Source organism: Pinus tabuliformis, chromosome 3_2 (genome assembly GCF_031772625.1).
Source record: "Pinus tabuliformis cultivar Carrire ecotype Pingquan chromosome 3_2, CPIR1, whole genome shotgun sequence".
Taxonomy (NCBI): domain Eukaryota; kingdom Viridiplantae; phylum Streptophyta; class Pinopsida; order Pinales; family Pinaceae; genus Pinus; species Pinus tabuliformis.
The window spans coordinates 567,209,887-567,281,975 of NC_142302.1; positions in this window are offsets into that span (position 1 = coordinate 567,209,887).

Below are 72,089 nucleotides of genomic sequence, written 5' to 3' on the forward strand. Positions count from 1 at the left end.
GGGAGACATAACCTCGATAATGGCTTCGTCAGAAGGGAATGTTTCTTTTAAAGGGTTTGAAGAAGTCTCATCTCCAAGCCATGAGGATCGAGCGAACGAGTCGGGAACCCTGCTCGAAGGAGCAGGTTCAGGAGAGAGAGCCGATGCAGCACTGATTTCGACGTAGTTGAGCTCGGCCGGACTCAACGACATCTCATCGCCCTAAGATTCTACTTGATCAGGGGGAGGGAGGATCCACAGATCAGAACGAGTAGTAATCATATTAACGGAAGCGACATTAGGAGGTGGGAGCGGAAAAACACCGATGAGGGCGGGATCTTTAAAAAGCCCGGCTCCCAGACTCTCATATGATTTGGAGGTATGCTCCATAAAAGGGATGTTTCCTTCAGAAGAGGAAGTGAAGAATGTGTTATGAAACCAGCTCACAAAAAGATAGAAAAGAGAGATCCACGCCTTAGAATTCAACCTCTTCGAGGGGGCAACCTCCTTTACATTACATAAATGGACAATTCTTTGATGATACAAATGACAAAACCTCCTTTCTATATATAGGAGTCTAAGGAGTCACAATATAATCCAGCCGACCTAACAATAATAATATAAAGCCACAAAAATAACAATAGAGGGATTCTATGGGGCACATAAATAACAATATGGGGGTAATAGGGGCACAACAATATAAATAGGGGGTATAACTACAATAGTAATGGGGTAATCACTAGTATTATAGGGACCCAACATGCCCCTCTCCTTCAAAAAAGTGTTGTCCTCAACGCTTGAGCAGTTCTGGATACTTCTGCATAAAATTCTCATCCTCCCATGTGGAATCTTCAGCGGATAAGTTCTTCCACTTGATAAGATACTCTGAAATTGATCGATTTCGTAGCTGTCGAGTTCTTGTTTCTGTGATTGCTTCCGGTTCCAATATAATTTTTCCTTCCTCGTCAAGTTCTGGCAATATTGTTTGAATTGGGAGCTTGTCACCTATAACCTTCTTTAAACATGAAACATGGAAAACTGGGTGCAATCGAGAAGCTGCAGGAAGCTCCAATTTGTATGCCATAGTACCAATCTTTTCCAACACCTTGTACGGACCATAATACTTTGGTGATAATTTATTATCCTTCTTAGCTTGCTTTAGGGACATTTGCTTATATGGTTGTAGCCGTAGGAATACCCAATCACCTACATCAAAACTTCTTTCACTGCGATGTTGATCTGCCTGTTGTTTCATTCTATTTTGTGCCAACACGAGGTTATCCTTTAAGAGTTGGAGGACTTGTTGTTGATGTTCGATGTGATGTTCCACTGCCTGAACCTTAGAATTTTCTCTTAAATATGATGTGATGGATGGTGGTTGATACCCATAAAGTGCCATAAATGGGGTCATTTTTGTTGCTGTATGGAAGGAAGTGTTATACCACCATTCAGCCAGAGGCAACCATTTGACCCATTGTGTCTGTTTATCAGATACAAAGCAACGAAGATATCCTTCCAAACATTTGTTTACTATCTCAGTTTTCCCATCAGATTGAGGATGATAAGATGAGCTATGAGCTAACTGAGTACCAAGACAAGAAAATAATTCTGTCCAAAAATTTCCAGTGAAAATGGGATCTCTGTCACTTACAATAATCTTTGGGTTTCCATGTAGCTTTTGAATTGTTTCCATAAATGCAGTAGAAACTGTACTGGCTTTAAATGGATGTGATAATGCACAAAAGTGTGCATACTTGGTAAGTCTGTCAACTACCACCATGATGACACTCTTTCCCTCAGACTTGGGTAAACCTGTGATAAAATCCATTGAAACCTCCTCCCAACGTTGGCTTGGAATGGATAAAGGTTGTAATAGACCTGGTGTCTTAATTGTTTCAACTTTATTTTGCTGGCAAACCAAACATTCCGCCACAAACTTTTGAATATCTGATTTAAGGCCATCCCAAAAAAATTCCTTCTTAACCCTGTGGTAAGTTTTTAAAAATCCTGAGTGCCCTCCTAAGGGAGAAGTGTGCAATTCCATAAGAATCTTTTGTTTTAGCTGGGAATTCTTACAGAGGTATAAGCGATCTTTGTACCATAACGAATCATTTTGCCAGCTAAATGTATCAGAAGTACTGGAATCTTGTTGTAGCTTTTGAATAAGTGCCCACACTTCTTCGTCATTCTTCCATTCCTCCCTTGCTTCGTTTATCCAATCTGGTTGGATAATAGAAATGGCACACAACAATGCTTCCACATCCTCATCCTTTCTTGAGAGTGCATCTGCCACCACATTTTGCTTCCCTTTTTTGTAGATGATTTCAAAGTCATAACCCAACATCTTTGTGACCCACTTTTGTTGCTCTTCAGAGGATAATCTTTGTTCTAAAAAGTATTTAAGGCTATCATGATCCGTTTTTACCTTGAAGTGTCTTCCCATTAGGTAGGGTCGCCATTTCTTAAGTGCATGGAGTATTGCCAACATTTCCTTCTCATAAATAGCTTTGCTTAAAAACTTTCCCTTGATTGGACGACTTTCAAAAGCAATGGGTCTTTCATCTTGCATTAGAACAGCACCAATTCCATTTCCTGAAGCATCACATTCCACAATAAAGGTTTTTGTGAAGTCCGGTGTAGCTAAGACCGGTGCTTGGCACATTGCCTCTTTAAGATGTTCAAAGGCCTTTGTTGCTTCCGAAGTCCATGAAAATGAATCTTTCTTCAATAATGTTGTTAGAGGTGCTGCTATTCTCCCATAATTCTTAACAAACTTGCGATAATACCCTGTCAACCCAAGAAATCCTCGCAGATGCTTTATGGATGTGGGGATTTTCCATTCCTTAATGGCTTTAATTTTGCTAGGGTCTACCTTAACTCCTTCATGAGATACAATATGACCCAAATATTCCACCTCCTGGACTCCAAAGAAACATTTGGATCTTTTTGCATATAATTGTTTCTCCTCCAATAGTTGTAGCACCCTGTCAACATGTTCAACATGATCCTTCCAAGACTTGTTGTAGATTAGTATATCATCAAAAAATACTAACACAAATTTTCTAAGGAATGGTTTGAAAATTGAATTCATCAAACCTTGAAATGTTGAAGGTGCATTGGTAAGGCCAAAAGGCATGACCAAAAATTCATAATGACCCTCATGAGTTCTAAATGCCGTTTTCGGAATGTCTTCAATCTTCATTCTGATTTGATGATATCCCGAACGAAGATCCAACTTGGTGAAGTAAATTGATCCATGCAATTCATCCAGTAATTCATCAATAACAGGAATGGGGAACTTATCTTTAATAGTGAGCTTGTTGAGCTCCCTATAATCTGGACACATGCGCCATGATCCATCCTTCTTGTGCACCAATACTACTGGAGCTGAGAAAGAACTTTGACTCGGTTGAATTATACCAGCCTCTAGCATTTCTGCAACCATACGTTCAATTTCACTTTTTTGGACATATGGATATCTGTACGGCCTGATGTTTGGAGGAACACTTCCTGGAATCAGATGAATAGCATGATCATGATCACGCATAGGTGGGAGACCTTTGGGAGTCTCAAATACCTTGGAATGATTGTCCAGGACTTTTTGGAGATCTGGAGAAATAGATGATTCCAATGTGGAAACATCTAGCGAACATAATTGTGCAATTACACCTCTTTGCTCCTTTTTTAGAAGCTTTGTCATGCCATTAGAGCTGATTATCTTTCCTGGTTTCCCTGCAATACCCCTTAATTCAACTTCCTTTCCTTCCACAGAAAATTTCATGAAAAGTTCTTGAAAATTAAAAGCTATTGTACCCAAGGATTGTAGCCATTGGACTCCTAGTACAACATCAACACCTCCCATTGGAATGGAAAGCATTGGGCTAGTCAATACATATTCTCCCATGGATAGCTTGATATTATGGCACTTTCCAGAACAATTTATTGTTCCTCCATTTGCAATCATCACTTGACACTCTGGTGCTGGATATAGGAAGCAATTCAATTCTTTTGCTACCCTACAATGAATAAAATTGTGGGTGCTTCCTGAATCAATCAACACTATTACCTTTTTCTTCTTGATTTGTCCTTCTATCTTGATGGTTTGAGGAGTGGTAATTCCCGCCAATGCATTACAAGATATGGTCGGATTTATTTGTTCTTCATCTAGGCTTTGTTCCTGGAATATATCCTCTTCTTTTGACCTTTCTTGCTCCTTTTCTTCTTCCTCTTCACAATCTATGTAGAATAATTTCTTCTCAGCACACTTATGACCTTTTGTGTATTTGCTATCACAATTGTAACAAAGCCCTTTTGCTCTTTTTTCTTCCAATTGTTGTGGTGTCAACCTTGTAGGTTGTGGAAGACTATGGGCAACAACACTTCCGTCTTTATAGTTGTGAATGGTATGCTTCCTAGTTGCCATAATTTTGCTTTCCATTTTTCTTGCTAACCTGAATGCCTTCTCTAATGAATCAGGTTCCCAAAGGCGCACATCATGTTGGATATTATCCTTTAAAGACCCTATGAACACATCAATCCTATGCTCCTCTGGAATATCTTTTACCCTTATGTTCAATTTTTGGAACTCCTCAATGTGCTCCATTATTGAACCCTTTTGTTTGAGACTTATCAATTGGCTAAAAAAAGTGTTGCTTTTTGTATCCTCATAATGTGCTATCAATTCTTCCGTAAAAATTGCCCAAGTGATAAATTTTTTACGAGAACAAAGCCATTGATACCATACAAACTGATTTGGTTCCAAATATAAAGTTGCCATACGTACCTTTTGTGTGTTTTGCACATTATTGAGATCGAAGAATTGCTCCATCTGTAATATCCATGTGGCGGGATCCTTGCCATCAAACTTCCTCATATCGATTTTTGGAACATGGTGAGTCTTTGATCCAACATTAGAGTCTATGGAATCATGATTAACATTTCTTTTGTTCTCATCATGAGTTTCCTTTACTACCTTTTCACCCTTAGTGACCCTTTCTTGTAGCAACTTCTTCAATTCTTCCATGTCGGTCTTCAAATCTATCTTCAAATTTGCCATCGAATCCTCCATCTTAGCTTCCATGCCCTTTATCCTAGATTCCACGCCATTTACCTTAGCTTCTGTTAGCTTTTGTGGTGTGACATTTGTTGCACTTGTTCTTGTAATTTTGATATATCATGTAGCATTTCTTCCTCTTCTTCATGAGTCATGCTAGAGCTTTCAGGTTCCTTACTAGGTGTTTGCATTTTCTTTCCTCGGGGCATCAGTTACTGATAATAATGCTTTACTATGCCCTTTGAATTCCGTTAAACCAAGCTTACACAAAAATTAAAAAAAAACTACACACCTTTTTTCACTTTATAGAAGCCTGATATTGAATCTGATGTATCTCTGTAATTTCAGATCATCCAATTCTGAAATTGCTACCTGTAGTAGCCTTCTGCGTCCTCTTCCAATGCCACAAGTCTGAGCCAAATTGGATTCTCCAAGAAAGAGTTATGTGAAATCTCCCACAGTGACTTGCTTTTAGACTGGTTCAGTAGAGCAAACTTGTACGACGTGCCACGAGTCCCTGTTTAAACCTTTGAATCAAAAACACACATACAAGAAACTACAGTCCGTCCTCTTTCTGTACCTTCTTACGAAATTTTAATCTGATCCCCAGAGAGAAAGTTATGTCGATTTTCCGTGGGTCACCTGTTTTGAATGTAATTCAGGAGTCTGCAAAAAGACCAAATTCCTCAGATCATATCTCCGCAAATATCATGCGACACGCTCTGAAATTTGGACCCAAGGTTCAGCGCGATTTCTTCTCAAATGGGTTTTTTTTGTGACTTCTGAAACGTCACAAAACAAACGTTATAGTGAAAATTCCACGATGACCTGTTTGGAGCAGCGAAACCCTAGAATCCAAAGCTCTGATACCAAATGTTATGAAACCAGCTCACAAAAAGATAGAAAAGAGAGATCCATGCCTTAGAATTCAACCTCTTCGAGGGGGAAACCTCATTTACATTACATAAATGAACAATTCTTTGATGATACAAATGACAAAACCTCCTTTCTATATATAGGAGTCTAAGGAGTCACAATATAATCCAACCGACCTAACAATAATAATATAAAGCCACAAAAATAACAATAGAGGGATTCTATGGGGCACAGAAATAACAATATGGGGGTAATAGGGGCACAACAATATAAATAGGGGGTATAAATACAATAGTAATGGGGTAATCACTAGTATTATAGGGACCCAACAGAATGAGAGCTAGTCTACGGTAAAAATCTTCCCTTGATGAGGGAAACAGATGATACGAAACAAAGATGAAGCTACAGCTTGCATTGCGTATGTCCAACTATGTCCGAGAAGGAGGTTGTAGGTAAGATTATCATCAACAACTTCAACTTCCATCTCGACCATCTTCCCTTCCAAAAAGATGGGCAAGCGTTGGAGTATAACATAGGGATGGGATGCTCTTCCATCAAAAGCTTCCAAGGTTGTGGGAGACTCGCTCAGCGTTGGAGAACCAATAGCTTTCCAACAGGCAATAGACATGATGCAAGTTGAAGCACCTTCATCAATGACTGTACGATGAATCATTTTTGAATTAATAATAACCTGTATGAGGAATGTGATTTGGTGAGGTAGTCTCGACGTATGGCTTTCCAAGTCAAAAGTAATTAGATCTGAGTCGACCGGGTCTATGCCACCAATAGCCGATAGCAAGGACTTCCTTTGAGAAGGGAAGCTCTGGAGAACTTCTAAAGAGGACATAGCCGACAAAGTCTGAGCTGAGTCCTCAACAATATTGTAGTGCTGTGCAGCACGAGCATTTGGGTTGTAAGAATATTTTTGGAGTACTCCTTTTGGAGGGGTTCGAATAGGCATCTCAGTGCTAGGTCTCTCGATGTGGAGTGGGCCTGAACTGAATGGAGGAGCACTAGAGGGGACCTCAGGCTCTTCCCTGCCGATGACAGATATTCTTTTTTCCGAGTACTGATGTGGACAGGTATTGTTCCAGCCATAAATACTTGAGAACCGAAGGAAGATGGAGGTTGAGAGGGGTCAGCCACCATTTGAGTTTGTTGCAAGGGAAAGGGTTCTTGAGCACCACAGGAGTCCCAAGGGAAAATTCAACAAACGACTAACTTCAGACCATCTAGGGCAGTCTTTGGTATAGTGATCGTCATCACAGATAAGACAAGGATGCTTGGGTTTGCGCTTGGCACCTTCCTCAGGCAGAGGTTTAGGGGAGTCCTGTTTAGGTTGATCTGGCTTATTCTTTCCTTTTCCTTTCTTCTTTCCTTTTGGGGCTTTGTCTACCGTGGTGGACTGGATGGTATTGAACTCAGAAGTAATATTCGAATTGGGTGTAGCCTGAGAAGTGTGTTCATTCGAAGCATTTGATTTTTGCTTCCCAGGGTTTGCGGAATTTTTCTTGGAGGATGAGTTAACTGAACCAACAATACCGTCAATAGTTGGTGTTGGCGGCGCTTTGGATGTTCCTGGTCTCGGGGCATCAGGCAAATAATCATACAATGTACCAGATTAGGAATAAACCAAGTCAAGTTACTGAGCGCGCATGATAGCTTGCTCTTCAGTGACGCATGCCCCCATGGAAATGTCCCGTGCTATTAGAGGAACAAACAAAGTCATAAACCAGTCGGTAAGAAGTTGGTTGGGAATCCAAAACTTGATCATACGTCGACGCCGTCTCCATTCATGGATATGATCAAAGATATGCGTAGCCATTTTCTGTCTTAAGGATGTCAGGAGGTGTGTACCCGTTTCATATCGAATGGGCAACTGAAAATGAGTAAGAAAAGCCATAACCAACAAGTTAAAATCCTGAAAGGATCCACGAGTGAGCTCAATATACCACTTAGCTGCAGAGCCAGTGAGAGTCCTTTGAAAAAGGCGAAGCCGAATCGAATCATCAAGCCACGAATTAGATGAACACCACAAGTGATAAGTCATGACGTGAGCTTGAGGATATTCATTAGCTTTACCGTCAAATTTGGGACAATCACCGGTAATTTTCGTCAAAACCTGAGGCCAATATGGATTATGGAGAATGGGATCATTGGTTAGTTTGGGCACATCTGATAATTCTAAGGTTGTTAAGAATGGTAACTGAGGATTGAAGGACATCTGGGGCTACGGGTAGGATGGAGCTCCAGGGTTCCAACCAACTGGAGCTGCCCCCATGGGCTTTGTCCGGACGGATTTGGCCCCATAGGGTTTTTTCCGTAGGGAATTTGGTTCTACCCCCAGTGTTCCATGGATTACCCAACTATCCTGCAGGAGCACCATACGGTTGTGGATAATTCTGATAAGGATTTGCCTGCAGTTGTTGATAATTTTGATATGGGGCAAACAAAGGTTGCCCTTGGGGTTGCTGGTAACCATAAGGTGGCTGGACTCCAAACTGAGTTTGAGAAACATGCTGAGTTTGATAAACTGGTTGGGATTGAATTCCAACTTGAATTTGAAGACCGGATGGGGCCTGGGGTCCAGCTTGGGGCAAAAAACTGAGTTGATCAGCTCCAAAAGGATGTCCTGTAGGTTGGGCTATCTAGCTGGAAGGATGACCTAGTTGATATTGAGGTTGGCCCACCTGCCCAGAATGTTGTATTTGCTGGGGGTGGAGGTGTTGTTGCACAACTGAAGGTTGTCCTGACGGACCAGATGGCCGAGTGGGCTGGGCAGTTGGTTGGCCTAATTGAATTTGAGGCTGGCCGAATTGCCCAGGTGTTTGACTATACTGGATGGTAGGTTGACCAGCTTGTCCAAATGATGGACCATACTCGACATTAGGTTGGTTTGGGTGAACATAAGATTGACCAATTTGTCGAGTAGGATAACCTTGCTGGATACCAGGTTGGCCTTGTTGAACAGAAGATTGACCTGAGTTACCAGAAGGTTGAGCATAAGAGGTGAAAGATGGACCACTAGAGGCCAAAGGTTATCCATGGAAGGGTTGTCCTTGTTGGCTCCCAGGTTGCCTTGTGTGAGACTGTTGGTCTTGATTAGGCGGTCCTTGAGATTGCGCATACGATACTTGGCCACCATGATAATAGGTGGGGCCCCAATCAATTGAAAACAAGACTGAAATCTCAACAGTCGGTTGAGATGAAAAAGGCCTACTAAGATGTGGTAAATACTGGTCGTATGGCCCCTCTGTTGGGACGTTCGACGTAGGATCAAAGACTCCTAATATAGAGGCCGAAGGACGACTGAAAACGGGAGTCGAAGAAGCTACACATACCGTTGGAATGGTTGGGATTGAGGTAATAGACGTACTGCCACTTTGTGGAGTAAAAGGCTCCGTGGTGGGAATGGCGAGTTGTGACCAAATAGAACTCGTGGAGGGAGTTCCAGAAGACATAACATCTTTTAATGCTTTATAGCCTGGAGGTAGTCTCCCAGTAGTAGGGGTGATACTAACAAGTATAGGTTCTGTTGCGGTGGGAATTTCACCGCTCGTCACAACGGATTCTTCAGTCAAGGTAGGGGATACTTCATCCATATCAGAAGAAAATAGTGGGGACAAAACATGAGGGGAAGTGTATTCCCAAAAAGGGACACTGTCCTCAGAAGGTTCCCAAACGGGGTTCCAATCAAACTCATAAGTCTCATCGCCTGGAGCACGAGAATTAAGCGATTGTATACTTGGAATAATAGGAAGAGTATCACTCACAACCGGTATCTCGGCAAAGGATGAAGACGAAATTGGTAATTCCGCCAGGATGAAAACTTCACAAAATCCTAGGGAAGCTAACGAGAAAGGACCCTACTCAAACTAACGCAAACAAGATCTAACCGGGTAAATGTGAATTGCGGCCGAATAAATTTTAAGGCAAAGGAACTGAACTTGACCTTTTCATGTTTAAGAATCGAGAAAAGGACAAAAAGATGACTCTAGTCTCCTTCGAATGTTTAGTGAGCCGGAAGTGACAAATGCTCAGGTGAACCTTTTCTTTTAGGGAGTCCGAAAAAGATCAAAAGTGACTACTGTGGAGAACTAGGCAAAAGGTTTACCAAACAATCCGTAAAACTGCATATACACCTTGGCAATCATATGAAAACCAAGGACTTCCCGTACAACAGTCAATCTTCCCGAATGTTGTGTTCAGTGCATTACAGCTTGTAAGGCAGCAGACACGGCTTCCTGTGGATAAAGGATGATAACCTAGTGGGGTCTCCACATATACTCGACGGTACGTGGGAGCACAAATCCGTGCTAGACCACTATCGAGTCACAAAAGGACGAATCACCCAACCATAATGTAAAACAATAGTGACTAGGTTTAACGACGCCGGAACACGTCTCTAGCCTAGACCTCTAGATGTATGCATTAAGTTCCAATGCGTTTTTAGATTCATTCAGTTCATTTTATAGTTGATCTTTGATTAGGTTTCAGTTTCCAGGTCTTACCGTATGTAATCTCTCACAATTTCCTAAATGTAAGCTATATGCCAAAATATATCATTCCATTCAATGAATGCTAACTACAGAAGAGTTGAGATCTTCCAATCAAACAAAATGATCATCAAACAATCAACAATGACTCTAATGCAACTAATGGCAATAAACAAAACTTTTTATTTCTCTCTTTTTTTTTTTAAGTGACTAATCGCTAATAACAATGAAGAACTCTAATTTCCATTAACCAATGCAATGCAAAAGAGATTGTTTTTTTTCTTTTCGATGGCAAAATGCACTTAAACAAATTTTGAGAGATAATAACAAAGAGTAAAAAGACAAATTTCACTCGATGAAAATAGAATCAAGTCTGAAACACCAAGACAATCTTTCAAACCAAGAAAAATCACAAAAACCTCAATGAGCTATGTGTTCTAAAGCCCAAATGAAGCCAAGCAAAATCTAAATGAAAAAGAGGTAGATTGCTCGAAGAACACAATAAAAAGTTTTGACAACCACTAGACAAGTGCAAAAAGTAGCCAAGAAGTTGACTGGACAATCAAAGAACCAAAAACTCCCATGGAAGGCTCAATGTACAAAGCCACTAGATGCTCTAGGGCTGGAATATGAAATCAATGGAAAGAGGCAAACACCCGAAGGATGAAGGTCAAAAACCAGTCAAACAAAGCTCTGACACACTCCAGTAGTTGAGAAAGATGTGAAAAGATAGAAATCCAAGCTCAGAAGGCTTCCAAACAAGCAAACTCGAAAAGTTCACAGGTCTGGCGCGACTGTCAGGCTGTAACTCGTGCTATTAAGGGATTAGCGGGAGTTGCTTTTGTGCAACATGTGCCCACTGGGGCGACTGTCAGGGAAAAAATCGTGCTAATAAAGTTTGCTAGCTTAAAAATAAAAACAAGTAGTCTAGGGCTTGATCAACAGTATCTAGACAGACCAGGCAGTAAGAAACAACTTAAAAATTCAACCCACAAAGCTTATCTAAGCAAGCAGATAAGAGAAAACCAAAGTGCAAGACAAGCTCCAAGCTGTTCGGTTCGTAAACCAAACTGGAGATTGACTGAAGTGGTGTTGATCTACTTCGCTAATGCAGAGCAATAGCGTTTCGAAGGCTACCTGGTCGTACTTTAGGCTCTGTCCAAAGTTTACGAATCAAACAAAAAATAGCTTGCCTAGCGGAGTCGCCAAATTGTTGGAGAGGTAAATCCCCTCCGCAGACAGAGGCAATCCCACTAGCCCAAAATGGGTCTAGCAACAATCAAACAATGCTATCACGCAAGTTTCTAATTGCAAACTAAAGGTGGATTATGAGAACCTACTTGGATTCCAACGCTAGTGTTGTAGAAGAGTTGACACTCCCGTTCCTTTGCTCCTGCCGGTCACGATCCTCACGATCTTCATGAATGGACACCTGCACATGCAAAGAACGACACGAATACAAGCATAAAATCCAATAGATGCAATTATATATCAGTCAGAAAAGATATAATTCAAGCATCATCACAATGAACAACAAGAATGGAACCATAATGATAGTCATATATTATTGATAATCAACAAAGGAGTATACAACTATAGTTCTGACATCAAATCTTCCTTTGGTTGGGTGATCAGCTACATATGTCTTGCAAAGCTTGTTGAGATCGGGATTAAGCCTCTCTCTCTTGGAATATGAATGCAAAGAAGACTCTTACAGCAATCTCTCAGACTTCTGACAGTATCATTCTCCCTATGCTCAAAACTAGTTTTGTCAAATGCACCAGAACAAGATTTTATAGATGGAGGAGGAGGAAGAGATACAATGAATCCATACATCCATGGTATAAGCATTATCCTTGAAAAGCTATTATGGATAGAGATACGATGAATCTCAACATCCATGAGATTGGCATTATCCTTGAAAAGCCTCTTGAGTCGAAAGGAAAAAACTTTCAGGCATGCGTTTGTTAAAATTTTTCCAAACTTGGTTGGTGCGGGTAAGACTCTGAGAAATAGCACCAATGAGCGCGCCCTCTTTGGAGAATTTCCCTCATTGGCACGGGTGATACACTGTGGATCCGCGCTAATGGAAAAAGGGGACTTTTTAAGGATATTCTGCATGAGATGTCTTCAAGGCATATGAAGTCCATACTTAGGGGAACATAATGCAAGTGATTTCAAGTTATTTCACTTCTCATAGGTCCTGGAATGAGTCCTCCAAAGTGCGGGAAAGGGGTAACAAGGACGATGACAAATGGTGACAAATTACTTTGTAACACCCTAAATCCCAAACTGTAAACCCTAAACACTAAGAATTTTATAACATCTTAGAAAGTGATCTGTAACTTTTGTTTAAGTGTTTATTAAAAGAATCTACTAAAGTGTTATAATACTTAAACCGTAAACATCAAACCCCAAAACCTATATCCTAATGCTTCAAGCCTAAAGGATAAACCCTAAAATCATTTACTAAGGTCTTATAAACCCTAAACCCTAAAGCTTGAAATCATTTACTAAGGTCTTATAAACTCTAAACCCTAAACACCAAAACCTAAACCCTAATCCGTAAGACATAAACCCTAAACCCTAAAACCTAAGGGTTTTCTAACATTTTAAGAAGTGTTTGGTAACTTTTATTTAAGTGTTTAATAAAACCATTTACTAAAGTGTTATAAACCCTAAACCCCTAATCCATAAACCCTTATCCTTAAACCCCAAACCCTAAACCCTAAAAAACCTAAACCTTCAAAACCCTAAAGAAGCCACAAACCATAAAAAACCCTGAACCCTAAAATACCATAAACCATAAACCCTAAGAAACCCTAAACCCTCAAAAACCCTAAACCGCAAAAAACCCTAAACCCTAAAAACTGTTTTTTAACTTTTTTATTATATGTTTATTAAAAGAATTTATTAAAGCATTATAAACCATAAACCCTAAACCCTAATACCCACACCCCCAACCTAAACCCTAAACCCTAAACCATAAGCTCTTTATGACATTTTAAACCCCAAACCCTAAATCGTAAGTATTTTATAACATTTTAACAAGCATTTGTAACTTTTTTGGTGTTTATTTAAAGAATTTAATAAATTGTTATAAACCCTAAATCCTAAGCATTCTATTCAATTTATCAAGCATTCTGTAACATTTTAAAACCCTAAACCCTAAACATTTTATAACATTTTAATAAGGGTTTTGTATTTTTTTTTAAGTGTTTATTAAAAGCATTTACTAAAGTGTTATAAACCCTAAACCCTAAAACCTACAACCTAAGAATTTTATAAAATTTTAACAAGAGTTTTGTAACTTTTTTAAAGTTTTTATTAAAAGAATTTACTAAAGTGTCCCTCAAACCTAAACCCTAAGCATGTTATAACCTTTTAGCAAGTGTTTTGTAACTTTTTTCCAGGTGTTTATTAAAAGGATTCACTAAGGTTTTATAAACCCTAAACACTAAACTCTAAAGCTTAAGAATTTTATAACATTTTAAACCGTAAACATTGAGCATTTATAACATTTTAAAAAGTGTTCTGTAAGTGTTATAAGACCTAAACCCTAAACCCTAATCACTAAGAATTTTATAAAATTTTGAAAAGCGTTTTGTAACTTTTTTTAAGTGTTTATAAAAATAATTTACTAAAGTCTTGTGAACCTTAAACCCTAAACCTTAAACAGTTTATAACATTTTAAACCCTAAACCTAAACCCTAAGCATTCAATGACATTTTAACAAGATTTTTGTAACTTTTTTTGAAGTGTTTATTAAAAGAATTTACTAAAATGTTATAAGCCCTAAATCCTAAACCGTAAGCATTTTATAACATTTTAAGTCCAAAACCATAAACCCTAAATCCTAAACTCTAAACCATGAGAATTTTATAGAATTTTAAATCCTAAACCCGTGAAGCCTAAGCATTTTATAACATTTTAACAAGTGTTTTGCAACTCTTCTCATGTTCTTATTAAAATAATTTATCAAAGTGTTATAAATCCAAAACCATAAACCATAAACCCTATCCCTAAACACTAAGAATTTTACAACATTTTAAAATACATTTTTGTGACTCTTTTAAGTGTTTATTAAAAGCATTTAATAAAGTGTTATAACCCTAAACCCTAAACCCTAAGCATTTTATAACATTTTAAAAATAGTTTTGTAACTTTTATTTAAGTGTTTATTAAAATAATTTACTAAAGTGTTATAAATCCTAAACCCTAAACACTAAACACTAAAACCCAAACCTCAACCCCTAAACCCTAAAACCTAGGCATTTTATGATCTATTAAAAATAGTTTTGTAACTTTTATTTAAGTGTTTATTAAAATAATTTACTAATGTGCTATAAAATGTAAACCCTAAACCCTAAACCCTAAAACCTAAACCCCAAACCCTAAACCCTAAACCCCAAAGAATAAACCCTATACCCTATACCCTAAACCCTATAAACTAAACCCTAAACCATAGGCATTTTATAACATTTTTAAAAGCATTTTGTAACTTTTATTTAAGTGTTTATTAAGGGAATTTACTAAATTTTTATAGACCTTAAACCATACACCCTAAAACCTAAACCCCAAAACCTAAACCCTAAACCATAAACCCTAAGAATTTTATAACAGTTTAAGAAGAATTTTTTAACTTTTATTTAAGTGTTTATTAAAAGAATTTACTAAAGTGTTATAAACCCTAAACCATAAACACAAAACCCTAAACCCTAAACACAAAAACATAAACCCTAAACCCCAAAACCTAAACCATAAACCCTAAACCCCAAACCCCAAACCCTAAACCTAAAACCGTAAACCCTAACCATTTTATAACATTTTAAAAATTGTTTTGTAACTTTTATTTAAGTGTTTATTAAAATAATTTACCAAAATTTTGTAGACCCTAAACACTAAATGCTATACCTAAACCAAAAACCCCAAACCTTAAACCCTAAGTACTAAATCCCAAACCATGAATCCTAAACCCTAATCATTTTATAACATTTTAAAACGTATTTTGAAACTTTTATTTAAGTTTTATTAAAAGAATTTAATAAAGTCTTATAAACCCTAAACCCTAACCTCTAAACGTGAAACCCTAAACCCTAAATCATAAACCTTAAACCTTAAACCTTATACCCTAAATGCCAAACCATGAACATTAAGCCCTAAACCCTAAGCATTTTATAAAATTTCAAAAGTTTTTTGTAAACTTTATTTAAGTGTTCATTAAAATAATTTACTAAATTGTTGTAAACCCTAAACCCTAAACCCTAAACTCTAAACGGTAAAACCTAATAATTTTTACCTAATAATTTTATGGCATCTTAAAAAACATATTGCCTAAATTCTAAATGGTAAAACCTAATAATTTTATAGCATCTTAAAAAACATATTGTAACTTCTGCTTAAGCGTTTATTAAAATCATTTACTAAAGTGTTATAAAACCTAAACGTTAAACTCTAAACACCAAACCATAAACCCTAAACCCTAAGCCCTAAGAATTTTATAGTATTCTAAAAAGAGTTTTGTAACTTTTACTTAAGTTTTTATCAAAACAATTTACTAATGTGGTATGAACCCTAAACCATAAAAACTAAGCCCTAAACTATAAACGCTAAACCAAAAAACCTAAACCCTAAACTATAAACGCTAAACCAAAAAACTTAAACCCTAAACTCTAAACCCTAAGCCTTTTATAACATTTCAAAAAGTGTTTTGTAACTTTTATTTAAGTGTTTATTAAAACAATTTACTAAAGTGTTTTAAACCCTAAACCATATACCTTATACGATAAAGCCTAAACCCTCAGCATTTCATAACATTTTAAAAAGTGTTTTCTAACTCTTTTTACGTGTTTATTAAAAGAATTTACTAAAGTGTTATAAAGTTTAAAGGCTAATCCCTAAAAATTAAACACTAAAACCTAAACCTTAAATAATTTATAACATTTTAAAGAGTGTTTTGTAACTTTTATTTAAGTGTATATTAAAAACATTTACTAAAGTGTTAGAAACCCTAATCCCTAAATGCTAAAGCCTTAGACTTTCATAACATTTTAAAAACTATTTGTAATGTTTATTTAAGTGCTTATTAAAAGAATTTACCACACCTAGGTATGTGAGTGTAGGAGGGAGAAAATTGTGGTACATGAGACACCTGACCTTTTTTTTCCACCCTTCTTCATAAACCCTTTTCCTTTTATTTATTTTTCTTCATAAATCCTCGAGGCTCGACGTGATGAATGCATTATGTGTAATATGTAGTAGCGAATACCGCCTTAAGGTGGGGTGGTTCATCCCTACACCCTAAACCATAAACCCTAAACCCTTAACCCTAAACCCCAAATCCTAAACCATAAACCGTAAACCCCAAATCCTAAATACCAAACCCTAAACATTTTATAACATTTTAAAAGTGTTTTGTAACATTTATTTTAGTGTTTATTAAAACAATTACTAAGGTGTTATAAACCCAAAACCGTGAACCCTAAACCCTAAAACCTCAACCCTAATCTGAAAATATTAAAACTCAAACACTAAGAATTTTATCAAGTGTTATAAACCCTAAAATATAAACCCCTAATACCTAAACCCAAATGCAAATTCTTAACCCTAAATCTAAAAGCCTAAATTCTAATCTGTAAACCATAAACCATAAGAATTTTATAACAATTTTAAAAACATTTTTTAAATTTTATTTAAGTGTTTACTAAAAACATTTATTAAAGTGCTATAAACCCTAAACCCTAAAATCTGAACCATAAACCCCTCACCCTAAACCCTAAATCCTAAGTATTTTATAATATTTTAAACCCTAAACTCTAAACCCTAAACCCTAAACCCACCCTAAACCCCAAACGCTAAACCCTAAACCCAACACCCCAAACACCAAACTAAACACCAAACACCAAACACCAAACACCAAACACCAAACACCAAACACCAAACCCTATGTATTTTATAGCATTTTAAAATTCCTTTTCAAAATATTATTTAGGTGATTATTAAAAGCATTTAATCAAGTGTTATAAACACAACACTTAAACCTAAAGCCTAAGCATTTTACAACATTTTAAAAAGTGTTTTGTAACTTTTATTTAAGTGTTATTAAAATCATTTACTAATGTGTTATAAACCTTAAACCATAAACCCGAAACCCTAAACCCTAAAACATAAACCCTAATCATTTTATAACATTTTAAAAAGCATTTTAGACTTTTATTGAGCTATTTATTAAAAGAATTTACTAAAGTGTTATAAATCCTAAACCCTAAACCCTTAACCCTAAGTGCTATTTTTTAATATTTTAAAAAGCATTTTGTAACTATAGTGTTATAAATCCTAGAAAAATAGATGAGAGATTGGTCCTGAGCGAACTAGCTAGCTAGGGTTTATGAAACCTCTGTCATGGCAGACCTCACCAGAGCACTGCAGACCTACCATACACAACAGCATCGCACTATTCCAAATCCTTCAAAGTAGCTTAAGGTACTATGAATCCACCTCGAGGGGATGACCAAGTACTTCCCCCAGTGAACAATGAAGAAAGGCAGAAGAATAAGGAAAGTGAGCAACCAGAGTTCTAGAATGGGGATCACATAGATCTAAACCTGCAGATAGAAAAAAAAGGTGACAAAGAGAAATCCAGAGTGAGTTCGACCACATGCAAACCAGTTGCAGCAGAAAGGCCGAAAGTAGAGTTCCCAACCATCGGATAAATGCACAAATAAAATATATGAGGGATCATGCACCAATAGTCAAGTTCATCGGAATCTCATCAACTGAGAAGGTGATCCGGGGTTGGATCGCAACGAAATGTAGCCCAAAAGGACACATTACCTTACAGCTAGGGCCTAAAGGATTCTTTACAACCATTTTTAATTGCTTGGAGGACAAGAAGAGGGTATTGGATGGAGGTCCATATTTCTTCAATGCCATTGGTTTGTATCTCATAGGATGGGTAGAATGCTTCAACCCTGACAAAGAGGACCTTAGCTGGGCTCTGGTTTCGATTCGGCTCTATTCGCTTCCTGTGGAGTATTGGGATCAAATATGCTTACAAGAAATTGGCAATGTTCTGGGAGAATTCATCAAAGTAGCAGAGGAAACAAAAATCAAAAGATACACCTCTTATGTAAGAATATGTGTGTACATGAATCTCAACAAGGCACTCCCGGATGTGGTAAGTTTGTTCAACGATGATAATGAATGGATTTAGCTAATTGACTATGAGCATGTGTCGTTTAGATGTAGAAGATATCATGCCCTGGTCCACTTATTCAGGGATTGTCCTTCAACTCAAAAACCCTCACCCCGAGGTGCCTCTGACAAGCCTGAATTTGATGGCTTTACCAAAGCACCCAAGCGCAGAAGAAACCACAAGAAAGCCACTCCAAATCCTAGGAAGCTTCAAGCCAACTCTTCCAAGCCCATGCCAGGATGCTCTAACTTACCTTAGTCTACTTTATATTAGGCTAGCCAAGTATACTCTAGCTTACCCTAGAGTATCCTATTTTTGTCTAGCCCACCCCAGCTTATACTAACATAGCATAACTTAATCTAGCCTAACCTACTCTTTCCTAGCATAACCTAGTCTAACTTAGACTACCCTACTCTACTCTAGGCTTACCTAGCCTACCCTACCCTACTCTAGCCTTGCCTAGCCTAACCTAGCCTAGTCTAGTCTAGCCGAGGCTATTCTAGCCTAGCATAGCTAATTTAGCACCATCTAGTCTAGCCTAGCCTACTCTAGCCTAGTCTACTCTAGCCTAGCCTAAACTACTCTAGCTTAGCCAAGCCTAATCTCACCTAGCCTACATTATCCTAGCCTAGCCTAGTCTACCATAGCCTAGCCTAGAGCCTAGCGTACTATGGCCTAGGCTAGCCTAATCCAGCATAACTAAACCTACTATAGCCTAGCTTAACCTAGCCTTGCCTACCTTACCCCAGCTAAGCCTATCTTAGCCTAGCATACTCTAGCCTAGCCTACATTAGCCTATCCTACTCTGGCCTACTCTAGTGTAGCCTAACATAGCCTTACCTACTCTAGCCCACTCTACCCTAGTCTTGCCTACTCCACACTACTCTGGCCTACTCTAGCATAGCCTACTCTACCTTACTATAGCCTAGCCAAGCCTAGCCTGTTCTATCCTAGCCTAGATTACTCTGGCCTACTCTAGCCTAGCCTAGCCTAGTCTGGCCTACTCTAGCTTAGCCTAGCCCACTCTACCATATTATTCCCTAGCCTATTGTAACCTAGGGTAACCTAGTCTACCCTATACTAACCTAGCCTAAACTAAACTAACCTAACCTTCTCTAGCTAGCCTAAACTACTCTAGCCTAGCCTAACCTAGCCTAACCCACACTATCCTAGCCTAACCTACTCTATCCTAGACTAAACTAGCCTAGTCTACCCTACTGAAGCATAGCCTAACCCACTCTAGCCTAGCTTACTCTAGCCTACTCTAGCCTAACTTAACCTACCCTAACCTAGCCTAACCTATCCTACTCTACTATAGCCTAAACTACTCTATCCTAGCCTATCCTAGCCTAACCTATTCTAGCCTAACCTATCCTTAACTACTCTAGCCCAGAGTAAACAATCTTAACCTGGCCTACTCTAACATATCCTAACCTACTCTAGCCTAGCCAATTCTAGCCGAACCTAGCCTAACCTAATCTTGCCTAACCTAATCTTGCCTAGTCTAACCTAGGCTAACCTACCCTACGCTACCCTACTCTAGCCTTTCCTAGCCTTGCCTAGCCTTGCCTAGCATAGCCTAGCCTATTCTAGTCTAGACTAACCTACTTTAGCCTAGTCTAGCCTACTTTAGCCTAGCCTAGTCTAGCCTACTCTAACCTAGTCTACTCTAGTGTAGCCTAGACTACTCGAGCCTAGATTAGCCAACTCTAGCCCACCCTTAGCTAGCCTAGCCTACTCTAACCTAGCCTACACTAGCCTAGCCTAGTCTAGCCTAGTCTAGCCAAGCCTACTCTAACTTAGCCTAACCTAGACCCTAGCCTACTATGGCCTAGCCTAGCCTAGCCTACTGTAGCCTAGCTTAACCTAGCCTTTCCTACCCTTCCCTAGCCAATCCTAGCCTAACCTAGCCTACTCTAGCCTAGCCTAACATAGCCTAGCCTACTTTAGCCTAGTCTAGCTCCTAGGGTAGCCTACTCTAGCCTAGACTACTCCAACCTACTATAGCCTACTCTAGCATAGCCTACTCTAGCTTACTCTCTCCTAGTGAAGCCTAGCCTACTCCATCATAGCTTATCCTACTCTAGCATAGTCTATTCTAGCTTACTCTAGCCTAATCTAACACACTCTAACATATTATACCCTAACCTTCTCTAGCCGATCCTAGCCTACACTACTCCTGTCTACCCTAGCGTACTCTAGCCTAGCCTACTCTAGCCTAACCTAGCCTAGCCTAGCCTACTCGAGCCTAACCTACTCTCCCCTACCCTAATCTAGCCTAACCTAACCTATTCTAGCATGGAATAACCTAGCCTAACCTCAACTAACCTACCCTACTGTAACATAGCCTAGCCTACTCGAGATTACTCTAGCCTAACCTAGCCTACTCTATCCTAGGCTAACTTAAGCTATGTTAACCTAACATAACCTAGCCTAACCTAGACTAGCTAGCCTAACCTAACCTAAACGAACCAAAGCTAGCCTAGCCAAGTCTAACCTAACCTAACATAACCTAGCCTAGCCTACCGTAGACTAGACTAACCTTGCCTAGCCTACCCTAACCTAGCCTAACCTAGACTAGACTAACCTCGCCTAGTCTAGCCTAACCTAGCTTAACATAACCTAACCTTGTCTAGCCTAGCCTAAAATAGCCTTTCCTATCCTTGCCTAGACTTGCCTAACCTCGCCTAACGAAATCTAACCTTTCCTAACCTATTCTTGCCGAACCTAGCCTAACCTAGCCTTTCTTAACATAGCCTAGCCTAACCTACCCTAGACTAGGCTAACCTAAGCTACCCTAGCCTACTCTCGCCTAGCCTAACATACTATACAATGCTCTAGCCTAACCTAGTCGAGCCAAGCCTCCTCTAGCCTAGCCTACTCTAGCCTAACCTACTCTAACCTAGCCTACTATAGCCTAACCTACCCTACTCTCGCCTAGCCTACTCTAGCCTACCCTAGCCTAAATTGGCCTAACCTACCCTACTCTACTCTAGCATCAACTACTCTAGCCTAGCCTAACCTTACCTAGCGTAGACCCTACTCTAACGTAGGCAGGCCTAGTGTAGCCCCTACTCTAGGCTAGCCTAACCAAGCCTAGCTTACTCTAGCCTAGCCTACTCTACCATAGCCTAGCCTAGACTACTACAACCTACTCTAACCTAAACTATCCTTGCCTAGCCTACTCTAGCCTAAGCTTCTCTTGCCTAACCTAAACTAGCCTAACCTAGCCTAACCTAACTTATTTTAGCTTGGATTAAGCTAACCTAACCTAAACTAACCTACTCTACTCTATCATAGCCCAACCTACTCGAGCCTACTCTAGCCTAACCTAGCCTACTATATCCTAGCCTATCTTAACCTAGCCTAACCTAAGGTAAGCTAAGTTAACCTAACACAACCTAGGCTAACCTAGACTAGGATAGCCTAACCTAAGCTAGCCTAACCTAGCCTAGTCTATTGTAACCTAACCTAACCTAGCTGAACCTATCCTAACCTAGACTAGAAAAACCTTCCCTAGCCTAGCCTGTAGCCTAACCTATCTTACATAACCTAACCTTCCCTAGCTTAGCCTTGCCTAACATAGCTTATCGAACCTAGCCTAGCCTAGCGTAACCTAGCATAGCCTAGCCTAGCCTAACCTAACCAAACTTTTCCTAAGCTAGCATTGCCTAACATAGCCCAACATAGCCTAATGTAGCCTAGCCTAACCTACCCTAGCTATCCTAATCTAACCTACCCTAGCCTACTCTAGCTTAGCCTAACCTACTCTAGCGTGCTCTAGCCTAATCTAGCCTAGCCTTTGCCTACTCTAGTCTAACCTAGTCTAACCTAGCCTACTATAGCCTAACCTACCCTACTCTAGCATAGCCTAACCTACCCTAGCTATCCTAATCTAACCTACCCTAGCCAACTCTAGCTTAGCCTAGCCTACTCTAGTGTGCTCTAGCCTAATCTAGCTTAGCTTTTGCCTACTCTAGCCTAACCTAGTCTAACCTAGCCTACTATAGCCTAACCTACCCTACTCTAGCCTAACTTACTCTAGCCTACTCTAGCCTACCCTAGCCTACACTAGCCTAACCTACTCTAGCCTAGCCTAACCTAGCCTAAACTAGCTTAACCTACCCTACTCTCCTCTAGCATCAACTAATCTAGCCTAGCCTAACTTCACCTAACCTACTCTAGCCTAGCTTAAACTTGCCTACCCTAGCCTATTCTAGAGTAGTATATCTTACTCTAGCCTCCTCTAGCCTAACCTAACCTAGTCTATCCTAGCCTAACCTACTCTAGCCTAACCTAACCTAGCCTAACCTAGCCTAACCCACCCTAAACTACTCTAGCCTAGCCTAAACTAGCCTAGCCTAACCTAGCCTCACTTACTCTAGCCTAGCCTAAACTAGCCTAGCCTACTCTAGCGTAGCCTAACTAACTCTAGCTTAACATACTCAAGCCTTCTTTAGTCTAGCCTAGCCCACTCTACCTATGCTAGCCTAGCCTAGCCTACACTAGCCTACCCTAGCCTAGCCCCTAGCCTATTCTAGGCTAGCCTAGCCTCACTTTAGCCTAGATTAACCTAGCATAGCCTAGCCTAGCCCACTCTAGCCTAGCCTAGCCTATCCTAGCCCATTCTCAACTACTATACCCTAGCCTACTCTAACGTACTCTAACCTAGTCGAGCCTAGCCTAGCCTACTCTAGCATAGCCTAACCTACTCTTTCCTAGCCTAACCTAGCCTATTCTAGGCTAGCCTAGCCTAGACTACTCTAGCCTACCCTAGCTTAGTCTATCCTAGCTTAGCCTACTCTAGCGTAACCTAGCTCTATCTAGCCTAACATACTCTAGCCTAGACTAACCTAGCTACCTAAACTAACCTACGCTACTCTAATCTACTCTAGCCTACCCTAGCCTACTTGAGCCTGACCTTGCCTAACCTAATCTAAGTTACCTTGGCCTAACCTAGCTTAGCCTAACCTAAGCTACCCTAGCCCAACCCTAGGCTAGCATAACCTAACCTATCCTAGCCTAACATTTCCTAGCCTAGCTTAGCCTAACCTAGCCTAACCTAACCTAGCCTTGCCTAACCTAGCTTAAACTTATTCTATCCTTGTGTAGCCTAGTCTAATTTAGTCTATCCTAGCCTAGTGTAGCTTACTCTTGCCTAGTCTAACACAATGTAGATTCCTAAAAGTTTATATATAAAGATGTTGTAGTTGAATATCTTAATAAAATATATATTCAAAATCAATCTTAAAGAATATTTACATTACAATTTAATTTTATCATAAATATTTAAATTTAAGAGCATTATCACTTTATATTATATAAATTCAAACATTTTCCTTTGTACATTATGTTATTCTAATTAAAAAATATATCATACATCATTGTACCATCAATAAATATAGTGCAAAACTTAAATAACATATTAAATATTTAAATTTGAAAAAAAATTGAAAAATAAATTAAACTAAACAAAATTAATAAAAAATCATTCAAAAACAAATTAAATTAAATATCATTAATAAAAATTTAAATATAACAAAATTTAGTTAAAATAAATTAAATGTATGAATATACAATTTAAAATACATTGAATTTAACCACAATACTAATGTAAAAAGAGGATGTAACATAAGTTATAAGATATAAATAAAAAACATATTTCTAAATGAAAAACATATTTGTAAAATATAAAAATATAATTGAAATTCATTTAGAGAAATCCAATAATCTAAAAATTTAAATGTACCATATCTTATAAGACATAAATAAAAAACATATTTCTAAATTAAAAATATATTTGTAAAATGTAAAAATATAATTGGAGGGCCCATCCAAAACTGATTATGAGAGGCATAGGTTAAGTCAACTATATTTTTAATTGAGACAGAAAACTCATAGACATATAAATGTAAAAGTAAGAAACAATTTAAATAAAACCACAAACTTTCATAGAGATAAACTAAATCAATGAATAAATGTAATAATCTGAAATGAGTGTCATACAAATTGGATCAATAAAATTACAATAATAAATTCAGCCCAACTAAAAAAATCAGTAAAAACCACTCTCATAAAACTAAATCATTACAGTGTTAAATATATTAACATAACAAAAACTGAAATGAAAGGATTAGGTTTCCATGGAGAGCAGAGCTTAGAGGATGGATACAAACTACATCTATGACTAAGTAAAGGCAGGTGGCTTTGAGATATTTAACATAAAATACTGAAAATATTAATTGAAAATACCCTATACCTTATTATTGTCAGTGATTTGGCATTCTAGTAATTAGAAGGATGGAAAAAAATAATTATTAAATAAAATTGAATATTTTTCTATGTATTTTTGGAATTCTCCAATTTCTGTATTTTCTTCTCCTAGTCCAGATTCAAGAACAATGTTTACTATTTTATTAATATATAAATATTCTAGATTACTTCTATTTGAAAGAAAATAAATAATTAAAAATTAAGGAATAGTATAATCTATAGAATCAAATTCCCAAGGACACACTACAAAAAACATCAAAGAAAAGTCAGTATGCCTAAAGATTTGATTTATACTTAAATTTTAGATGTGAAGAATTATTCATTATTGTTACAGAAATTGACTCATAATTTCTTCCATACCTAGTTATTATTGAGAACTCCTCTTTGCAAATCACTAGCTATTAGTTTTTAAATAGTTAAGAATATCTGGTTGAAATTTGCGGAGTATAAAATTCCACGGTTGATCCTTGGAAACTTACGAAATACTCAGGAATATTCGCTGAAATTACAAGATTGGGGTGTGTTTTGAGAGTAAAGCTCAGAGGAAATAGAACTGTAATTGTAATTGTATGGCTCTGCTTCACACGATGCAACATAAAACACTGGAACGGATCCCCTAAATACTTTGGAGAGGAATATTTGCTCAGAGGAAATAGAACTGTAATTGTAACTGAAGCCCATGGAGGTTTGTATTGCTCTGCTTCATATGATGCAACATAAAAGAATGAAACGGATCGACGAAACCAGAAGGAAAATGGAATAATAAAACTGAGAATGAAAGGGCGGACTAAGAAGAGAGAAGAAAGATTAAAGTACATAGTAGATTTAAGGGATTAATGAGATCGAAAACTACATTGAAAGAACAGAACAGAGCAGGGTTAAAGATCGAAAACTACATAGAAAGAAAGGGCATACTAAGAAGAGAGAAAAGAGAATGAAATCCATAGAGAATTTGAAAACATTATCATCACCCGATTCTGGTTAAAAAGCATCGAAATTCTTACAATTAGAATTGATGAAACAAACAGGCTCTTCATAAAAAACAGAGCAAGGTTAAAGATCGAAAACTACATAGAAAGAACATAGCTAGAATTAATGCCAACTGAGAACAGAGCCAGAAGATCAAAATAAAACTAAAAATCAAAAGGAATTAATGCGATTTCCAGCGGACTAAGAAGGGAGAAGAAATATTAAAGTACATAGTAGATTTAAGGGATTAATGAGATCCAGAGAGAAATAACAAAGAATAAAGATTTAAAAACATTAACCAGGGTCTGTTATCAATAGATGCAAACAAAACCAAAGAATAACTCATGAATATTAATATAATTAATAAATACAAGAAACATAGCTATCATGGTTCTAACAAATATCAGTATTACAGTTCTCTGGTTACCTTTCTCCATTGTAAACACATCCCTTCCTGTCATTGACTTTTTTCTTTCGTCCATGCATCCCTTCTCGCTGATCTTCTTGGTCAAATTCAGATCAAAACATAAAAAACAGAAAAGCGTGGATCGAACGCACGACCTTCATATATTTGGTTGAGCCAGTCTCACGCTTTCCAAACAAAGATACAGAGCCGCTCTCCCAACAAAGATAAAGAGGAGATTGGATCGAACAAAGGACCCGACAAAGATACAGAGAAGCGTTGATCGAACAGAGGACCTTCATATATTCAATGTGACCAAACAAAGATACATAGGAAAGTGGTTGGAACACACGACCTTCATATATGCAGTAAGCCCTCTCAACAAAGATACAGATCTGCCTGTAAACTGCTCGAACTCCCTTAACTAAATGTTATGGTTGAATTCAAGAAATACTAATTACAAAAGCCCAAAAAGGCAAAAAGTTACCTAAATATAGAATAGGGAATATTAATTAGATTCGTTAAAGGTCTACACACAAAAAGAAAAGTAACGTTAAACTAAAAAAACAAAGCAAAACAATTAACCCTAAAATTTTAAAATGCATAGTAAAAAATTAAAAGTGAAATTTAAAAACAAAAACAAAAGTAACTTTAAATAAAAAAACCAAAATAATTAATCCTTAAATTTTAAAATATGCGAAGTAAGAAATTAACAGTAAATTTAAAAACAATAATTAATTTCTTTTGAGGTAAAAGATTGACAATTTCAAAGTTATAAAGACTGAATGGTTGATGGCAAAGAAAAAAAAATTAAAACCTAAATTTTAAAATAATATTTATTTGCTTTTAAAGTAAAAAATTGGTAGTTTCAACAAAAAAACATAAAATATAGAACCCATTTTTACCTAAATTTTAGCTTGAAATTGACATATAGTAACCTTGCTATAATAAATAATTTAGAACATACCTTAAATGTGGAGGAACAATAAATTCAATCAAATCTACTTATAACCCTATAAACTAGTTGTGCATACAACACTTTGTTATCAATAACATTATGGTTTTCTTGAATATGGATAGTAGACTTCAATAAGAGTATTTAAATTTTTATTTTCGACACCTTTAGATTTTGGTATTTGTTGTCAATGGAGATGCTTCGTTGGTTGAATATGAGAACCAAATTTATGAAGTTAAAGGGTTTAGTTGGTACCGATTAGTTAAACTTTGAATTGAATATGTAATAGAAAAACAATTTACATGTTTTAGCATAGTTTTGTGTGAGATCTTGTAGGATAAAACAAAGGTGATTACTCCATTATAACTAAAAAGGTATCACACTCTTACAAAATCCAAGAAAATTGAAACAAACATAATTTTTTGTTACTTCAAATTATATTCTTGTTTCAGTAATTATAATTCTTAAAATGGACCAACTAATCTCCAAAATGTGCTGTTCTCAAGCATTACTATGGAGGTGTGAATCACTTATTTTTTTCTCTAACCTAGAAATGATTACTTATCTTCAATTTATTCCTAGACATGTCCATAGTGAAACAATACTTGAAATTATCATTATCTTGCATAACAAAATCCTATTTCAAATTATTAGGGAAACTCTATTATTACATGGTATATTAACAAAATATAAAATATTGTGCATAATATTGTTATACATGATATCCTGATTCTTGAAATGTTTTAATAATTAGCTAGGCTAATTAATAAATATTTTAGGAAAATAATAAATCAAAAATATTTTTTAATATTAATTATCAATAAGATTATATTAATAATTTATATTAGTTAATATAAATATATTATATACCATTTTGTATTTAGGGAATCTAATTTATAATTTAATATTATTGTATTATGAATCACCCTTAACAAGGAAAAGGAATATTGAAGAGATACAATATTTCGGAGGGACCATCATTAAAAATAAAACACTAAATATAAATAATATTATTTCTAATAAAATAAATATTATATAAATATTATTTACAAATAAATGCAGAGTCTTACTTATGGAGGAATTGGCCTTTTCATTAGAATCCACCAATACAATTTCAAGAAATATTGTGATCCTTCATTGACTCAAATTAGCTAGAAAGAGTTATGAGAAAAAGGCCATTTTTTCTATCAGTTAGACTACATGAGAAAAAAAGAAAAGAAAACCTCTACTATCATTTTTTCAAGGATATTTATTTTTTGCATTTTCAATTTTTTCTAACTTTAGCAATAATTGCTAATTTAATATTCTATCCATACCTACTTTGATATGATAAAATAGAGTATAAATCATTTTTATATGTTATTGTATATATGCCTTTCCATTATCCTCTTTATAAACACCATCATGCACGCACATTACCAATTTTTTTAGTCACTAACTCAGAGCAATGGATTCCATGGAATGCTTTTCCGTTATGATCATGGACCATTAATGGAGAAACGATTATATGATTTAACACTGATGAATAAGAACTTTACTGTCTCTCTCTCTCTCTCTCGGCCCCCCATATATATATATATATATATATATATATATATATATATATGGATGATAGAATGGATCTTGGTTTCATATTCTAGCCAGAGAGGGAGTGTTTAGGTAAACAAAAAGAGCACTAGATCACTAGATCAAATAGTTTAACGGCCCAATCGATACATTTGTAAGTGGTCGATCAAGTTTCTTAAGCCCTAAGAAAATAGATTTATCAATATATTTGAATTGAGAATTTAGGAATTCCATTGAGCTTTCAAAGTCTTAAAATACACATTTCCAGTACCCCTTATGCAAAATTTTCTACAATAGCCTTTTGTACCCTAGTGGAATTAGGCAAAAATTTGTCCTTAGGTGGTGGATTGGATCATGTTGGATTGATGAAGGAATATTCTATCCAATGAAATATGGGTTTTAAATTTTCTAATTCATATCATATTCTTCATCTATTTTCTCTTAAGCATAATGCTTCAATTTTTTTGGAGAAATTTAAAGAGACCAACTAAAAAAACAATAACACAAAATTTTCAAAACAAAGAAAAATTCAAAAAAACCACTATCTTAGTTTACTATTCATATAATAGTTGATTAGTCAATAGCATAACCCTTTAGCAATGATGTAATTAATGGAAATATGTGGATATAAAGTTTACTGAAGTTACATTGTGTACATAAATAACCATAAAACCATGAATATTAATGGAGGATGTCATCCGTGATTTTTTCCTACGAAACCAAAAGAGAGTATATTGGAGAAATTGAAATTCTATGGGAGATTGAAAAATAGTTCCATGAGTTCCATGAGCGAAACACATGTGTGGAACCATTTCCATAAAACACTAATTTTATGAGGTGCAAGGAAATTAGTTTAAATAACAACCTTGTTTGAGAAATTAAGGCAAATCACTTACAAAAATTATGGACTCTAAATGTCAAGGTTAAATGATTGTTTGGTCATTATATAGGGATGGGAAGTCTTGTTTCTAGGAATTTACTCTTTATTTTATGGGGACCTAATGGTATAAAATATAAAAAAATTAACTTAATATTTTGGATAATCATCCTTAGTTACTATTTGGATAAAAATTCAACCCCCAAAGTTTCGAACCCTCAAATTTCAACTTTTCGGAAAAAAATCTCCCCTAAAATCTTATATGCATTAATGAAGACTATAAATGAATTCCAAGGGTAATACAAAAGAGAAAGGTGTTGTAGAAAAGGTTAGAATTCAAGAAAAAAATGAAAGCATTGGAGGTTGATTCAATGAAGTTAAAGACAACCCCACCCACATGGCTGCTACAAATTAAAAACTAAATGATATTTTTCTCCAACAATTAGATACAAAAATTGTAATAACTCGAGTGTAATTCTTAAATCCCAAGACCAAATTTTGGGATTTTCCAAAAACAAAAACAAAAATTAAACAAAAAATTCAAGAGGGAAAGGAGAGCATGCTCTAGGTGTTGGAATGTAAAGCAAATACACAAGCCTAGTATGAAAACTTAAAAAATGGAAAGAAGATTATTGAATACTTAAATGTGGATTTTTCTCTGCAAATTAATCTCAATACCATGATATAAGGGTCACTGAAAAAAAGAGCCCATTTCAAACCAAATGAGAGGGGATAAATGGATACCATAAATCCTTGTCCTTGAGAACTGGGGTAAATGGAAATTAGTAGCTCTTAATTTCAGGAGCTATTTTATTTTTTCCAAGTCTTCCTTAAAATAAGGCAGTGATAACCTCCATACCTAAGTTTCTTATAAAATAATTTTGTGCATACTATTAATAGTTCACTATGATACAAACAAGTATTTCAGTCAAAATTTGAAACCATTTAATTTCATGCAAGGGCTAAATTTCACTGCTAAAATTTTCCACTAAGATTATTTTTTGTTGAAATATGCATGTAAACGAATATTATTATAAATAATCACAATATAACTTGTAATAAAATTATAATTTAGTTAATTTTTATGTTTCTTTTAATCTAGAAAATGTGATAGGTATAATGGGGTACTAGTTTCATGATTATCATGGATTGGATTTTATTTGCACTTTGATCCATTTAATTTATATGGCTTCCCTAGTTTGTTAATTTAATGTTAATATTTTATTTTAACCTAAATTGATTATAAATTCCAAAATAGATATGCCTACAATTATGCTAATCGGAAGAATAGATCTTCCATAGTTATAATTTAGTTATTAAGTTGATGACATATATTTAAACCCCGTGGAATCTATTTGAACATTCATAGTCATATTGACATATTTAAATGCTTAACTTTTCCACTAAGATTTTTTGTTGTTGTTGCTGAAATATGCATGCAAAAAAATATTTTTATAAATAATCACAATATAATTTTAAATAAAGTTATAATTTAATTAATGTCTATTTTTTTTTTAATCTATGAAATGTAATAGGAATAAAGGACTAACCATTTTGATGGTTATCATGTATTGAAATTTATTTTCCCTTCGATTCATTTAATTTATGTAGCATTCCTAGTTTGTCGTAATGACTTTTACTGATATTATGCAAATATTGAATGCACTCCCATTTATTTCTTTAGAAGTATAATTTAAAGGATACAAATAAAATTATAATGAAACCATTATACACGTATTAATTTTTCACTAACCTCATTAATAATGAAAGCCCCCCTTTGAATGAAGGTGAGATGTGCAAGACACCTTCCACGTGATTTGGAAGAGAATAATATTATAGCATAAAAATATAATTTTTTTATGGTTATTGACAAATTAATAAATATATTTTAGGAAAGCAATAAAATATAAGAAAATATAATAAAATAGATATACAATCAATGGAAAATGTAATAATTTTCATTAGAAAGGAGATAATTGTTAAATAATACACATTGTTCAGGATAGTTAACACCTACATCACCTCCTATTGCAACTCTTCTACTAAAAATGATCATATTTTTATTATATATGTACAATGACAAATTCCTTAGTTCTACCTATGATCAAAATAGGCCATGAAGGTTAAATAAACTTGGACAATGACCATCCATATGAGATATTCTAATGAAATCCTTTCTCGCCTTCTAAAATTATTGTTCTTAAATTCCAATTTTAAATTTTCACTCTATTCTCCACTAGTGGAAATGAAAGCTAAAATCTCGTGAATCTAGAATAGATCTCTTCACATACATAATATCCTACTATTAACTGATAATTAATATCTTGGCCAAGAATATGAAGCATTTTTTAAGAATAAAAGATTGTGTTTCTTTTTTTTTTTAATTAGTCCCTTAAACATTTATAGTTCTCGTTTTATTGTTTAAGGAACCATATGTTTGGGAATGATTGGTTTCATCTAGTTATCATTAATTTAAAAAGTGTTTGGTTAAAGTTAACGTTGTTTCTTTAATAAGAAGCCTTATGTTCTTTTTTAAGGTTTACTTGTGAAACATAGGATATTAGGAATCATAGATGGATTTGTTTATTATTTGGGTATTCCACATCTTTTGTGTAATTATTATTAATTTCTTATATATCTAATGGTTTACGGAAAAAATTTAATTTCCAGTTCACTTTCTGGCATAACCTAAGATTCTTCACTTTTTAAAGAATCCATTGTTTATCTTGTATTTTATTTCAAAATATTTATTAGGAAACAGAAATATGTTCTACTTGGCTATTTGCATGGAAAAATGACCAATGTTATAGCTTTCTATGTGTTCATTGTAAGGAATCTATTGTCATGGAAACAATATCCCTTCAATCAAATTATACTTTTGAGTGAAAGGCTAAAGGAGAAATACATGTAATTAGAGGAGGATGAGAGACTGTTTAGTGTATTGTCATTTTTGAAGTTAAAATCCTTTGATGGTACTTGTTTTGTAACATGTTATACTAAGTAATGAACATTTTTCTTTGTGGGCTGTATTTTTGAATTCGAAAATTGTGGCTTTAAATGAGTTTCTGTTAATTTATTTTTTTATCATATGGGAAATTAACTTTCGTTACATATTTTGTCTTGAGGTCAATCTCACTGATCATTTTGTGTAATTTCAATTCAAAAAAATGTGTATTGATTAACAACTATTAGAGATTTGGTTGAAGAAGAAAACAAAATAGTTACTATAATAGTTACACATCAAGGAGTTGAAAAACTTATAGATGGTGATGAACCACCAAATCCTAAATATGTTGGTTTATTTCAAGAAAAGTAATTGGATAGCTATTTTTCTATTGGAGAATCAATCCATAAGAAGGAAAAATAACTTGATGTAAATATTCAATGAAGGGTTCACCAACAACTTACTCGATTTTATAATCAATTGAGTGATTCACTAATATTTTACAAGATTTTACAATTCATTGAAAGAACCACCAATATTTGACATAATTTTATATTTTAGTAAAATATTCCAAAAAATGATATATACTACACAATGACCATTGGTTACTAGTAGAAAGGAAAACAAGAAATAACATGAATATAAGGAACATAGTAATAGAAGAGAAACGATGTAGCAAAGAACCATCTATTAATTTTAATATCACAACCAAATTTATCTAGAAAAAGAGTTTATTTGGTAACAATTAGTTAAACTTTGAATTGAATACGTATTAGAAAAACAATTTACATGACTGTTAGCATACTTTTGTGTGAGATTTCGTAGGATAAAACAAAGATGACTACTCCAATATAAATAAAAGAGTATCAAAAGCTTACAAAATCGAAGAAAATTGAAATGAACATAATTTTTTGTACTTCAAATTATATTCTTGTTTCAATAATTATAATGCTTAATATGGACAAACTAATCTCCAAAATTTGTTGTTCACAATAACTACTATGGAGGTGTGAATCACTTGTTTTTTTGTCTAACCTAGAAATGATTACTTATCTTCAATTTATTCCTCGACATATCCATATTGGAACAATCCTTGCAATTATCATTATCTTTGATACCAAAATCCTATTTCAAATATATAATATAAAATGTTGTGCCCAATTTTTTTATGCATGATATTCTCTATACATATAGACTACTTCTTAAAATGTTATAATAATTAGTTATGCTAATTAATGAAAATATAATATATTATATATTCGGAGTTGTTTTCAACTAGGATTAAGACTTTGCATTGACAATATGATATTAATTATCAATAGGATTATAATAATAAATTATATTAGTTAATATAAATATAGAATATTCCATTTTGTATTTAGAAAATCTAATTTATTATTTAATATTATTGTATTATGAATCACCCTTAATGATGCAAAAGGAATATTGAAGGAATATAATATTTTAGAGGGACCACCATGAAAAATAAAACACTAAATATAAATAATATTATTTCTAATAAAATAAATATTATATAAATATTGTTTGAAAAAAAGGTACAGTCTTATAAAGGAATTGGCCTTTTCATTAGAATCCATTAGTACAATTTCAAGAAATGTTGTGATCTTTCATTGTTTCAAATTAGCTAGAAACAATTCTGTGAAAAACGCCTATCGGTTAGACTATGAGAGAAAGAAAGAAAAGAAAACCTCTATTATCAATTTTTCGAACAAATTTTTTTTTGTGTTTCCAATTTTTTCTAACTTTAGCAGTACTTCCTAATTGAATATTCTATCCATACCTACTTTGACATGATAAAATAGAGTAGAAATGAGTTTTATATGTTATTGTTTATATGCTTTTCCATTGTCCTCTTTATAAACACCATCATCCATGCACATTACCAAGTTTTGTAGTGACTAACTCAGAGCACCAATGGATTACATGGAATTCTTTTCAATTTAGGCACTTGATTGGGCTTTTGAGGTCTTAAAATACAAATTTCCAGCACCCCTTATGTAAAAATTTTTGCATCAGCTTTTTGTACTCTAGTGAAATTAGGGAAAAAATTGTCCTCATGTGGTGGATTGGATCATGATGGATTGGTGAAGGAATATTCTATGCAATGGCATATGAGTTTAAAATTTTGTAATTCATATGATATTTACTTAAATTTTTTTAGACAAATTTAAAAAGGCCGAATGAAAAAATATTAACACAAAATTTTCAAAACTAAAAAAAAATCAAAAAATACCACTATATTAGTTTAATATTCATGTAATAGTTGAAAAATAAACATCAGCGAACACATCTTCTGCAAAATCCAATTGAAATATTACTTCATAAACATCAAAGAATAATAAAAAATATATTTTTTCCTAAACAAATAAAATTTTGATATGAAAAACATTTTTCTCTAGTTGTCTAGTTGTAGATCATGCTTATATATATATATATATATATATATATATATATATATATAATCAACAAAATCTTAGTATCATCCGAATCTTCTCCTCCTCAATTGTGTGCACCGAAATGAGAATTGATTAATCAATAGTATGACCCTTTAGAATCCATGTAATTAATGGAAGAGGTATGGATATAAAGTTTATTGAAGTTACATTTAGTACATAAATAACCACAAAAGCATGAATTTCTATGGATTATGTCGTGAGTGAATTTTTTTCCTACAAAACCATAATGAAATACATTGGAGAAATTGAAAATTTATGGGAGATTTAAAAAAAGTTCCATAATCGAGACACATTTGTGAAACCATTTCCATAAAACCCTAATTTTATGAGGTGCAAGGAAATTAGTTTAAATAACAACCTTGTTTTAAAAATTAAGGGAAATCACTTACAAAAATTATGGACTCTAAACATCAAGGTTAATTGAGTGTTTGGTCATTATATAGGGATGGGAATTCTTGTTTCTATGCATTTACTTTTTATTTTATGTGAAGCTAATGGTATAAAATATAAAAAATTTAACATAATATTTTCGATAATCATCCTTAGTCACTATTTCGATAAAAATTAAACCCCCAAAGTTTTGAACCATCAAATTTCGACTTTTCGAAAAACAATCTCCCCTAAAATTTTATATGCATTAATGAAGACTATAAATGAATTCCAAAGAGTAATACACAAGAGAAAGGTGTTGTAGGAAAGTGTAGACTTCAAGAAAAAAAGAAAAATATTGGAGGTTAATTCAATGAACTTAAAGACAACCCCAAAGATATGGCTGCATCAAATTAAAAATTAAAGGATATTTGTCTCCAACCATTAGACACAAAAATTGTAATAACGCAAGTGTAATCTTTAAATCACAAGACCAAATTTTGGGGATTTTCGAAGCAAAAAATTATTACAGTTCCCAAAAATTGAACCAAAAAAAATTCAAGAGGGAAAGGAGAGCATGCTGGTGTTGGAATGTAAAACTTGAAAAATTGAAACAATATTATTAAATACTTAAATTTGGGTTGTTCTCTGCAAATTAATCTCATTACCATGATATAAGGGCAGCCACTAAAATAAAGAGCCCATTTTAAACCAAATGAGAAGGGAGAAAGGGGTAAATGGAAATTAGTAGCTCCTAATTCCAAGAGCTATTTTATTTTTTCCAGGTCTCCCTTAAAATAAGGCAATGCTAACTCCATACCGAATTTTCTTATAAAATAATTTTTGAGCTACTATTAATAATTCCCAATGACACAGAAAAAAATTTCGAGCAAAATTTTAAACCCTTTAATTTCATCCAAGGACTAAATTTCATTGATAAAAGTTTCCACTGAGATTATTTTTTGTTTGAAATATACATGCAAACAAATATTATTATAAATAATCACAATATAACTTGTAATAAAGTTACAATTTAGTTAATTTATGTGTGTCTTTTAATCTAGGAAATGTGATAGGTATAATGGGGTACTCTTTTGATGATTTTCATGGATTAGATTTTATTTGCAATTAGATCAATGTAATTTATATGGCTTCCCTAGTTTGTTAATTTAATGTTAATATTTTCTTTTTAACTTAAATTGAAAATAAATTCCAAAATAGATATGCCTATAATTATCATAATGTGAAGAATACATCTTCCATACTTATAATTAAATTATTAAGTTGATGGCATATATTTAAACACCATGGAATCTCTTGGAACATTCATAGTAATATTGAAATATTTAATGGCTAAATGTTTAAAAATATAATTTCTAATAAAGTTATAATTTAGTTAATGTCTATGTTTTTTTTAATCTATGAAATGTGATAGGAATAATGGAGTAACCATTTTGATGGCTATCATGGATTGAATTTTATTTGCACTTCAATCCATTGAATTTATGTGGCTTCCCTAGCTTGTCTTAATTTAATGTTAATATATTTTTTAAGTTAAATTGAAAATAAATTCAAAAATATATATGCCTGTAATTATGCTAGTCGTAAGAATAGATCTTCCATAGTTATAATTTAATTATTAGGTTGATTGTAGATATTTAAAACCCATGGAATGTGTTGGAATATTCACGGTAATATTGACATATAAATGATAAGGTTTCTATACCCATGGAATATGTAAGAATATTCATGGTAATATTGACATATCAATGATAATATTTCTATCCAAGTTAGGTATACTCTATTAATTAAATTATCTCAAATTAATGAATTTAAGAAAATGGCATGTCAACACATCATATTGGGCATGTGGTATTTCCAAGCCATGGTAATGTAAGAAGAATTGTTTCCAATTAAAGGCTTTCCATAATAATAGTGTGGGTGAATATACATGGATAAACATATTTTTATATATTGTATAACTTCCATAATAATAATAGAAATAGAGTGATGGCTATAGAAATTTTCAATCCGTTTAACTACATGGTCACAATAGCTATAATAAAACTAATAAATGATTTGATAGTAAAAATATTCTATATATAGTATATTTTAAATTAATTTTGAAATATTTTTTTTTAGTTATTAAGAAGGAATAGATATCATAACTAAATTTTAAATAAATCTCAGCGCTTTATTTATGACTAATATTAGAAATATTAATTATTGATTATTGAATCTATAGCATCATCCTATTTATTATTGATAATTAAATTAAAATTCAAGAAATCCTATTATAAGGTATACACACGTATCAACATAACAAAATTAAGGAATCATAAATATGTTTTCACAAATTTAGTTATATGTATTTTAAATTTGTAAATTATGTATTCCAATATCTTTTAATGATTAATATTCACACACACACACATATAATATGATTTTTATTTATTTATTTATTTAATTATTTATTTTTTATATCTAAATTTTTGTTTTGTTTTTGTTTTCATTTTTTCTAATCAAATCTAAGTTATATGTTGAGGCTTTGTATTGAAATCTAAGGTGATGTTGAATTCAATTGCAATGACTTTCACTCATATTATGCAAATACCAAATGCATTCCCATTTATTTCTTTAGAAGTAGAAATTAAAGGATACAAATAAACATATAATGAAACCATTATACACCTTTTAATGTTTCACCTTTTAATGAAAATCCCCCATATGTTAGTTTTATTCAAAAATGTCTTGTGTTCTTCTTCTCTTTTACTCACTTAATTATTTTATATATTTTCCACAACATGTAAACATTAAATTACCCACAACTTTATTCCATGTTAGTTATTCCCCACATGATAGTTTTGCTAAACAATGTCTCATGTTCTTCTTCTCTTTTACTCACTCAATTATTTTATATATTTTCCACACCTATAACTAAAGCCATGTTTTTTCATTCTTCTATAAGGGTTGTATCTAGTAGAAAAAATTTCAAGGATGGAAATTTATTTTAAAGCTTATAAACCTTGGCTAATATTAGTACTCCATAATATACATAATTTAAAATGTTCAATGATATTTTCGTAAAAATATTGAGAGTTCTAATGATTTTTAAGTTAAAAATACTTTAAAGTATAGACTTTGAGCCAATAAATTAAAAAATGTAAAAATTGACAACTCTTTTTTATTTTTTATTTTATTTTGAAAAACCATGGAATAGCAATCCACTCTAAATATTTTCCCCAAAAAAATTACAACTATTTTTTACTTCTTTTTTTTAATTTTATTTTGTAAAACCATGGAATATTAACCCACTCTAAATATTATCCCCAATAAATTTCTATACTAAGTGGAAAATTATGGGGCTTATTTACATTGGAACATTGTTTGTTTTACCAAGAGTTCATAAATTATCCTACTCATACATTATCCATCAATATTCTCTCATTTTTCTCTCTACTTAGTCATGCCCCTTCCTCTTCAAGGGTGACTTAATTCCCAAATAATGACAACTCAACATGTTTTTTCGTTATACCTAACTACTTTAAGTTAAATATGTTAATTGAGTACCCTACTAAATATATGTTGGATTTTCCACTTCCTTGTTTGTATGGGTCTATAGCTATGCATAATAATTTCTAAATTCTTCTTCTTTGTCTCCTATTATTGTTGGGAAAACTTGCTCCTTGTTCACATTAGCAAGCAAGGCCCCTTTATTCGAGTAGAAACGTTGGACATAAATATTTTGATTTTTGTGGTTCTAAGAATTTTACTTATGCTATTGAAATTAAATGAACGAAGAATTATGTTGATGATTACACTAGAATGTGTTGGGTTTACTTATTGAAAAGTAAATCTCAAGCTTTCAAAACTTTTAATGATTTTCATGTATGGATTGGATATGAAGTATAATCACATATTGGCTCACTTAATATTGTTAATGGAGGATAACATACTCTAATGAATATGAAAATTTCTCTGTAAGCATGGGATTCAACACTAGAGCATAGTTCCATACAATTCTCAACAAAACTATGTAGTTGAAGGAATGACCATTAGTATATTGAATATAGTTCATTCAATTAGGATTTTAAAAAATGCAACATTTATGTTTTGGGATGATGCGAGTCTATGTGCAATTTATGTTAAAAACATTTGTTCCTCTCACGCTCTTAGAAAAAGACTCCTTGCAAAATGTGGTACGGATGCAATCCTTTGGTAAGCCATCACAAGGTCTTTGGTTCCTCTACATTCACTTATCTTTGTTATAGTATAGCCATTCTTGCATATTGGGTATATTATTGTATGTTTTGACTTCTAACTTTGTGGTTGCAATGTATCATAGGTTGGTTATGGTCGGAGTTCCTTTGAATATTGTACAATCTTTCCATAATTTTCATGCTATTATTAAACCATAACTCAATTCTCATCTCGATATAATTTTTCTTTGTACAAGAATATGTGTAAAATACTAATGTTATTCCCTTTACAACAAAGCATCAAATTGAAGGATGTCATCTATATTACTAAGGTTAGACTCTACTTCTCTCAAAACCATTCATAACGTTATTTGCCTGATTAATTTAAAGTGACTCCAATCCAAAATAAGGTATTCCTTTCTTGTGTGTGTAGGTTATTCTAAGACCAACTTGGGTTATCTTGCGACATTGTTTTTGGGTTAAAATTCATCCATGTTTTTTTGCCTACGCTTTTGCCTTCAAGTACTTGTCCAATGCTTCTTGTTTACAGGTTTCAATGTCGGATGCGATTTTCACTTAATGTTGGCTGCCAGGAAATTTGATGTTGTTCAAGTGTAAAGAAAACCCTTATCTAGCTAGGGCTTTTACCAGAAGGGCCCACACTCAAAACAAGCCACGTATATCGATTTCAATTCAAGGGATTTACCCTCTCTTTGTCAATGAAAATATTTAATTATGACAAAATAGTACAATGTAAATCTTTCTTTTTTTTCCTAAGAATAATTCATGCAATTTATTTACTTAGTTATTATGTGTAACAAAGTGATTCCATCAAAATTTTACAATACTATAATATTTGTGCTATTTATATTCTATGAGTACACATTAGATATTCATGTCAACTCAATATATTTTGTTTTTACATAACGATTGTATATAATTTACTATTACTATCATTTTATTTGAAGAAGAGAATATGAAAACTAGGCAAGAGATGTGTTGAACCCATGTCATGGGAGTTTAGAAAGGTTGTACTTTAGGTGTTATTATTAATTTACCCAAGATTGTTTGTTCCATGGCCAATTGGTATGATTCCAGTCCTTTGGCCTATAGCAAGCTAAACTAGGGATACATTTATTTTTCTACAAGTTAGACTATGTATAAATTTATTTTTCTTACCTGCAATAATTCTTTTCTATAGTATCTTACAACAAACTATACTTTTACTGGTGAATAAGGGTTACTGTGTGTGTTTATATATTTATTCATCCAAAGAAGCTTATTTAATTTATTATATAATATCGTTTTGCATCATTGCACACATTCAAGTGTATTCCTTTTTTTGTTGCGAAACCCACATAGACTAGAATATACTTATTTAAGATTGCCTTGAAAGAAATAATTTAAAGGATATTGCATTTCTCCCAACAAAGAACTATGATTCCAAGTAGTTCTCCCAAAGATCTAACTCCTACTTCCCAAGAGAACAAATAGTAGTCCTTTTCCAATTTACCTTTCCTTGACCATTAACAACATCTTGCTACATTTGTGGTATGATAACAATAATTCTTTCCTAATATCCCTTTATATTCTATCCAACACGTTCTATCTCCAAAAAACCTTTACCTTTTAAGTGAGTTGCACTCATGAAATTTTTATTTTGGGACATGTGTTTTCTTGTTGTCTACAAAACCAACAATTCAACTCAAGCAAAAAAGATAACCTTTATTTTTTACATTTTTATCTTGCCTCTTCTTGGGAATAACTCTTTCCTTGTGAATTATAAGTCTAATCTCACATGTAAGCCTTTAATAAATTTTCAAGAATGAGAACACAAAAAACCAAATTTTCTTTTATATTACTAAAAATAAATATTTACATTGTCATATGCCACATCTATGATACTTCGTTTGACCCAATTTTGCTAAATTTTACTTGTTAGCAACATCTTTAATTAAAAGGGTCCTAATAAAAATTTGCCAAGGCTTATTAAAATTCACTTTTGCAATTAGAGGCAACATAAGAACCTTGAAAAGTACATCTTTAACATGTTTAAAAAAGATAGTTGTACATATTTTAAATGAATTATACATTTTCTTTGAAAATTAATTTATTAAATTAAACACAAATATAAATCAAAGGATAAAAACTCAACTCCACATTTTTATTTATGAAATATATTTTGATTAAAATAATCATAAACAAATTAAATGAACATAAGGGAGTTAAAATGGAGGATTCAAAATTTTCCTCTCATTAGATTGATATTATGTATGTGTAAAATCATTACAGAAAAAGGAAAGAAAGAACACAAAAATAAACCCATAATAAAAAATAAAAAACACATTTGAAAATAATATCACTATAAAGCATCAATTTCCAGCTAATTAATTTATAAAGTAGAAAATTTCTATCCGCAGATTATGATAAACGCTTTTTTGGTATATTTTTTAAAATGTGTTCAGTAATTTTGCTTGCAAAAATTTTATCATCATAATCATTTGTGATATTATAGTTACTTTTATTATTGAAATGTGTGTTAATTAATAGAAGTTACGATCATTTATAGAAATAAATGGGATGTTCTTAAATTGGATATCAATTTGCACATAAAATAGGTTAATGCCCAAATTCAACTCATTTAAAGTGTAATTTCTATATATGATATTTATGTCTGGTTTAAACCATTATATATGCGCAAACACAAACATATACACAAAATAAACTATAATCAAAAGAATTTGAAATTCTACCATAAAACATAAAATTGTAATTAATAATAAGAATATATTAATTAAAAATAGTTGTGATTTTAAAATACACACATTGAATAGTGGTTGTTACAAAAAAGAATACAGTGTCATTCATGATATCATGGTCATTTACTAAAATAAGTGAAATTTTATTAAATTTAACATAGATAAGTTATGCAAGAATTCAATTCATTCGAAGTGCAATTCTTGCATTGGATACTCATGCTTAAAATCATCACATAATTTATTGGTATAAAGTTAGTCTAATTGTTTTTTTGTGTTAAATAATTTATTGACATACTCATGCTTAAAATCATCACATAATTTATTGGTATAAAGTTAGTCTAATTTTTTTTTGTGTTAAATAATTTATTGACATACAAAAACAAACAAACAAACCAGTACATTACATAAAATAAAAACACAAATACCATCATAAAACATGTATTTGTAACTAATTATCAATATATAATGATTAAAAATGATTAGAAAATAATTTGATTCTTAAAGATTCACTGAATAATGATACTTACAAAATTGGATGTTGGATTGTATCAAGTTTAGCAGAGACAACAATTAAAAAATGGAGATTTAGTTAGAATGTTAGAACGAGGAAATAGAAAAACTTAATAACAACAATCCAAGTAGAACTGATGATCCACTTATTGCAATCCAATAGTTTGTACAACAATTGGTCGACCACAGTGAGAAAATAATGGCTCATGTAAATAAATTTCAAGATAAACTCATAGTTCAAGGGAATGAAAATATATCCACTATAATTCAAAAGGCTCATGAAGAATTTTCCCAAGAAAAGAAAGAGTTAGAACAAACATTATATCAAAAAGCCCAATATTTTTAATATTTTCTCAATATATTAATAACAACAATCCAAGTAGAACTGATGATCCACTTATTGCAATCCAATAGTTTGTACGACAGTTGGTCGGCCAGAGTGAGAAAATAATGGCTTATGTAAATAAATTTCAAGATAAACTCATAGTTCAAGGGAATGAAAATATATCCACTATAATTCAAAAGGCTCATGAAGAATTTTCCCAAGAAAAGAAAGAGTTAGAACAAACATTATATCACAAAGCCCAATATTTTTAATATTTTCTCAATATATTTATCATCGACATGCAATCAGATATAAACTCAATAATTTCTAATTTGAGAATTTTTCTCGCGACATGTAACTCAACCTCTATAAAGGTCTACCTATGAGAATTAGGTTTTAAAAGAGAAAAATCTTAATGCCAACTACAGCAGGAGGAGAGATAGTGGTTTAGAGAAGGGAAGAGATTAAAAGTAGAAGATGACAATGTTATTGATTATTTTCATGGAATTGTTAATAAAGTGCAACAATTAGAACATCAACTACCAATAGATAAACAATTGTCAAGGTACATATCACTAGCCGAAAAAGTACAATATTTGTAATATTTAAAATAATTTGATGCCCCTAAAAGTATATTTGTATGAAAATGGTTTATATTTGATCAACATCTTCAAGTGCTTGCACCAACTACTTATCAAAGAACATTCCATATTACTCCTAACAGAGTTTTACTCTTCGTTATGAATACTGCAGTCGCCAAATCTTCAAAATGTCAATGCTGCAAAAAATCCTACGAAAATTATGCCCCGGTATAAGAACCCCACACACTACTCAGATCTGGTGGATCTGAGAGATATGAATGGTGGATCTGGTGGCTCTGTGGCTCTGATGGATCTAATAGATATGAATGACTCATATGCAAACTCGAGACTGCGGGACTGATGTCTGCTTCTGTTGCACCCCTTTACACAAGCGAATCTGGAAGAGATGATGCATGATCCCCTGACAGAAAAGGGAACTATGGTCTTGACGAGTGTCAGGTGCTACAGATAGCAATATACATAAAGGTCTGGCAGTAGTACTCGGCCCAATGTTTCAGGGCTTAACTAAGGAGGATCGACCGCACCCTTAGCCGTACAACCCGACTACCCTATCGTACAGGGGATTAATCTCTCCGAGTGCTGTTCTCGTTGTACTGTAGCCGCAAGACGGTCGACGTTTTATCTATCGCGAGGTTTCAAGGGAGCCTAGGGGGCTTCCGATATACCCAGAGGGTACGTGGAAGACAGTCCGTGCATGCTTCTGTCTAATGCGCTACTACTCGAAGGGGTACCCACAGGGTTACAAGGGAGTCCAACATACATGAACACCTCTTGTATTTCCTGCATGCATGCCTCCCCAAATCCATAGTTTTATGCTCTCAATGACAGATCCCATGGTTTAAAGGCGCTGGAACATGTCTCTAGCCAAAAAAAAAAATTGCTAAGAAATGGAGATCCCAACGGCCCTGGAAAGTGCTCTGATACCACTTGTTATGCTCTTAACCTGCAAAATGATACCCAAATATAGAATATGTGAAGAAAAGATACCCAGAACACAGAACATCAATGATTTGATTATTCATAGAGTAATGTTCACTTGCCTCTTCGAGGGGGCAACCTCCAATAGAGCAAAGCTCGCTTACAAAATAAGACACGATGCTCCTCGCAGGGAGTCTCTATCCTTTATATATGACTCATACATGCAATACCATGGATCAATACCGTGGGTTTTATTAATACCATCTATCTAATACGACAGCCCATTTGCAACTAACTGTGGTCCCGTCATTAATTGCAGGTTAACCACTTACAAATATTAATATGGGCTTTATTGAATCTTGACTATGACGTGATCCCATTACATAAATAAGGGGGTTAGGGTGGGACCCTAACAGAGATCAACAGGTTAAAAGCTCAGCTCTCTAGGACGTTTGATATGAAGGATCTTGGAGCAGTAAAAGACATCTTGGGCATGGAGATACATAGAGAAAAAAAAATGGTAAGCTTTGGTTATCACAATAGAAGTATGTGGAAAAAGTACTTGAAAAATTCTGTATGAACAATGTGAAACTATTAATGTTCCATTAGGTTCCCATTTTAAGCTTTCATTGGTTTCGAGTCCTAGAACTGATGAAGAAAAGCAATATATGTCTCATGTACCATATGCAAATGTTGTAGGCAACTTAATGTATGCGATGGTATCCAAAAGACCTAACATTTCACATGCACTTGGAGTTGTCAGCAGGTTCATGGAAAATCTAGGTGAAGAACATTGGTGAGTAGTGAAATGGCTGCTTTGATATCTAAGAGGCACAAGTAACCATTGCATCATCTTTAATGGTAGTGAAGGATCAGTCTGCAGATATGTAGATGCTAATTATGCAGGTGATTTGGAAAAAATAAGATCTAATACAGATTATGTATTTACTTTTGGAGGTGGAGCAATTAGTTGGATGTCAAAGATTCAAGAAACATTTGTGTTGTCCACTACCGAAGAAAAATATATAGCTGCTCCAGATGTTGGTAAAAAAGCAATCTAGTTAAAGGGTCTACTTGATGAGATTGGAAGGACGAAGGAGAAAGTGAATGTACTTTGTGACAGTTAGAGTGTTATTCACTTAGCTAGAAATCTTGCTTATCATAGCAGAACCAAGAACATTGATGTAAGGTATCATTTTTTGAGACATGTGATCGATGGTAGAAAAGCAGTTCTTCAAAATGTCCATACAAGGGATAATTGTGCTAGACATATTCACAAATCTAGTTACAGTAGAGAAGCTGCGATGGTTTTCAGCTTCTCTTGGCTTGCCGAAGAGATGATGAATGGGAGTTTGTTGGTAATTGACAACTAATTAATGTAAATTTGGGTAAATTGTATTAGTAATTGACAAGTTAGTTTCATACCAAATCAGTAGTTATGTAGCTGAGGAGGCTCATATATAAAACTGATGAATGCACGAACTATTATAATGAAGAATCATTTATTGATTTAATAGAGATTCCAATCCCTTGCCCCATGGATTTTCCTTGACACCCTGTCAGGGTTTTACCATGTAAATCCTGAGTTTTACTTGTGTGGTTATGTTCAGTTGCATTTTCTTTCTTGTTTTATAACCTCCTTTTACTACATAAACTAGCCTACCCTAGCCTATTCTATCATAGCCTAACCTACTATAGCTAGCCTAGTCTAGCCTCCTCTAGCCTAACCTACTCTAGCCTAACCCACACTAAACTACTCTAGCCTAGCCTAACCTAGCCTCACCTACTCTAGCTTAGCCTAAACTAGCCTAGCCTACTCTACCGTAGCATAACCAACTCTAGCCAGCCTACCCTAGCTTAGCCTAGCCTACTCTAGTCTACGCTAGCCTAGCCCCTAGCCTACTCTGGGCTAGCCTAGCCTGACCTATTCTAGCCTAGCTTAACCTACCCTAGACTAGCCTAGACTTGTTTATGCTAGCCTACCCTAGCCTAGCCTAGCTTATCCTAGCCTAGCCTACTCTAGCCTAGCCTAGCCCACTCTAGCCTACTATACCCTATCCTACTCTAGCATACTCTAACCTAGTTGAGCCTAGCCTAGCCTAATCTAGCATAGCCTAACCTACTCTTTCCTAGCCTAACCTAGCCTATATTACTCCAACCTAGCCTACTCTAGCCTAGCCTAGCCTAGACTACTCTACCCTACCCTAGCTTATACTAGCCTAGCCTAACCTACTCTAGTGTGGCTTAACCTAGCCTAACCTACTCTAGCCTAGACTAACCTAGCTACATAAACTAACCTACCATACTCTAGCCAATTATAGCCTACCTTAGCCTACTCTAGCCTAGCCTAGCCTAGCTCAACCTAACCTAGCCTAACCTAACCTAACCTAAGTTAGCCTAAACTAACCTAAGCTAGCCTAGCCCAACCTAGAATAACCTAACCTAACCTACCCTACCCTATCCTAGCATAACCTAACCTAACCTATCGAAACCTAACCTTACATAACCTAACCTAGCCTAACCTTTCCTAGCCTAGCCATGCCTTGCCTTGCCTAGCCTAGCCTAGCCTAGTCTTTAGTAGCCCATGCTAGGATGCTCTAACTTACATTAGTCTACTCTATATTAGGCTAGGCAAGTCTAATCTAGCTTACCCTAGCCTACTATAGAGTAGCCGATCCTATTTTTGTCTAGCCCACCCTAGCTTATACTAAGATAGCATAACTTAATCTAGCCTAACCTACTCTTTCCTAGCATAACCTAGTCTAACTTAGACTACCCTACCCTACTCTAGGCTTACCTAGCCTAACCTAGTCTAACTTAGACTACCTTACCCTACTCTGGCCTTGCCTAGCCTAACCTAGCTTAGTTTAGTCTAGCCCAGGCTATTCTAGCCTAGCATAGCCTACTTTAGCACCATCTATTCTAGCCTAGCCTACTCTAGCCTAGTCTACTCTAACCTAGCCTAAACTACTCTAGCTTAGCTTAGCCTACTCTGACCTAGCCTACACTAGCCTAGCCTAGCCTACTCTACCATAGCCTAGCCTATTGCCTAGCGTACTATGGCCTAGCCTAACCTAATCCAGTGTAGCCTAACCTACTATAGCCTAGCTTAACCTAGCCTTGCCTACCTTACCCTAGCCAAGCCTATCTTAGCTAGCATACTCTAGCCTAGCCTACATTAGCCTATCCTACTCTGGCCTACTCTAGTGTAGCCTAACATAGCCTTGCCTACCCTAGCCCACTCTACCCTAGTCTTGCCTACTCCACACTACTCTGGCCTACTAACCTAGCCTAGCCATGCCTTGCCTAGCCTAGCCTAGCCTAATCTTTAGTAGCCCATGCTAGGATGCTCTAACTTACCTTAGTCTACTCTATATTAGGCTAGTCAAGTCTACTCTAGCTTACCCTAGCCTATTATAGAGTAGCCTATCCTATTTTTGTCTAGCCCACCCTAGCTTATACTAACATACCATGCCTTAATCTAGCCTAACCTACTCTTTCCTACCATAACCTAGTCTAACTTAGACTACCCTACCCTACTCTAGGCTTACCTAGCCTAACCTAGTCTAACTTAGCCTAACCTACCCTACTCTAGCCTTGCCTGGCCTAACCTAGCCTAGTCTAGTCTAGCCCAGGCTATTCTAGCCTAGCATAGCCTCCTTTAGCACCATCTAGTCTAGCCTAGCCTACTCTAGCCTAGTCTACACTAGCCTAGCCTAAACTACTCTAGCTTAGCTTAGCCTACTCTGACCTAGCCTACACTAGCCTAGCCTAGACTACTTTACCATAGCTTAGCCTAGAGCCTAGCGTACTATGGCCTAGCCTAGCCTAATCCAACGTAGCCTAACCTACTATAGCCTAGCTTAACCTAGCCTTGCCTACCTTACCCTAGCCAAGCCTATATTAGCCTAGCATACTCTAGCCTAGCCTACATTAGCCTATCCTACTCTGGCCTACTCTAGTGTAGCCTAACATAGCCTTGCCTACTCTAGCCCACTCTACCCTAGTCTTGCCTACTCCACACTACTCTGGCCTACTCTAGCATAGCCTACTCTAACTTACTATAGCCTAGCCAAGCCTAGCCTACTCTATCCTAGCGTAGATTACTCTGGCCTACTCTAGCCTACCCTAGCCTACTCTGGCCTACTCTAGCCTACCCTAGCCCACTCTACCGTATTATACCCTAGCCTATTATAACCTAGGGTAACCTAGTCTACCCTATACTAACCTAGCCTAAACTAAACTAACCTAACCTACTCTAGCTAGCCTAAACTAAACTAACCTAACCTACTCTAGCTAGCCTAAACTACGCTAGCCTAGCCTAACCTAGCCTAACCTACTCTAGCCTAGACTAAACTAGCCTAGTCTAGTCTACTGAAGCATAGCCTAACCCACTCTAGCCTAGCTTACTCTAGCCTAATCTAACCTAACTTAACCTACCCTAACCTAGCCTAACCTATCCTACTCTACTCTAGCCTAAACTACTCTATCCTAGCCTATCCTAACCTAACATATTCTAGCCTAACCTATCCTTAACTACTCTAGCCCAGACTATACAATCTTAACCTGGCCTACTCTAACATAGCCTAACCTACTTTAGCCTATCCAATTCTAGCCTAACCTAGCCTAACCTAATCTTGCCTAACCTAATCTTCCCTAGTCTAACGTAGGCTAACCTAGCCTACGCTACCCTACTCTAGCCTTTCCTAGCCTTGCCTAGCATAGCCTAGCCTAGCCTATTCTTGTCTAGCGTAACCTACTTTAGCCTAGTCTAGCCTACTTTAGCCTAGCCTAGCCTAGCCTAGTCTAGCCTAGTCTAGCCTACTCTAGCCTAGTCTACTCTAGCCTAGCCTAGACTACTCGAGCCTAGCCTAGCTAACTCTAGCCCACCCTTAGCTAGCCTAGCCTACTCTAACCTAGCCTACACAAGCCTAGCCTAGTCTAGGCTAGTCTAGCCAAGCCTACTCTAACTTAGCCTAGCCTAGACCCTAGCCTACTATGGCCTAGCCTAGCCTAACCTACTATAGCCTAGCTTAACCTAGCCTTTCCTACCCTACCCTAGCCAAGCCTAGCCTAACCTAGCCTACTCTAGCCTAGCCTACTCTAGCCTAGCATAATAGCCTAGCCTACTCTAGCCTACTTTAGCCTAGTCTAGCCCCTAGGCTAGCCTACTCTAGCATAGACTACTCCAACCTACTATAGCCTACTCTAGCATAGCCTACTCTAGCTTACTCGATCCTAGTGAAGCCTAACCTACTCTATCCTAGATTATCCTACTCTAGCATAGCCTCTTCTAGCCTACTCTAGCCTAGCCTAACACACTCTAGCCTATTATACCCTAACCTACTCTAGCCTAGCCTAGCCTACACTACTCCTGTCTACCCTAGACTACTCTAGCCTAGCCTACTCTAGCCTAACCTAGCCTAGCCTAGCCTACTCGAGCCTAACCTACTCTCTCCTACCCTGATCTAGCCTAACCTAACCTATTCTAGCATGGAACAACCTAGCCTAACCTAAACTAACCTACCCTACTGTATCATAGCCTAGCCTACTCGAGCCTACTCTAGCCTAACCTAGCCTACTCTATCCTAGGCTAGCTTAAGCTAAGTTAACCTAACATAACCTAGCCTAACCTAGACTAGCTAGCCTAACCTAACCTAGCCGAACCTAAGCTAGCCTAGCCAAGTCTAACCTAACCTAACCTAACCTAGCCTAGCCTAATGTAGACTAGACTAACCTTGCGTAGCCTAGCATAACCTAGCCTAACCTAGACTAGACTAACCTTGCCTAGCCTAGCCTAACCTAGCTTAACATAACCTAACCTTGTCTAGCCTAGCCTTGCCTAACCTAGCCTAACATAGCCTTGCCTAACCTCGCCTAGCCTTGCCTAACCTCGCCTAACCTAACCTAACCTTTCCTAACCTATTCTTGCCTAACCTAGCCTAACGTAGTCTTGCCTAACATAGCCTAGACTAACCTACCCTAGCCTAGCCTAACCTAACCTACCCTAGCCTACTCTAGCCTAGCCTAACCTACTCTAGCCTGCTCTAGCCTAACCTAGCCTAGCCAAGCCTCCTCTAGCCTACCCTACTTTAGCCTAACCTACTCTAACCTAGCCTACTATAGCCTAACCTACTCTAACCTAGCCTACTCTAGCCTACCCTAGCCTAAACTGGCATAACCTACCCTACTCTACTCTAGCCTCAACTACTCTAGCCTAGCCTAACTTAACCTAACGTAGACCCTACTCTAACCTAGGCGGGCCTAGTGTAGCCCCTACTCTAGGCTAGCCTAACCTAGCCTAGCTTACTCTAGCCTAGCCTTTTCTACTGTAGCCTAGCCTAGACTACTACAGCCTACTCTAACCTAAACTATCCTTGCCTATCCTACTCTAGCCTAAGCTTCTCTTGCCTAACCTAAACTAGCCTAACCTAGCCTAACCTAACCTAAACTAACCTACCCTACTCTATCATAGCCCAACCTACTCGAGCCTACTCTAGCCTAACCTAGCCTACTATATCCTAGCCTAGCTTAACCTAGCCTAACCTAAGGTAAGCTAAGTTAACCTAACATAACCTAGGCTAACCTAGACTAGGCTAGCCTAACCTAAGCTAGCCTAACCTAACCTAACCTAACCTAGTTTAACATAACCTAACCTAACCTAGCCAAACCTATCCTAACCTAGACTAGAAAAACCTTGCCTAGCCTAGCCTGTAGCCTAACCTAGCCATACCTAACCTAACCTTCGCTAGCCTAGCCTTGCCTAACCTAGCCTAACATAGCTTGCCTAACCTAGCCTAGCCTACCGTAACCTAGCATAGCATAGCCTAGCCTAACCTAACCTAACCTAACCTTTCCTAACCTAGCATTGCCTAACCTAGCCGAACATAGCCTAATGTAGCCTAGCCTAACCTACCCTAGCTATCCTAATCTAACCTACCCTAGCCTACTCTAGCTTAGCCTAACCTACTCTAGCGTGCTCTAGCCTAATCTAGCCTAGCCTTTGCCTACTCTAGTCTAACCTAGTCTAACCTAGCCTACTATAGCCTAACCTACCCTACTCTAGCGTAACTTACTCTAGCCTACTCTAGCCTACCCTAGCCTACACTAGCCTAACCTACTCTAGCCTAGCCTAACCTAGCCTAAACTAGCTTAACCTACCCTACTCTACTCTAGCCTCAACTACTCTAGCCTAGCCTAACTTAGCCTAACCTACTCTAGCCTAGCCTAAACTAGCCTACCCTAGCCTATTCTAGCGTAGCCTAGCCTACTCTAGCCTCCTCTAGCCTAACCTACTCTAGCCTAACCTATCCTACTCTAGCCTAACCTAACCTAGTCTAACCTAGCCTAACCTACTCTAGCCTAACCTAACCTAGCCTAACCCACCCTAAACTACTCTAGCCTAGCCTAACCTAGCCTCACCTACTCTAGCCTAGCCTAAACTAGCCTAGCCTACTCTAGCGTAGCCTAACCAACTCTAGCCTAGCCTACTCAAGCCTTCTCTAGTCTAGCCTAGCCCACTCTACCTACGCTAGCTTAGCCTAGCCTACTCTAGCCTACCCTAGCCTACCCTAGCCTACCCTAGCCTACCCTAGCCTAGCCCCTAGCCTATTCTGGGCTAGCCTAGCGTGACTTATTCTAGCCTAGATTAACCTAGCCTAGCCTAGCCCACTCTAGCCTAGCCTAGCCTATCCCAGCCCATTCTAAACTACTATACCCTAGCTTACTCTAGCATACTCTAACCTAGTCGAGCCTAGCCTAGCCTACTCTAGCATAGCGTAGTGTAGCCTAACCTACTCTTTCCTAGCCTACTCTAGCATATCCTAGTGTAGCCTAACCTACTCTTTCCTAGCCTATTCTAGCCTAGCATAGCCTAGACCACTCTAGCCTACCCTAGCTTACTCTATCCTAGCCTAGCCTACTCTAGCGTAACCTAGCTTTATCTAGCCTAACGTACTCTAGCCTAGACTAACCTAGCTACCTAAACTAACCTACGCTACTCTAGTCTACTCTAGCCTACCCTACCCTACATTAGCCTAACCTAGCCTAACCTAATCTAAGTTACCTTGGCCTAACCTATCTTAGCCTAACCTAAGCTACCCTAGCCCAAACTAGCCTAAGCTAACCTAACCTAGCCTACCCTAGGCTAGCATAACCTAACCTAACCTAGCCTAACATTTCTAGCCTAGCTTAGCCTAACCTAGCCTAACCTAACCTAGCCTTGCCTAACCTAGCTTAAACTTATTCTATCCTTGTGTAGCCTAGTCTAACACAATGTAGATTCCTAAAAGTTTATATATAAAGATGTTGTAGTTGAAAATCTTAATAAAATATATATTCAAAAGCAATCTTAAAGAATATTTACATTACAATTTAATTTTATCATAAATATTTAAATTTAAGAGCATTATCACTTTATATTATATAAATTCAAACATTTTCCTTTGTATATTATGTTATTCTAATTAAAAAAATATATCATACATCATTGTACCATCAATAAATATAGTGCAGAACTTAAATAACATATTAAATATTTAAATTTGAAAATCATTTGAAAAAATAAATTAAACTAAACAACATTAATAAAAAATCATTCAAAAACAAATTAAATTAAATACCATTAACAAAAATTCAAATATAACGAAATTTGGTTAAAATAAATTAAATGTATGAATATACAATATAAAATACATTGAATTTAACCACAATACTAATGTAAAAAGAAGATGTAACATAAGTTATAAGATATAAATAAAGACCATATTTCTAAATGAAAAACATATTAGTAAAATATAAAAATATAACTGAAATTCATTTAGAGAAATACAATAATCTAAAAATTCAAATGTACCATATCTTATAAGACATAAATAAAAAATATATTTCTAAATGAAAAATATATTTGTAAAATTTAAAAATATAATTGGAGGGCCCATCCAAAACTGATTCTGAGAGGCATAGGTTAAGTCAACTATATTTTTAATTGAGAAAGAAAACTCATAGACATATAAATGTAAAAGTAAGAAGCCAATTTAAATGAATCCACAAACTTTCACAGAGATAAACCAAATCAATGAATAAATGTAATAATCTGAAAGGAGTGAAATACAAATTGGAACAATAAAATTACAATAATAAATTAAGCCCAACTACTAAAAAAATCAGTAAAAACCACTCTCATATAACTATATCATTACAGTGTTAAATATATTTACATAACTAAAACTGAATTGAAAGGATTAGGTTTCCATGAAGCTTAGAGCTTAGAGGATGGATACAAACCACATCTATGACAAGGTAAAGGCAGGTGGCTTTGAGATATTTAACATAAAATATTAGAAAATATTAATTGAAAATACCCTATACCCTATTCTTGTTAGTGATTTGGCATTTTAGTATTTATAAGGTTGGGAAAAAATAATTATTAAATAAAATTGAATATTCTTCTATGTATTTATGGAATTCTCCAATTTCTGTATTTTCTTCTCCTAGTCGAGATTCAAGAACAATGTTTACTATTTTATTAATATATAAATATTCTAAATTACTTCTATTTAAAAAAAAAAAAAAATTAAGGAATAGTATAATCTATAGAATCAAAATCCCAAAAACACACTACAAAAAACATAAAAAAAAAAAAAAAAAAAAAGTCAGTATGCCAAAAGATTTGATTTATACTTAAATTTTAGATGTGAAAAATTATTCATTATTGCTACCGAAATTGACTCTCATAATTTCTTCCATACCTAGTTATTATTGAGAACTCCTCTTTGCAAATCACTAGCTATTAGTTTCTAAATAGTTAAGAATATCTAGTTGAAATTTGCGGAGTATAAAATTCCACTGTTGATCCTTGGAAACTTACGAAATACTCAGTAATATATGCTAAAATTACAAGATTGGGGTGTGTTTTGAGAGTAAAGCTCAGAGGAAATAGAACTGTAATTGTAATTGTATGGCTCAGCTTCACACACACGATGCAACATAAAACACTGGAACGGATCCCCTGAATACTCTGGAGAGGAATATAATTGTAATTGTAATTGAAGCCCATGGAGGTTTGTATCACTATGCTTCAAATGATGCAACATAAAACAATAAAACGGATTGAGAAAATAATTTTAATTCAATGAGATTATAACGGCTGAAATGAGTGACAGCCGAGGAAACCAGAAGGAAAATGGAATAATAAAATTGAGATGAATGGACTGGGTTTTGCTTTGAGAGTAATGAAAGTTTCTTTAAATCAACTATTTTAATTCAAGAAACATAAACTCAGTATCATTCACGATGAAAACTAATTGAGCTAAAGAAAACTACATAGAAAGAAAGGGCGGACTAAGAAGAGAGAAAAAAAACGAAATCCAAAGATAGTTTAACTACATTGAAAGAACAGAACAGAGAAGGGTTAAAGAGAGAAAAGAGAATGAAATCCAGAGAGAATTTACAAACATTATCATCAGGCGAGTCTGGTTAAAAATTCTACTTCAATCTATGCAAACAAAAGCAATCGCGGTTGTAACAAATACCAGTTATAGGCATTGACTTTCTTTCTTTCAACCATGCATCCCTTCTCGCTGATCTTCAGATCAAAACATACAAAACAGAAAACCCAAATGAACGAGAGCCACCCACATCGAAATTCTTACAATTGGAATTGATGAAACAAATAGGCTCTTCATAAAAAACAGAGCAAGGTTAAAGATCGAAAATTACATGGAAAGAACAGAGACATAATTAATGCCAACCGAGAACAGAGCCAGAAGATCAAAAGGAATTAATGCGATGGCCAGCGGACTAAGAAGAGAGAAGGAAGATTAAAGTACATAGTAGATTTAAGGGATTAATGAGATCCAGAGAGAAATAACAAAAAATAAAGATTTAAAAACATTAAAATTAGGCCGGTTCGGTTAAAAATTCTACTTCAATAGATGCAAACAAAACCAAAGAATAACTCATGAATATTAATATAATTAATAAATAAAAGAAACATAGCTATCATGGTTCTAACAAAACATACCATTCAGATCAAAACATACAAAACAGAAAAGCGTGGATCGAACACACGCGTGGATCGAACACACGACCTTCATATATTCGGTCTGACCCAGTCTCATGCTCTCCAAACTGTCACACCTCTATTACCATGTACATAAATTTTTTTACCACATGTCAACCCACCTTATCATTAAACACATTATGGTTCTATCATATATTAAATTCACTTTATCATTGAACACATTATGGTTTTTCGGGTTTTGAATCTGCACATTGTATTTGAAAGTCGTTTACACCCAACCCACCATATGTTATCAATGTTTAGTCAACCATATTTGTAATGATTTCAACGCATCAACACTATGTATAAGGTAATGCCTACCCGCGGGTTTTATTAAACGTAGGCTTATATGTATTATAGTCATGCCACGGTCTTATCAACGGACATGTGCATTAACAAGGCGTGGCCTGTGATGGTCCGGCCACAGCGCTCACAACCACCACTTCACTTTTGCCTTTAAGACACCAGTCCGGAAAGGGCTATGTGGCGTGCCCTGGCTCCTCCGGCCATGTGATACCTTGGGAGCAGGGATCTTGGACTTGACAATTTCATTTCCCGCCTTGTCTCCACGGTTCAGATTACATCCCGCAATCGAACGGCTGTTATATGGTCAAGGGTTTATGGGGATACTTATACCCCTTCCTACGCTTCCGGGTTCATTTACCTGTTCACTTCTATTCTGCTCCGGCTCTGTATACCAGCTTGGGGTTTCGCTTACCAGCAGCACTACTTTGCTCTGCAACCACTCAGGAGTTAGTCGAACCCGTCCTACGACCATTACAGGTATGGGTCTCGGCCTGTAATTGCATTGAGCTAACAATTTACCATATCTATTTCAGTTACAAAGGTTATCGGATTGTGTCATTAACTCCTAGTCTTTTGTTGCTATGAGGTTCAGTTGGCGCGTGCATACCCTTCCATGGAGCAAGCTGGCCACCCACGATGGCTCAGCCTTCTTGGCTACAGGTAAGTAAAGCTTATACCGTTGCTTGTTCCTTAATATCTGAGATTTCATCAATTTAAGACATGGTATTCGATTTGCTGCAGGCCGCCGCTCCAACGCGGGCCTCCTTGTGTTATTTGCCGAGGTATTCTCTGTCGAGAATCCTCACAGTTGCCCCCTCATGTTCTTAGGTTCTTACAGTAACTGAGGTTATATATGTTTGACCCGTAAGGGCTTGGTTTCTGTATCAATGTTCATGGTTAAAAGTTACAGTGTTTATGATCTCTGTCTCGGCTTACCGAGTCTACAGATACATATATTTTCCTAAGCTTAGGTTGCGGGTTGAGCCTCCGCGCTCAAACCCTGCAGCAGATACTTTGCCATAATTTTGGTTATTTTCCTTTCAGGGTTATCTCCCCATGATATTAGTATTTTACTCTTATGGTTGAAAAGAGGATCAAATTTTCAATCGAGCTATGTATAGACAGAGTATTGAAAACTGTATAATCTTCATAGCAATTTGCTTTGGTAATGAATATTACTCTGTTCTCGAAGTTCATTAATATCTATACTGAACATAGGACTTACCAGTTATGGCTTTGATTTCATGTTCTTTTTTGTTTAAAGGACGGCTAGACCATATTAATCTTGCTTTACGCTTGTACTTACAGTCTTGCTCTGTTCTCATAATGTATGTTCATTCTTACGCTGTATATTCCTGGTTTATGCCGTATGCACAGCATGCATTCTAAGTTTTGTTTCTATACTAAGCTTTACTCTTCAAGGAATGCCGTTTTTATTCAATGTCGATTATATACACAGTTTCTTGTATAATCAGTGTTGCTCATTCGGCTGCATGCACCGAATCCGCATATGGGTATTAATAAACCCTTTCACAGTTATTTGTAATAGGTTATTTAAACGACTGTATTCCTTCGTTATGACTTCATGCACAGCTATATATATGATTTACATCCGTATCACAGATTTATGCATGGTTGTAGAAATAACATAATGCTCTCATCGTTTCTTATATGCTCAGTACTTTATAAAGATCATGAATATTTCTTTCTGTATAATTTCATGGACCAGCTACCACTACCATATCCACAAATGGTTTAACCTTTGTTCACGGTCAAGGGTATTGACTGGTTCTTGTTTCAGATAAATAACTTATCTACAGACTTTAATAATCTAAAGCATATGCATGTTTATTTCCACGACATTCCCTCACCCGGTACCCGTAGGGTTTGAGATTCTTATATCGATGATATCAACCAATTACTGACGGTGCCACTGCACCTGGTTTCAGAGGTTCTAACCCTCGTATTTGGTCAATCTATTATTGTAAGGTTTTGTTTCCTTTCAAGCATTTAGTATTATGATTACTGTTAACAGAGTTTTCGTATTTCAACCCGTGAGGGTATTTCGACTCCGTCACCCAATACCGAACCTTGATAGTTTCTCTCTTGTTCTATTACTCTCATGTATTGGGTTATTCTGTAGCTACTCTCGTTTGTTAATGACAGTCTACCATACAGATAAGAACTGCATCTGCATATTCACATTAAAGCTACAGCTTCTAAGGAAATGTAATGCGTATTTCCTATTTGATTTTCTTAGTATTTATTGCATATATATTTGCTGTTCAGAGGCTTTACAGTTTTGAGACCGTACCTGGTTCGCCAGAATTGGGAATGGTTCTCAAACAAATAAGTCACCTGAACTTTAGTTCTGCTCGTCCACCCAGCCATGAGACCCATCACTCAGATGGAGTTCTCCCCCCGAGCCATCCTGCAGGCCTCCAGCCCTCAACAGGTTTTGCGCACACTTTGTGCCAGGTTATCTGGTCCTCACCAGACTTAACCTTCCTTTTCTTTCCTTTTTCCTGTTCTTGGAAAAGATTTTCCTCTTTCTTCTGTCTGTCTCTACAGCACAGAAACCCCTCAGTCAGGACTTTTCCTGCTTTGGAGGGTAGTTCCATCAGTTATCACAACTGATCATTTTCTTTAAATTTCACCTCTTAGAGGCTGCCAGCAATTCCAAGAAATATTTAAATTACTTAATTAAAATAGTTTGTCACAGTTTTGTTTAAACATAACAACAACTGATTACTGTCTTTTTACCATAGTAAACTTTCAAATTTACATGTCCTGGGGTTATTACATCTCCCCCTCCTGAGATTGGACATCGTCCCGATGTCTGTCTCCATTAAACAAGTTTGGGTAAGCTTCTCTAAGGAGTTCCTCATCCTCCCAAGTAGCCTCTTCTGGTCCATAGTGCTGCCACTGCACTTTAGCTTGGGAAATAACCCGTTTCCGCAGCTGCACTTCTCTCCGGTCTAGAATGGTCAGTGGTTCGACCAGAACCTCGCCTTCCGGCTCGACCTGCAATCAGCAATAAATTTAATTATTTTTCAGCTTAGAAACAGTGCTTATCTATAGTGACCAGATTAATCCTTACCCGAACATTCTGCCATTGAATCACATGTTTAGGATCGTAAACGTATTGCTTTAATACGGATACGTGAAACACATTGTGAATCCTAATATGGCTTGGTAGGGCAAGTTGGTAAGCTACCGGCCCCACTTTTGCCAAGATCTGAAAAGGTCCAAAGTAGCGAGGTGCTAGTTTGGCACATCCGCTCCACTGCAAGGTACTCCTTCTTGGTTGGATTCTTACAAATACATGATCCCCAACCTGGAATTCCTTGAATCTTCTCTTTCGATCAGCGAAACTTTTCTGTCTATCCTGAGCGGCTTTTAAGTTGGCACGCACCCTCTTTACCGTATCCTCCATTTCTTTGAGCATATCAGGACCAATTCGCAACTTGTCCTCTGGTCCACCCCAGCTTGCGGGTGTGCGGCACTTCCGCCCGTACATAACCTCAAAAGGACTCATCCGGGTTGAGGAGTGATACCCATTGTTATAGGCGAATTCGACCAGGTGGAGATAGTCCTCCCATTGGGTTGGCTTCATCATAACGCAGGCTCTCAGCATGTCCTCCACAACCTGATTTACTCGTTCAGTTTGGCCATCTGTTTGGGGATGATAAGCTGTGCTAAAGTTAAGCTGGGTTCCCAGTTCTGCAAACAATGTCCTCCAAAAGGTTGATGTAAACTTGACATCCCGATCGGAGATAATCACCTTCGGAAGTCCATGCAATTTGAAAACATTTTGCATGAAAATATGAGCAATTTGCACAGCCTTATATGTCGATTGCACAGGTATGAAGTGTGCTGCCTTACTCAGCTTATCCACTACTACCATAATGGAATCATTATTTTTCTTTGTTTTAGGCAGTCCAGTTATAAAATCCATGGAGATAGTCTCCCATTTCCATTCCGGAATGGGTAGGGGTTGTAACAGCCCCGCTGGATGCAAATGTTCTGCCTTAATCTGCTGACACTCTAGACATCGTGCTAGATACTCAGCTATCTCCTTCTTCATTTTTGGCCAATAGTATTCTTTTCGAAGGGCGGTGACCATTTTCTGGTAGCCCGGATGCCCGGTATAATGGCTGGTATGAAATTCATCCAGAATCAGCTTCTTAACACTATCTTCATTGGGTACATACAACTTATTGTTAAAGTACAACATTCCGGCATCATCCAGCTCATGCCCCTGTTGTGTTTCTTTACCAGGAAGTTGTTGTATTCGCTGTTTAATTTGCTGGTACACAGCATCACATTCAGCTGCTGTTTTTATCCTTTCCAATAAAGTATTCTGCCATTTACTAACTGAAATTTTGCACAAGCATTGTACCTTTCGACTTAATGCATCAGCCACTCGGTTCTCCTTCCCTTTTAAATGCTTAATTTCAAAGTCGAATCCACTTAAGAAGTCAGCCCAACGAGCTTGCCTTGTGTTTAAAGTGGGTTGACTGAAATAGTTTGTTAGGCTGTGATGGTCTGTTAGTAACAGAAATTTTCTGCCCAAAAGGTAGTGCCGCCACATTTTCAGGGCATGAATGACAGCAGCCAGCTCCAAGTCGTAAGCAGAGTATTTCTGCTCATGCTCTTTCAGCTTCCTAGATTCATAAGCAATGACTCTTCCTTCTTGCATCAGCACCCCTCCCACACCTTCTTTACTTGCATCCGTGCAAACCACGTAATCCTTATTAGGATCAGCTATACTTAATACAGGTGCGGTAGTGAGTAAGTGCTTGAGCTGTTCAAAGCTCTTCTGGCATTCTGAGGTCCACTTGAATACTTTTCCCTTCTTTTGCAAAGAGGTGATAGGGTATGCTACCCTCGAAAAGCCTTCGACAAATCTTCTATAATAACCTGCTAACCCCATAAAGGACCTAATATCCGCCACGTCCTTTGGTATAGGCCACTCCATTATAGTTCTGATCTTCTCGGGGTCCACTGCGATTCCTTCCTTGGTGATCACATGGCCCAAATATTGTATCTCCTCCTTGTAAAAATCACATTTACTAAACTTTGCATATAATTGATGTTCCCGCAAAGTTTGCAACACCAATCTAAGGTGTTCCTCATGCTCCTTTCTCGATCTGCTGTAAATCAGAATGTCATCTATGAATATCAGCACAAATTTGTCTAAAAACCGATGAAACACACTGTTCATCAAACACATGAAGGTAGCAGGTGCATTGGTCAGCCCAAAAGGTAGCACCACGAATTCATAATGCCCATACCGCGTTCTGAAGGCGGTCTTAGCGATATCTTCCTCTTTTATTCTGATCTGATGGTAACCAGATCGCAGGTCAATTTTAGAGAACACCGTTGCTCCCTTCACCTGATCAAAAAGTTCGTCGATCCTAGGCAAAGGATATTTGTTTTTGATCGTGAGCTTATTCAGCTGACGATAATCAATGCACATCCGAAAGGTTCCATCTTTCTTTTTGACGAATAGCACTGGGGCTCCCCAGGGTGATACGCTGGGACGGATGTAATTTTTATCCAACAGCTCCTGCAATTGCATCTTCAATTCTGTTAGTTCTGGTACACTCATACGGTAGGGTGCCCGTGATACAGGTGCTGCCCCTGGAATCAGCTCAATAGTAAAATCCACATCCCTTTTCGGTGGTAATCCCGGCACTTCCTCGGGAAAAACATCTGCAAACTCCTGTACTATCGGAATGCTACCCAGCATAGCAGTTTTATCTTTTTGATTTGCGTATCCCACCTGAATAGCGTAGATTTGACATTTCTTCTTGATGCACTTAGCTAGCTGAGTTGCTGTAATGGGTCGAATCTGCACCGGGTGTCTGATTCCTTGCAACTCCTGCTGTTCTCCAAGGTCATCCTTATAATAGATGGTCTTGGTTTTGCAGTTCACTAAGGACCAGTGTTTCTCTAGCCAGTCCATCCCAATCAAGATATCATAGGAACCCAATGGCAAAACATTCAAATCTGCCACTATTGACTGTCCAGCTATGACTAAGGAGCAGTTATTTACTTTGGACAAGACTCGTCTCTTGGCTCCTGTAGCTAGTTGGACCAGCCACGGATTCCTGAACTTTTCAGCTTGCAGTTTACACTGTTCTACTATTTTCGGGCTAATATAACTTAAAGTAGCCCCTGGGTCTATAAGAACAGCTATGGAAAAGTTTGAGATTTTACCTTCGAATTCAATCATAGATGGCTGGTACTCCGCTTGCCGGTCCTCCAGTGCCGCATTGATTCTGGGTACACTACGTGCCACGTCCCCAACAGTCGATGCCTCATGAATCTGGGATATCTGGTCTGTCCCCTTTCTCTGTGGGCAGTTCTTAACATAGTGAGGTCCTCCACAACCCCAGCATTGCACTGGCGGTCTGGTCATCCCCTCACCTTCTGGTCTAACAGACTGCTCATTTGCTTTGGATTCGCTCATTGGTCTGGACCGGGGCGCATTCCTTGCAACAGGTCTGCTGTTTAGTCCTTTACCAGCACCTTTGTTCCCACTGCTGCGACTTCCTTTGCTGCTTCCAACCATCCGACCGCTTCTTTTCTCATTCCATCTTTTGCTTGAGGTGTCCCCCTTCTGTTTGCTCTGCTGGTAGCAGATTCTCGCCTTACGGATGGCCTCATCCATGGTTCTAGGATTGTCAAATTCAATCCTTTCCCTTATATATGAAGGTAAACTGCTCACAAACCTTTGGACCTTGGCTTTCTCCTCCTTGATGTAAGGTACATAACGTAGCAGCGAGGTAAAACGGTTAATGAACTCGTCCATGGTCTGCTGTCCCAGTCTTAAGTCATGAAATTCCCTTGCCTTTTCATCATAGAAGCGCTCAGTCAGGTACCTTTCTTTAAAATATTTCTGGAACTTTTCCCATGTAATGGTTCGTTCGCTGACCCCCTTGACAATCTTGATTTCCTCCCACCACAAGGTTGCCTTACCTTGTAACTGGAAGATTGCCAATCTTGCCTTCAGATTGTGGTCATACTCATACAACTGAAAATACTTATTCATATTGATCAACCAGGCTTCTGCAGCTTCCTCCTGCTCACCATCAAAATGTGGAGGTTTAATCTTTCGGAATTCTCCCTGCAGTTCCATTTTCTGACGCTTTGAAGTTTGCTGCTGAGGTGCATTATCAGAGTGATCTTCCTTGTCTTCAGAATTTTCTGGTTCCATTTGATAGTCTTGTTCTTCTGTCACCCTCTGCTGTTCTGCACTGGGGTTAGACAGGGGTGGGTTCTGCCTGTCCGACAGGCTCTTCAGAATCTTTTCCTGTTCGACTGTTAAACGCGCGTTGTCCTCTCGCAACCGCGCCATCTCATTCTTCAATTCCTGGACAGTTTCCAGGATTGCAAGGTTGGTACTCCGTGATTCTGCACCCAATTGCACCCACAACTCTGCATTCTCTTGAGGGTTACTGCCGGGTCCTTGCATTTTGTCTCTTCTCTGGTTTAACTGCTAGCTGTTGCAATTCTGGTTCATTCCAAATAAACAGAACACAGTTAAGTACATTGTTAGCTTGCATATGTTTGCTTGGTGTACCCTTCTGCATACTGAATATGTTCTACCTGAGGCCACAGTGTTGAAACTGGGCTCTGATACCAATTTGTCACACCTCTATTACCATGTACATAAAAAAAAATTACCACATGTCAACCCACCTTATCATTAAACACATTATGGTTCTATCATATATTAAATTCACTTTATCATTGAACACATTATGGTTTTTCGGGTTTTGAATCTGCACATTGTATTTGAAATTCGTTTACACCCAACCCACCATATGTTATCAATGTTTAGTCAACCATATTTGTAATGATTTCAACGCATCAACACTATGTATAAGGTAATGCCTACCCGCGGGTTTTATTAAACGTAGGCTTATATGTATTATAGTCATGCCACGGTCTTATCAACGGACATGTGCATTAACAAGGCGTGGCTTGTGATGGTCCGGCCACAGCGCTCACAACCACCACTTCACTTTTGCCTTTAAGACACCAGTCCGGAAAGGGCTATGTGGCATGCCCTGGCTCCTCCGGCCATGTGATACCTTGGGAGAAGGGATCTCGGACTTGACAATTTCATTTCCCGCCTTGTCTCCACGGTTCAAATTACATCCCGCAATCGAACGACTGTTATATGGTCAAGGGTTTATGGGGATACTTATACCCCTTCCTACGCTTCCGGGTTCATTTACCTGTTCACTTCTATTCTGCTCCGGCTTTGTATACCAGCTTGGGGTTTCGCTTACCAGCAGCACTACTTTGCTCTGCAACCGCTCAGGAGTTAGTCGAACCCGTCCTACGACCATTACAGGTATGGGTCTCGGCCTGTAATTGCATTGAGCTAACAATTTACCATATCTATTTCAGTTACAGAGGTTATCGGATTGTGTCATTAACTCCTGGTCTTTTGTTGCTATGAGGTTCAGTTGGCACGTGCATACCCTTCCATGGAGCAAGCTGGCCACCCATGACGGCTCAGCCTTCTTGGCTACAGGTAAGTAAAGCTTATACCGTTGCTTGTTCCTTAATATCTGAGATTTCATCAATTTAAGACATGGTATTCGATTTGCTGCAGGTCGCCGCTCCAACGCGGGCCTCCTTGTGTTATTTTCCGAGGTATTCTCTGTCGAGAATCCTCACAATTTCCCCCTCATGTTCTTAGGTTCTTACAGTAACTGAGGTTATATATGTTTGACCCATAAGGGCTTGGTTTCTGGATCAATGTTCATGGTTAAAAGTTATAGTGTTTATGATCTCTGTCTCGGCTTATCGAGTCTACAGATACATATATTTTCCTAAGCTTAGGTTGCGGGTTGAGCCTCCGCGCTCAAACCCTGCAGCAGATACTTTGCCATAATTTTGGTTATTTTCCTTTCAGGGTTATCTTCCCATGATATTAGTATTTTACTCTTATGGTTGAAAATAGGATCAAATTCTCAATCGAGCTATGTATATAATCTTCATAGCAATTTGCTTTGGTAATGAATATTAATATGTTCTCGAAGTTCATGAATATCTATACTGAACATAGGACTTACCAGTTATGGCTTTGATTTCATGTTCTTTTTTGTTTAAAGGATGACTAGACCATATTAATATTTCTTTACGCTTGTACTTACAGTCTTGCTCTGTTCTCATAATGTATGTTCATTCTTACGCTGTATATTCCTGGTTTATGCCGTATGCACAACATGCATTCTAAGTTTTGTTTCTATACTAAGCTTTACTCTTCAAGGAATGCCGTTTTTATTCAATGTCGATTATATACACAGTTTCTTGTATAATCAGTGTTGCTCATTCGGATGCATGCACCGAATCCACATATGGGTATTAATAAACCCTTTCACAATTATTTGTAATAGGTTATTTAAACGACTGTATTCCTTCGTTATGACTTCATGCACAGCTATATATATGATTTACATCCGTATCACAGATTTATGCATGGTTGTAGAAATAACATAATGCTCTCATCGTTTCTTATATGCTCAGTACTTTATAAAGATCATGAATATTTCTTTCTGTATAATTTCATGGACCAGCTACCACTACCATATCCACAAATGGTTTAACCTTTGTTCACGGTCAAGGGTATTGACTGGTTCTTGTTTCAGATAAATAACTTATCTACAGACTTTAATAATCTAAAGCATATGCATGTTTATTTCCACGACATTCCCTCACCCAGTACGCGTAGGGTTTGAGATTCTTATATCAATGATATCAACCAATTACTGACGGTGCCACTGCACCTGGTTTCAGAGGTTCTAACCCTCGTATTTGGTCAATCTATTATTGTAAGGTTTTGTTTCCTTTCAAGCATTTAGTATTATGATTACTGTTAACAGAGTTTTCGTATTTCAACCCGTGAGGGTATTTCGACTCCGTCACCCAATACCGAACCTTGATAGTTTCTCTCTTGTTCTATTACTCTCATGTATTGGGTTATTTTGTAGCTACTCTCGTTTGTTAATGACAGTCTACCATACAGATATGAACTGCATCTGCATATTCACATTAAAGCTACAGCTTCTAAGGAAATGTAATGGGTATTTCCTATTTGATTTTCTTAGTATTCATTGCATATATATTTGTTGTTCAGAGGCTTTACAGTTTTGAGACCGTACCTAGTTCGCCAGAATTGGGAATGGTTCTCAAACAAATAAGTCACCTGAACTTTAGTTCTTCTCATCCACCCAGCCATGAGACCCATCACTCAGATGGAGTTCTCCCCCCGAGCCATCCTGCAGGCCTCCAGCCCTCAACAGGTTTTGCGCACACTTTGTGCCAGGTTATCTGGTCCTCACCAGACTTAACCTTCCTTTTCTTTCCTTTTTCCTGTTCTTGGAAAAGATTTTCCTCTTTCTTCTGTCTGTCTCTACAGCACAGAAACCCCTCAGTCAGGACTTTTCCTGCTTTGGAGGGTAGTTCCATCAGTTATCACAACTGATCATTTTCTTTAAATTTCACCTCTTAGAGGCTGCCAGCAATTCCAAGAAATATTTAAATTACTTAATTAAAATAGTTTGTCACAGTTTTGTTTAAACATAACAACAACTGATTACTGTCTTTTTACCATAGTAAACTTTCAAATTTACATGTCCTGGGGTTATTACACAAACAAAGATACAGAGCCGCTCTCCCAACAAAGATAAAGAGGAAATTGGATCGAACACATGACCGACAAAGATACAGAGAAGCGTTGATCGAACAGAGGAGCTTCATATATTCAGTCTGACCAAACATCGAACAGAGGACCTTCATATATTTAAGTCTGACCAAACAAAGATACAGAGGAAAGTGGTTGAACACAGGACCTCCATATATTCAGTACGCCCTCTCAACAAAGATACAGATCCGCCTGGAAACTGCTGGAACTCCCTTAACTAAATGTTATCAAGAAATACTAATTACAACAACTCAAAAATGCAAAAAGTTATCCAAAAAGTAAAAAGTTACCTAAATATAGGATAGGGAATATTAATTAGATTCGTTAAAGTTCTACACATAAAAAGAAAAGTAACGTTAAATTAAAAAAAAAAAAAAAAAAAAAAAGCAAAATAATTAACCTTAAAATTTTAAAATGCATAGTAAAAAATTAAAAGGGAAATTTAAAAACAAAAAGAAAAGTAACTTTTAAATAAAAAAACCAAAATAATTAATCTTTAAATTTTAAAATATGCTAAGTAAGAAATCAAAAGTTAAATTTAAAAATAACAATTAATTTCTTTTGAGGTAAAAGATTAACAATTTCAAAGTTATAAAGACTGAATGGTTGATAGCAAAGCAAAAAAAATTAGAAGGTAAATTTTAAAATAATATTTATTTACTTTTAAAGTAAAAAATTGGTAGTTTCAACAAAAAAACATAAAATATAGAACCCATTTTTACCTAAATTTTAGCTCGAAATTGACATATAGTAACCTTGCTATAATAAATAATTTAGAACATACATTAAATGTGGAGGAACAATAAATTCAATCAAATCTACTTCACATATAAACCTATAAACTAGTTGTGCATACAACACTTCGTTATCAATAACATTATTACTGTCTTGAATATGGATAGTAGACTTCAATAAGAGTATTTAAATTTTTCTTTTTGACAACTTTAGATTTTGGAATTTGTTGTCAATGGAGATACTTCATTCGTTGAATATGAGAACCAAATTTATGAAGTTAAAGGGTTTAGTTGGTACCAATTAGTTAACTTTGAATTGAATATGTAATAGAAAAACAATTTACATGTTTTAACATACTTTTGTGTGAGATTTTGTAGGATAAAACAAAGGTGATTACTCCATTATAACTAAAAAGGTATCACACTCTTACAAAATCCAAGAAAATTGAAACAAGCATAATTTTTTGTTACTTCAAATTATATTCTTGTTTCAATAATTATAATTCTTAAAATGGACCAACTAATCTCCAAAATTTGTTGTTCTCAAGCATTACTATGGAGGTGTGAATCACTTATTTTTTTCTCTAACCTAGAAATGATTACTTATCTTCAATTTATTCCTAGACATGTCCATAGTGAAAAAATACTTGAAATTATCATTATCTTGCATAACCAAATCCTATTTCAAATTATTAGGGAAACTCTATTATTACATGGTATATTAACAAAATATAAAATATTGTCAATAATATTTTTATACATGATATCCTGATTCTTGAAATGTTATAATAATCACCTACGCTAATTAATAAATATTTTAGGAAAATAATAAATCAAAAATATTTTCTTAATATTAATTATCAATAAGATTATAATAATAATTTATATTAGTTAATATAAATATATTATATACCATTTTTTATTTAGGGAATCTAATTTATAATTTAATATTATTGTATTATGAATCACCCTTAACAAGAAAAAGGAATATTGAAGAAATACAATATTTCGCAGGGACCATCATTAGAAATTAAACACTAAATATAAATAATATTATTTCTAATAGAATAAATATTATATAAATATTATTTACAAATAAATGCAGAGTCTTACTTATGGAGGAATTGGCCTTTTCATTAGAATCCACCAATACAATTTCAAGAAATATTGTGATCTTTCATTGACTCAAATTAGCTAGAAAGAATTATGAGAAAAAGGCCATTTTTTCTATCAGTTAGACTACATGAGAAAAAAAGAAAAGAAAACCTCTATTATCAATTTTTCAAAGATATTTTTTTTTTGTTTTTTCAAATTTTTCTAACTTTAGCAATAATTGCTAATTGAATATTCTATCCACACCTACTTTGATATGATAAAATAGAGTAGAAATAAATTTTATATGTTATTGTATATATGCCTTTCCATTATCCTAATTATAAACACCATCATGCATGCACATTACCAATTTTTTTAGTCACTAACTCAGAGCAATGGATTCCATGGAATGCTTTTCCGTTATGATCATGGACCATTAATGGAGAAACGATTCTATGATGTACCACTGATGAATAAGAACTTTACTCTCTCTCTCTCTCTCTCTCTCCCCCCATATATATATATATATATATATGGATGATAGCCAGGATCTTGGTTTGATATCCTAGCCAGAAAGGGAGTGTTTAGGTAAACAAAAAGAGCACTAGATCAAACAGTTTAACAGCCCAATCGATACATTTGTAAGTGGTCGATCAAGTTTCTTAAGCCCTAAGAAAATAGATTTATCAATATATTTGAATTGAGAATTTAGTGATTCCATTGAGATTTCAAAGTCTTAAAATGCACATTTCCAGTACCCCTTATGCAAAATTTTCTACAATAGCCATTTGTACCCTAGTGGAATTAGGCAAAAATCTGTCCTTAGGTGGTGGATTGGATCATGTTGGATTGATGAAGGAATATTCTATCCAATGGCATATGGGTTTTAAGTTTTCTAATTCATATCATATTCTTCATCTATTTTCTCTTAAGCATAATGCTTCAATTTTTTTGGAGAAATTTAAAGAGACCGCCTGAAAAAACAATAACACAAAATTTTCAAAACCAAAAAAAAATAAAAAAAAACCACTATCTTAGTTTACTATTCATGTAATAGTTGATTAGTCAATAGCATAACCCTTTAGAAACGATGTAATTAATGGAAAGTTGTGTATATAGTGTTTACTGAAGTTACATTTTCTACATAAATACCCATAAAACCATGAATATTAATGGAGGATGTCATTCATGAATTTTTCCTCGGAAACCAAAAGAGAGTATATTATAGAAATTGAAATTCTATGGGAGATTGAAAAATAGTTCCATGAGTGAAACACATGTGTGAAACCATTTCCATAAAACACTAATTTTATGAGGTGCAAGGAAATTAGTTTAAATAACAACCTTGTTTGATAAATTAAGGAAAATCACTTACAAAAGTTATGGACTCTAAATGTCAAGGTTAATTGATTGTTTGGTCATTATATAGGGATGAGAAGTCTTGTTTCTATGAATTTACTCTTTATTTATGGGGACCTAATGGTATAAAATATAAAAAAATTAACTTAATATTTTGGATAATCATCCTTAGTTACTATTTGGATAAAAATTAAACCCCCAAAGTTTCGAACTCAAATTTCAACTTTCTGGAAAAAAAATCTCCCCTAAAATTTTATATGCATTAATGAAGACTATAAATGAATTCCAAGTGTAATACAAAAGAGAAAGGTGTTGTAGAAAAGGTTAGAATTCAAGAAAAAAATGAAAGCATTGGAGGTTGATTCAATGAACTTAAAGACAACCCCACCCACATGGCTGCTACAAATTAAAAACTAAATGATATTTTTCTCCAACAATTAGATACAAAAATTGTAATAACGCGAGTGTAATTTTTAAATCCCAAGACCAAATTTTGGGTATTTTCCAAAAAAAAAAATTATTATAGTTCCCAAAAATTAAACAAAAAATTCAAGAGGGAAAGGAGAGCATGCTCTAGGTGTTGGAATGTAAAGCAAATACACAAGCCTAGTATGAAAACTTAAAAAATGGAAAGAAGATTATTGAATACTTAAATGTGGCTTTTTCTCTACAAATTAATCTCAATACCATGATATAAGGTTCACTGAAATAAAGAGCCCATTTTAAACCAAATGAGAGGGGAGAAATGGCTACCATAAATCCTTGTCCTTGAGAATTGGGGTAAATGGAAATTACTAGCTCCTAATTTCAGGAGCTATTTTATCTTTTCCAAGTCTTCCTTAAAATAAGGCAGTGATAACCTCCATGCCTAAGTTTCTTATAAAATAATTTTGTGCCTACTATTAATAGTTCACTATGATACAAACAATTATTTCAGTCAAAATTTGAAACAATTTAATTTCATGCAAGGGCTAAATTTCATTGCTAAAATTTTCCACTAAAATTATTTTTTGTTGAAATATGCATGTAAACAAATATTATTATAAATAATCACAATATAACTTGTAATAAAATTGTAATTTAGTTAATTTTTATGTTTCTTTTTATCTATAGGATGTGATAGGTATAATGGGGTACTCGTTTCATGATTATCATGGATTGGATTTTATTTGCACTTTGATCCATTTAATTTATATGGCTTCCATAGTTTGTTAATTTAATGTTAATATTTTATTTTAACTTAAATTGATTATAAATTCCAAAATAGATATTACTACAATTATGCTAATCGGAAGAATAGATCTTCCATAGTTATAATTTAGTTATTAAGTTGATGGCATATATTTAAACCCCGTGGAATCTATTTGAACATTCATAGTCATATTGACATATTTAACTGCTTAACTTTTCCACTAAGATTTTTTGTTTTTGTTGTTGAAATATGCATGCAAAAAAATATTTTTATAAATTAACACAATATAATTTTAAATAAAGTTATAATTTAATTAATGTCTATTTTTTTTTAATCTATGAAATGTAATAGGAATAAAGGAGTAACCATTTTTATGGTTATCATGTATTGAAATTTATTTGCCCTTCGATTCATTTAATTTATGTAGCTTTCCTAGTTTGTCGTAATGACTTTTACTGATATTATGCAAATATTGAATGCATTCCCATTTATTTATTTAGAAGTATAATTTAAAGGATACAAACAAAAATATAATGAAACCATTATACACGTATTAATGTTTCACTAACCTCATTAATAAAGAAATCCCCCCTTTGAATGAAGGTGAGATGCGCAAGACACCTTCCACGTGATTGGAAGAGAATAATATTATCACATAAAACATAATTTTTTGATGGTTATTGACAAATTAATAAATATATTTTAGGAAAGTAATAAAATATAAGAAAATATAATAAAATAGATATACAATCAATGTAAAAGGTAATAATTTTCATTAACAAGGAGATAATTGTTCAATAATACACATTGTTCAGTATAGTTAACACCTACATCACCTCCTATTGCAACTCTTCTACTAAAAATGATC